The sequence below is a fragment of the Coptis chinensis genome, chromosome 6 (assembly GCF_015680905.1).
Source record: "Coptis chinensis isolate HL-2020 chromosome 6, ASM1568090v1, whole genome shotgun sequence".
Lineage (NCBI taxonomy): Eukaryota > Viridiplantae > Streptophyta > Magnoliopsida > Ranunculales > Ranunculaceae > Coptis > Coptis chinensis.
Genome location: NC_141461.1, coordinates 3,103,712 through 3,162,562, shown reverse-complemented (window position 1 = coordinate 3,162,562; position 58,851 = coordinate 3,103,712). Strand labels below are relative to the sequence as shown.

General features: G+C 34.1%; 4 protein-coding genes across 6 annotated transcripts; 2 read left to right on the top strand and 2 right to left on the bottom strand.

Annotated features, from left to right (window-relative positions):
- The first annotated feature begins 17,471 nt into the window (after positions 1–17,471).
- LOC147490765 (uncharacterized) lies at positions 17,472–22,976 on the top strand. Of its 3 annotated transcripts, none has more exons than XM_086565389.1 (7): positions 17,472–18,003; positions 18,096–18,222; positions 19,198–19,359; positions 20,280–20,329; positions 20,994–21,147; positions 22,403–22,469; positions 22,558–22,976. In XM_086565389.1, exons 1-7 carry the CDS (start codon positions 17,776–17,778, stop codon positions 22,610–22,612), a joined length of 843 nt encoding a protein of 280 aa, XP_086421515.1. In that variant the 5' UTR covers positions 17,472–17,775; the 3' UTR covers positions 22,613–22,976. The 3 variants fall into 3 exon arrangements, with proteins under 3 accessions (XP_086421515.1, XP_086421517.1, XP_086421516.1); XM_086565390.1 differs by having other exon boundaries at positions 17,695–18,003; positions 20,283–20,329; XM_086565391.1 differs by lacking the exons at positions 22,403–22,469; positions 22,558–22,976 and adding an exon at positions 21,735–21,872 and having other exon boundaries at positions 17,694–18,003.
- A 233-nt stretch (positions 22,977–23,209) lies between these two features.
- On the bottom strand, positions 23,210–25,522 carry LOC147490764 (uncharacterized). Its single transcript, XM_086565388.1, has 2 exons — positions 24,470–25,522; positions 23,210–23,745 (listed from the first exon to the last, which is right to left on the bottom strand). Exons 1-2 carry the CDS (start codon positions 25,255–25,257, stop codon positions 23,658–23,660), a joined length of 876 nt encoding a protein of 291 aa, XP_086421514.1. The 5' UTR covers positions 25,258–25,522; the 3' UTR covers positions 23,210–23,657.
- Positions 25,523–30,690: 5,168 nt separating this feature from the next.
- On the bottom strand, positions 30,691–35,693 carry LOC147490763 (protein kinase STUNTED-like). The gene is made up of 9 exons (XM_086566334.1): positions 34,023–35,693; positions 33,667–33,913; positions 32,831–33,559; positions 32,399–32,647; positions 32,149–32,312; positions 31,818–31,897; positions 31,579–31,726; positions 31,332–31,481; positions 30,691–31,242 (listed from the first exon to the last, which is right to left on the bottom strand). Exons 1-9 carry the CDS (start codon positions 34,350–34,352, stop codon positions 30,997–30,999), a joined length of 2,343 nt encoding a protein of 780 aa, XP_086422460.1. The 5' UTR covers positions 34,353–35,693; the 3' UTR covers positions 30,691–30,996.
- Positions 35,694–42,882: 7,189 nt separating this feature from the next.
- On the top strand, positions 42,883–45,889 carry EMB1379 (embryo defective 1379). The gene is made up of 6 exons (XM_086568542.1): positions 42,883–43,178; positions 43,248–43,444; positions 44,033–44,113; positions 44,356–44,589; positions 45,304–45,381; positions 45,462–45,889. Exons 1-6 carry the CDS (start codon positions 43,064–43,066, stop codon positions 45,714–45,716), a joined length of 960 nt encoding a protein of 319 aa, XP_086424668.1. The 5' UTR covers positions 42,883–43,063; the 3' UTR covers positions 45,717–45,889.
- The last annotated feature ends 12,962 nt before the right edge of the window (positions 45,890–58,851 follow it).

Below are 58,851 nucleotides of genomic sequence, written 5' to 3'. Positions count from 1 at the left end.
CATATATTGTACTTACTTTTGCAAGTATTGCAAGAAGCACTTAAAGCAGTGATTAATCTCGTTTGTCCCCCACCTTCACTATTTGTTCGTGCTCAAATTGAATAGCATGATGCAATTTGAGAATCAAACGTTTGTGCAATGGCCAATAGGAAGAGCAAACGTGATTGTAAGGTATCCATTCAGGGACAGAACCAGAATTCTAAGCCAGGGTGCGAGATTATATGCACACCCCACCCCACCCAAAAAAATAACCATATTCAATTTTTTATTATTTTTTTTTTGTCAAAAGGTCTAAACAATAAAAATCAACAAAATTATTCGTTTATTTCAATTCACAAAACTATAATGCGTTGACTACTAAAAATTTAATATGGACTGATGAAGTTAACTACTTAAGCACTTAAACTATTAATTGATACTATTATGTCTAAGCACTTACGCTATTCACAAAATGTATATATAACATTTCAACAAATTGTTATTCACAAAATCTAGTCCACAAGTCTACAATAATTCAACAAATTGTTAACTTCCTATAAGTCTATATAACATTATATAGACTTATAATGTTATAGTTATTGTTATAGTTATATATAACATTATATATAATGTATAATATTATATAGACTTATTAAATATTAACATTGAAAATAAAAAATTATCTTGTTTTTTTTTTTTTTTTAAGTGAAAATTTTATTGATAATGATAATGAGTTTTAAATATAATTAGGACAAATGTGCAACAAGCTGGGCCGCAAGTCTTTTTGAATTTGTGTTTTTTGTTTTGTGTGTGTGTGTGTGTTTTTTTTTTTTGGGTTGATGTCTGACCATTTGTTTAAGAATTGATAGTGAAATAACATTATATATAATGTATAATGTTATATAGACTTATAAAAGATTAACATTGAAAAATTAGCATTAAAAATGAAAAATTACATTTTTTTTTTACGTGGAAATTTTATTGATATTGATAATGATAACGAGTTTTACAAATAATTATGACAAACGTGCAACAAAAAGTCAAGGCATAAATCCTTTATGCATTTGTGTATGTGTGTGTGTTTTTTTTTTTGTTTTTATTTATTTATTTATTATGATTTTTTTTTTGTTGAGGTCTGACTGTTTGTTTAAGAATTGAGAGTGAAAGAAAGGAAGGAGAGTATACGAGTATGTTGTGGGTGATTAGAATTATACAAACTGACTAGTTGGGATTTGGGCCTTTGGCTATTTGTTTTAGTCTCATCAACCCATCAAACATTCAAAGATACATTTGTCTCTCTTTAATGGTTTTGAACTCAAAATAAATGATAAATGATAATTTTGTAAGGGCAAAAAGTGAAGTAAAAAAAAATTGGTTTATTAGAAAAAAATTTATTAGTTTTTTTTTCATACTATTTTTTTTGTTGATAATATTCTTACTATAGTTGTGAAAATTTTGGGGAGTGTGGTAGTGGAAGTTTGCTAAAAAAATTGAGGGTGCGAGTCATTATAGTTTGAAGATTTTTCTAAGCAATTAGTTATGTGGTAATACGTGGAGCTTTTCTAATCTCAAGAGGTGCGACTGCCCCCACACGTACCCCACTATATCCATCTATGTCTCACTCCATTTGAAATGAGTTCGGTGAGCAGAATGGTGAATCTGGTGAGGTGGGACTGGGTAGTTCAGTACTATCTACTACTCAATCTATGAACATGTTTGAGTTATATTTAGGTCCTGGATCACAAAATTCAACCATTGCTGCTAGTTTGGAACAAGGTTATCATATGGCAAGAGAAGCAGTTCGAGCAAACAATGGTATAGTGACAATCCTGCAACTCCTTACATCTACAATTGATAAGCGCCATCCCAACCATGATAACCTCCGAGTTCTTGCATGTTGGGTCCTAACTGGCTTAGCTAGAGACAGTATAATCTCGGACATATTTGGAAAGCTTAAGGTAAACTACTCTCATATGTTTAGTTGATCAATAGCAGGTTACTAGCCTCCGATATATAGTAAATTAGTAATAGAGTTTTGAGGATTGAATTTGGAAAGGGCATTAAATAAAAAGGATTTGTTTGTTTCAATGAAAATCCTGTTAACCTGAAATAATTTGCTTAACAAGTTCTAGAGAACATATTATTGCCAATTCTACGAGAAGACTTTGGCATTAACCACGCAGCTACACCACAACAATATCAACTCGTTGAACTCGCATAAGAGTTAACCGTGGTAAGTATTTAACTGCACATACAGTTAAGGGTGGTAATGTGTTGACGTTTTGCCGTTAAACCAGAAAATTCAAACCTAGGTTAAATACGCCAAACCCAAATCCAACTCGCCAATTTAATGGGCGTGGACATAAGGGTCTTTATGACATAATCAAATTTGATTCATTTTCAATTAGCCTTGCTCTAGCCTCTTTGGGGGTTATTACTTCTTTGGTAGCTCAAGACATGTACTCTTTAATTACCTGCTTATGCATTCACACTAAATCCTGAACCCACCCTAAACCCTAACCCACAACGAAATACGAGATGCTCACATAAATCTATTTGTTTTTTTGTTTTTTCTCTTTAGGTCTTCCTTTTCTTTGTTCATCTCCCACCATTTTGCGGCATACTAATTAAGTCCATACATAATATATATGAGGATAGAAATCAGTATACGATGGTTTATACAAGTTGAATTAAGTACTAATATTTTGTATATGTGATCTACTAACTGTAGAAACCATTTTCACGGAAATTCAGCTTATTTAAAACCTAACATAGTTAAAATTGTTGTACTTGAGTTTTTTTTAACACACTAAATTTTGAGTTTGCAATTTTCTTTTGGCAATGTTAATTATTATCAATTTTAACTTATTGGACATATTTATATCTGCATTTTAAAAAGTGAGGTTGTTATTTAAAGTCTAGTAAACTTATTGGACGATATTTAAAGTGTCAATTTACTTGTTGTGTTCAAAGTTGATTTGTAACATATCTGTTCAAGTACGTGGTGGTCTGGGTGGATAACAACCAATAGCCATTAGAGAGAGTACAATCCCTTACATGTTGGGCTGGGCAGATAAGCTTGTGCGCATGTCTGTGTCTGGTAACACAGCGCATGCATTGATGTGTATATAGATTTCTAACAAATACGAACTTTAATGGTCACATTTTCTCTCTTTTTCATTTCTCTCTAGCACTGCTCCTTTAGACTTGAGCAACGTCCGAAATCGAAGTTTGAGCGATATAGAAAGAGAAGCTGTAGCCGATTCCACCAATATTACTTCTGATCCCAGGTATTTATCATTAGCATTGTCTCAATGTAAACTTAATTAGTGATTTTTTTCTTACTCATAGTTTGCTTTTGTTAGGCTATTGTATAGGTTGAGGAAGTTCACTTGCTTGGAGCGTTGGACCCCCTACACTTACAGCCTTGGCCTTCTGGACGTAGTCCGGGATTCATGTCACATAGATGACTTTTGCAGATGACTTTTCTGTTGTTTATGAATATATACAGGGTCTTCAATCGCATTAGTCAACTAAAGAAATGAAGTGATGGAAGGAAATCGTTGGAATTGGGTAGAGTTTCCTTCCCCGATGTCTTTTCTGTCAATTAATTTCGACATTTTTAAAAGATTTTTGGCAGAGAATAACTTTGTGTTAGCTAGTAGAGTAGTAGGTTACTTCAAAATTCAAATGTCCCTACTCCATAGAGCTGCCTCATATCCTTCCTTGGTGAATGCATCTAATGACAAGTTCTAAAATATCCACAGATAGCGGAATAATGGGCTTCTAATATTGAAAATGTCTCACACATCAACAAACGATTTTTCCAGTAACCCTTGGTGGCACAATATAAAGAAAAGTAAAACCAAAATACCAAACCATATTAAAACCAGAGCTATGAAATAATTTGTTTACGAAAAATAATAAAACAAAATGATGGGATGGATTTGAAGCATTTGAAGTTTTGAACCAATATTTGGCAAAGCTAATGCAGAGTGGGCAAGCAACAAATCTTCTTTATCAGCCCCTTTTTTTCCCATTTCTGTTTCATGTTCATGCTTTGGATATTTATTTATTCACTTCCCCCTCCCATAGTCCCACCTAAATAGTTTCCTCGTAACTCATTCCTATGAACCTTAGGTCCTACGATGCCCATGGCCGAACTGTAGAAGTGTAGGGGACATCCCACTAGACACGTGGTGTGCACAAGGTCCACATACATGATATAATGACTCTTTTAGCATATATGGATAATCGTCACACTCGAAGCCGACTCCGGGCACTCACCATACTCAAAAACTCGTATACATATCACCACCAGTGACTCGTCATTTGGCTCCACCTCGTGACATTATCACCTGCTACTGTTATCATTACTACTATTATCTTTAAGCCTCCTTCCCGCCATAATACATGAACCATTACAGTCATTCACAATCATTACAGAGTACTCACCATCATTACACCCTATACCAGCTCAAACAAGCCTGAACACCTATGGCTACTACCCACGTGTCTTTTGTGGAAGCATGTCATTCATCTTGACCGCACATTTGTACTCATTAATACACGTGTCGCTTTCGATGTACTTACAATATTAAATTCCATGTTAGTGGTGATGCTAGGAGAATTGTAACATTGATATATTAAGAGAAAACAAGAAGAAGAACAATATAATGGATTGAGAGATTGGAGATTGAGAGAGAGAGTTGATTAGGGTTAGAGTGATTGTATTAAGATTTTCTACTAAGAGTTACATATTTATACTAACCTACCTTAGGTGTGAAGCAACCCAAAACATGATAATAGAAACTACTAGATATAGATGTCCACACTTATAGAAACGTGGGACTTTATATATATGACATATTCTAATATTGACATATTCTAATACTCCCCCTCAAGCTGTAACGCCGCAAACTTTGCAAATTACAGCTTGAATGACAAAAAGAAAATATAAGAATACAACTCCCTCTTTCGCATAGAACTGTCTTTAGTTGAAGAACTCAAACAATTGTTGAGACGAGACGTTCTGGAAAGTGAAATTGTCGGTGTAGACAATGTCCTAACCTAAAAAGTGAATTTGTACCACAGGCACAAATTGGAAACAGAACACCTGTGTGATGACTGCAACCTGAGGGATGAATCTGAATAGTGCAGTGATGATGTGACTGCAATCCCAGAGATCGATGAAAACTGAATAGGGCAATGATGATGTGACTGCAACCTGAAGATTAATATTAAGTACCTGGCACCACTACAGCATAAAAGGAATTAAAACCTGAAAAGCTAAACCATCAACGACAACAACATATGAGAAGCTCCTGAAATCCGGTGAAACACCATAGAACTCAGAACCATGACATGAAAGAGAGTCAAACCCTTATAAAGGAAAGAACTTATCAACCAACCAATAATAAGGAATTCTACCAAATCATATTAGTTTAGACGAGAAAAAACTGCTGCGAATAGTACCAGTGAACAGTGCGATGAATAGAGGAAAATAGAAAGAATAATTCCTCGCGAGATAGAGGACGTGTGCCCCTATAATACTTCAAACAAACAACTTGAAACATATAACAAATACTTTGAATTGAAGAAAATGCAAACTTAGGTTACTGGAGGTAAGGGCGCGGGCGCGCCTATGGAGAATAATGACATCAACTACGAGATATAGAGATGAGGACGTGCGCCTAGCAGAAAGCTTAGACTGAATGCGTGCGCGCCATCCACTAGAAATGAATTTTGAATACTGAAAAGGGTGCGCGCGCCTGTACGAAGACAATCTTGAGCGCGTGCGCGCCTTGATCAATACGGAGATAGAGAGATTACCTGGCTTTCGAACCATAGATAATAATGAAATAGAGATTGTGGAACCTTGAACATGACAATGAACAGTACATTGAACAATAAAGATGAACGATCTGCGAATGAGCCGCGATGAAAACGATCGGTGGATAGTGTTAGTGAACAGTAAATCCATCCAGAGAAAGATTGAAACTTGAATCGAGATAGAAGAACTTCTTCTTGTGAGAAAGATTGAAACTTTAATTGAATACTAAAATTGAAAAAAATTGATTTTGATTTTAATTGATGGTGAGGTATTCCTCTCATAATATACCACTAAACTTTGATTTGAACCTGACACTCTGATACCATGTTAAATTTCGTGTTAGTGGTGATGTTAGGAGAGTTGTAACATTGATATATTGAGAGAAACCAATAAGAAGAACAATGGATTGAGAGATTGGAGATTGAGAGAGAGAGTTGATTAGGGTTAGAGTGATTGTATTAAGGTTCTCTACCCAGAGTTACATATTTATAGTATCCTACATTGGGTGTAAAGCAATCCAAAACATGATAATATAAACTACTAGATATGGATGTCCACACTTATAGAAACGTGGGACTTTACATATATGACATATTCTAATACTGGCATATTCTAATATCCAATGCCTATAAAAACCACCCCTAAGAACTACGTGTGGCTTGATTCCAGTATGATTATTGATCCTAACCTGCGTCATCCACTCAGACTTCACTACCACTTCCAATACACAGACTGGATACGTAGGCATCTTCATCCTCATGAAGAGCAGCCATTAATAACAACCAAAACTATCCCTTTTCCTCACCCTAACTTGAGAGTTAAGTCTTAACTTGGTGTAATGTCCTAATAATCCTTTAGGATAAATTTAGACATTTACATGAAGTATGGAAATCTCAATTGTTTAGTAATTAAAGTGACGTATATAACTATATAAGAAGCGAGGCTATAGAAATTGTTAGATAAATTTAAGAGGATCAGTTTCATTGAAAATGAGAAATCACATTTAACAAATTCACAAAAACAATGAAAATGAAAAGTTAGAAAACTTATCAATTGTAGATTGAGTCACGTGTTTGACACACTCTCTTTAAAGTGAATTTCGCCCCTGCTACGGTACCATAGATTTGTCAGACGTCCGCCTTCCAGGATAAAACAATCTCACATGTCAAAGGGGTACTCCAAGTTGACATATCTCGGCGAACTCTCCATTATTGTGCTCTCACACACTTTGGAAAACTTATAGAAATCTAATGAACTTGACACGAGAAATATGACATTGTGTGTGATGAATGCTCTCTAATTCTCTTACCCTTAAGTGTAAAAATGCAAGTGTATATAATTATATATATAGAAGAATAATGTCTCTTCAAAGAGTCACCATACCTTTTCAAAGGTGTCTCTCTATGAAAAGGCATCACACATTTTCAAAGAAAACTCTTCCAAAAGGTACAACCCAAAAGACACATATTTTGAGTCTGACCACCAAAAGACACGTGAGAGCCAAAGGGTTGGAATCAAGTGAGTTTTCATTCACATAATGAATCTACTCGAAATTCCAACATAAACTTGAAAGCAGAGTTGTACCTTTCTTTTTATGAAACTAATGGATATCGCTCCATCCACAAAGATGAAGACAATGTGTAAGATATAACACGAAATGAAACGTACTAGATGGATGTGAGGGGGTAATATTCACATCCAATGAATATCGCACACGTGTCCAATATATACAAAACTACCAAACAACCTCATATCCTCGTCCTCAGAGTTTGCTTCATAGTAACTCGACTCAGGCAAGAAACCTATTCAACTCGCGTCCACAACGACGTCACCACCAACCGATCTCACGTACTTGTCCTGCGAGCTCACTTCTAAGTGGCTCAAGTCGAGCAAATGATCTCGCCTAGAAGTGGCCTCCATAGCGCTCAATCTTCTCGTCCACAACGGCTCGTAACGTATATCTTTACTACAGCCATTAAGACCGAGTCTCTAGGCACGCTTAACAATAAATATCCTTAACTCGCCATCAAAGCTTGCAAGTGACTTGAAGACCTAGATCTAACCTGACACAGGAAAGCAAGAGGCGTGGGCATCTTGCTTATATAAAGAGAATAAGGAACTACGTCAGACCTGATTCAAGTCTCCCCCATTGAAGTTGATACATAGGCAATCCCTCAAACACATTTCTCTCTAAAAATTGGCTACATCAGTAAGGTTAAAATGAAACCTAACCTTTACAATGGAGAAAAACTTTTAATTTGTCTAGTACTAGTATTGTAATGTTCAATTTGGGTCTTGCTCATTTGGTATTGGGATAAATGAGATAATGCGATATTTCTCCTAAACTGAAATACGGAACGATATAAAACCAGAGGCTTTGAATTTTTTTTTGTTTTTGCAAAATAAAAGATGGCAAATGGATTTGAAGCATTTGAACCAATATTTGGCAAAGCAAATGCAGAGTGGGCAAGCAGCAACAATTCTTCTTCATCATCATCATCATTATCCTCAACCTCTTTTCTTCCATTTCTGTTTCATGTTCATGCTTTGGTGGAACAAGGCAATGATACATGTAGATGAAGCAGTCATTTAGGACTAATAAGGCAACTTTGGAAGTAAAGGAGGTGTTGAATGGATGTTGGTAAGATTTAGTTCGTGGGAACCTAATGCAATCATTTTCTCATTGGAGTGGTTTGAACACAGAGTTAGATGGAATGATTGATTTACTTTATTAGACTTCCCTTCCATACGTGGAGTGTCCATATCATCACACAATTTGAGAGTTGTCAAGGTGTGGAACAAGAAATTGAGTCAAGAGAGTTTTTTTTTTTTCTTTTTCGTTTCTTTTGATCGATAAAAGTCAATAAATTTGATTCATTGATATCTCAAGAATTCCAGTAAGTTACAACAAGAGTGAGTCTTGTAGCAAGATGCACTAGTATGTCTCCACGACCACATCTTATTTGATATTTTGTTTCCTTGTTCTTTTAGCAGTGAATCTTCTTCACGACTCCATAAAACGTCTTCTTCTTTCAAAGTACTGTTATAATATATTGTTCTTGATTGTCTAGAAGATTCTTAGATTTTTATTTATGTGCAATTTTAAGAGTTGGAATTTGCTTATAGGGTTATTTTTTTAAATCATTACCTTGAAGTTGTGAAAAATAAAAGGGAGAGGCGCGCACAAATGAAAATTTACAGTTCAGAGCTAGCCTTCTTTGTCTTTTAAATTCCTCCTGTCTTGAGAAAGCTAGTCGAGGGGTGTGCAAACCGCTTATCATCACTCAAGAGGTTATGGGTTCGGTTATTTCTCAACCACAATGTCACCAAATAATCAGTTTTGTGAGATTAACCTATTGGCCTCCACTATCCAACTTTATACGAATTAGTGTACATATCACTATGATGGAAAATTGTCAAGTATGTTATCTCTTTGATTCAAGTTATTTACTGTACTTTTTACTATTTGCAGACATTTTGATTACTAGTTCTTTTGTTTAGGTATGTGGGCCCTATAGGGATGGTTTGCCTGAAATTTATTTCCATGGTCTACGTATTATTACGCTCTTTCCGTGCCGTCGTCAATCAATAGTGTTAATGCCACATTGAGCGACTCTTGTGTCGGGATGGCTGTAATATTAAGTGAAGGAACTGAATATGAACAATCAACTCCTTAGGTACAAGCATTTTGTCAGCGTTTTCAAAAGTAGATATTGTAAATAAGTTATTGGATATCTTCTTGACATATGCACTCTGCTTTAACATATTTGTACTTACTTTTGCAGGTATTGCAAGAAGCACTTAGAGCAGTGGTTAATCTCGTTTGTCCCCCACCTTCACTATTTGTTCATTCTCAAATTGAATAGCATGATGCAATTCGAGAATCAAACGTTTGTGCAATGGCCAATAGGACGAGAAACGTGATTGTAGGGTATCCATTCAGGGACGGAACCAGGATTCTAAGCTAGGGTGCGAGATTATATGCACACCCCACCCAAAAAAATAACCATATTCAATTTTTTATTATTATTTTTTCTGTCAAAAGGTCTAAACAATAAAAATCAACAAAATTATTCGTTTATTTCAATTCACAAAACTATAATGCGTTGATTACTAAAAATTTAATATGGACTGATGAAGTTAACTACTTAAGCACTTAAGTTATTAATTGATACTATTATGTCTAAGCACTTAAGCTATTCACAAAATGTATATATAACATTTCAACAAATTGTTATTCACAAAATCTAGTCCACAAGTCTACAACAATTCAACAAATTGTTAACTTTCTATAAGTCTATATAACATTGTATAGACTTATAATGTTATATAGTTATTGTTATAGTTATATATAACATTATATATAATGTATAATATTATATAGACTTATAAAAGATTGGCATTGAAAATAAAAAATTATCTTGTTTTGTTTTGTTTTTTTTAAGTAGAAATTTTATTGATAATGATAAAGAGTTTTAAATATAATTAGGACAAATGTGCAACAAGCTGCGCCGCAAGTCCTTTTTGAATTTGTGTTTTTTGTTTTGTGTGTGTGTGTATGTGTGTGTTTTTTTTGGGTTGATGTATGACCATTTGTTTAAGAATTGAGAGTGAAATAACATTATATATAATGTATAATGTTATATAGACTTGTAAAATATTAACATTGAAAACATTAATATTAAAAATGATTTTTTTTTACGTGGAAATTTTATTGATATTGATAATGATAATGAGTTTTACAAATAATTAGGACAAACGTGCAACAAGATGCGGCGCAAATCCTTTATGCATTTGTGTGTGTGTGTGTGTGTGTGTGTGTGTGTTTTTTTTTTTTTTTTATTTATTTATTTATTATTTTTTTTTTGTTGAGGTCTGACCGTTTGTTTAATAATTGAGAGTGAAAGAAATGAAGGAGAGTATGCGAGTATGTTATGGGTGATTAGAATTATACAAACTGACTAGTTGGGATTTGGGCCTTTGGCTATTTGTTTTAGTCTCATCAACCCATCAAACATTCAAAGACACATTTGTCTCTCTTTAATGGTTTTGAACTCAAAATAAATGATAAATGATAATTTTGTAAGGGCAAAAAGTGAAGTAAAAGAAAAAAATTGGTTTATTATAAAAAAATTTACTAGTTTTTTTTTCATACTATTTTTTTTGTTGATAATATTCTTACTATAATTGTAAAAAATTTAGAGAGTGTGGTAGTGGAAGTCTGTTAAAAAAATTGGGGGTGCGAGTCCTTATAGTTTGAAGATTTTTCTAAACAATTAGTTATGTGGTAGTACATGGAGCTTTTCTAATCTCAGGAGGTGCGACCGCCCCCACACGCACCCCCTTATATCCATCTATATCTCGCTCCATTTGAAATGAGTTCGGTGAGCATAATGGTGAATCTGGTGAGGTAGGACCGGGTAGTTCAGTACTATCTACTACTCAATTTGTGAACATGTCTGAGTTATATTTAGGTCATGGATCACAAAATGCAACCATTGCTACTAGTTTGGAACAAGGTTATCATATGGCAAGAGAAGCAGTTCGAGCAAACAATGGTATAGTGACAATCCTGCAACTCCTTACATCTACAATTGATAAGCGCCATCCCAACCATGATAACCTCCGAGTTCTTGCATGTTGGGTCCTAACCTAACTTAGCTAGAGACAAGATAATCTCGGACATATTTGGAAAGCATAAGGTAAACTACTCTCATATGTTTAGCTGATCAATAGCAGGTTACTAGCCTCTGATATATAGTAAATTAGTAATAGAGTTTTGAGGATTGAATTTGGAAAGGGCATTAAATAAAAAGGATTTGTTTGTTTCAATGAAAATCCTGTTAACCTGAAATAATTTGCTTAACAAGTTCCAGAGAACATATTATTGCCAATTCTACGAGAAGACTTTGGCATTAACCACGCAGCTACACCGCAGCAATATCAACTCGTTGAACTCGCATAAGAGTTAACCGCGGTAAGTATTTAAGTGCACATACAGTTAAGGGTGGTAATGTGTTGACGTTTTGCCGTTAAATCAGAAAATTCAAACCTAGGTTAAATACGCCAAACCCAAATCCAACTCGCCAATTTAATGGGCGTGGACATAAGGGTCTTTATGACATAATCAAATTTGATTCATTTTCAATTAGGCCTTGCTCTAGCCTCTTTGGGGGTTATTACTTCTTTGGTAGCTCAAGACATGTACTCTTTACCTGCTTATGCATTCACACTAAATCCTGAACCCTAAACCCTAACCTACAACGAAATACGAAATGCTCACATAAATCAATTTGTTTCTTTGTTTTTTCTCTTTAGGTCTTCCTTTTCTTTGTTTATCTCCCACCATTTTGCGGCATACTAATTAAGTCCATACATAATACATATGAGGATAGAAGTCAGTATACGATGGTTTATACAAGTTGAATTAAGTACTAATATTTTGTATGTGTGATCTACTAACTGTAGAAACCATTTTCACGGAAATTCAGCTTATTTAAAACCTAACATAGTTAAAATTGTTGTACTTGAGTTTTTTTTAACGCACTAAATTTTGAGTTTGCAATTTTCTTTTGGCAATGTTAATTATTATCAATTTTAACTTATTGGACATATTTATATCTGCATTTTAAAAAGTGAGGTTGTTATTTAAAGTCTAGTAAACTTATTGGACGATATTTAAAGTGCCAATTTACTTGTTGTGTTCAAAGTTGATTTGTAACATATCTGTTCAAGTACGTGGTGGTCTGGGTGGATAACAACCAATAGCCATTAGAGAGAGTACAATCCCTTACATGTTGGGCTGGGCAGATAAGCTTGTGCGCATGTCTGTGTCGGGTAACGCAGCGCATGCATTGATGTGTATATAGATTTCTAACAAATACGAACTTTAATGGTCACATTTTCTCTCTTTTTCATTTCTCTCTAGCACTGCTCCTTTAGACTTGAGCAACGTCCGAAATCGAAGTTTGAGCGATATAGAAAGAGAAGCTGTAGCCGATTCCACCAATATTACTTCTGATCCCAGGTATTTATCATTAGCATTGTCTCAATGTGTGATTTTTTTCTTACTCATAGTTTGCTTTTGTTAGGCTATTGTATAGGTTGAGGAAGTTCACTTGCTTGGAGCGTTGGACCCCCTACACTTACAGCCTTGGCCTTCTGGACGTAGTCCGGGATTCATGTCACATAGATGACTTTTGGAGATGACTTTTCTGTTGTTTATGAATATATACAGGGTCTTCAATCGCATTAGTCAACTAAAGAAATGAAGTGATGGAAGGAAATCGTTGGAATTGGGTAGAGTTTCCTTCCCCGATGTCTTTTCTGTCAATTAATTTCGACATTTTTAAAAGATTTTTGGCAGAGAATAACTTTGTGTTAGCTAGTAGAGTAGTAGGTTACTTCAAAATTCAAATGTCCCTACTCCATAGAGCTGCCTCATATCCTTCCTTGGTGAATGCATCTAATGACAAGTTCTAAAATATCCACAGATAGCTGTATAATGGGCTTCTAATATTGAAAATGTCTCACACATCAACAAACGATATTTCCAGTAACCCTTGGTGGCACAATATAAAGAAAAGTAAAACCAAAATACCAAACCATATTAAAACCAGAGCTATGAAATAATTTGTTTATGAAAAATAATAAAACAAATTGATGGGATGGATTTGAAGCATTTGAAGTTTTGAACCAATATTTGGCAAAGCTAATGCAGAGTGGCCAAGCAACAAATCTCCTTTATCAGCCCCTTTTTTTCCCATTTCTGTTTCATGTTCATGCTTTGGATATTTATTTATTCACTTCCCCCTCCCATAGTCCCACCTAAATAGTTTCCTCGTAACTCATTCCTATGAACCTTATGTCCTACGATGCCCATGGCCGAACTGTAGAAGTGTAGGGGACATCCCACTTGACACGTGGTGTGCACAAGGTCCACATACATGATACAATGACTCTTTTAGCATATATGGATACTCGTCACACTCGAAGCCGATTCCGGGAACTCACCATACTCAAAAACTCGTATACATATCACCACCAGCGACTCGTCACTTGGCTCCACCTCGTGACATTATCACCTGCTACTATTATCTTTAAGCCTCCTTCCCGCCGTAATACATGAACCATTACAGTCATTCACAATCATTACAGAGTACTCACCATCATTACACCTTATACCAGCTCAAACAAGCCTGAACACCTATGGCTACTACCCACGTGTTTTTTGTGGAAGCATGTCATTTATCTCGACCACACATTTATACTCATCAATACACGTGTCGCATTCGATGTACACTTCCAATATTAAATTCCATGTTAGTGGTGATGCTAGGAGAGTTGTAACATTGATATATTAAGAGAAAACAATATAATGGATTGAGAGATTGGAGATTGAGAGAGAGAGAGTTGATTAGGGTTAGAGTGATTGTATTAAGGTTTTCTACTAAGAGTTACATATTAATACTAACCTACCTTAGGTGTGAAGCAACCCAAAACATGATAATAGAAACTACTAGATATAGATGTCCACACTTATAGAAACGTGGGATTTTATATATATGACATATTCTAATACTCCCCTTCAAGCTGTAACGCCGCAAACTTGCAAATTACAGCTTGAATGACAAAAAGAAAATATAAGAATACAACTCCCTCTTTCGCATAGAATTACCTTTAGTTGAAGAACTCAAACAACTGTTGAGACGAGACGTTCTGGAAAGTGAAATTGTCGGTGTAGACAATGGCTTAACCTGAAAACTGAATTTGTACCACAGGCACAAACCGAAACAACAACACACGGTGATGATCGCAACTGAGGGATGAATCAATAGTGCGCGATGATGTGGATCGCAACCGAGAGATCGATGAAAACTGAATAGGGCAATGATGATGTGACTGCAACTTGAAAGATTAATATTAAGTACCTGGCACCACTACAACATAAAAGGAATTAAAACCTAAAAAGCTAAACCATCAACGACAGCAACATATGAGAAGCTCCTGAAATTCGGTGAAACACCATAGAACTCAGAACCATGACATGAAAGAGAGTCAACCCCTTATAAAGGAAATAACTTATCAACCAACCAATAATAAGGAATTCTACCAAATCATATTAGTTTAGACGAGAAAAAACTGCTGCGAATAGTACCAGTGAACAGTGCGATGAATAGAGGAAAATAGAAAGAATAATTCCTCGCGAGATAGAGGACGTGTGCCCCTATAATACTTCAAACAAACAACTTGAAACATATAACAAATATTTTGAATTGAAGAAAACGCAAACTTAGGTTACTGGAGGTAAGGGTGCGGGCGCGGGCGCGCCTATGGAGAATAATGACATCAACTGCGAGATATAGAGAATTAGAGATGAGAATGTGCACGCCTAGCAGAAAGCTTAGACTAAACGCGTGCACGCCATCCACTAGAAACGAATTTTGAATACTGAAAAGGGTGCGCGCGCCTGTAGGAAGACAATCTTGAGCGCGTGCGCGCCTTGATCAATACGGAGATAGAGAGATTACCTGGCTTTTGAACCATGGATAATAATGAGACAGAGATTGCAGAATCTTGAACATGACAATGAACAGTACATTGAACAATAGCGATGAACAGTACCGTGAACAGGAACGATGAACAGTGCCGGTGAATAGTGTTGGTGAACAGTAAATCCATCCAGAGAAAGATTGAAACTTGAATCAAGATAGAAGAACTTCTTCTTGTGAGAAAGATTGAAACTTTAATTGAATACTGAAAATTGAAAAAAATTGATTTTGATTTTAATTGATAGTGAGGTATTCCTCTCATAATATACCACTAAACTTTGATTTGAACCTGACGCTCTGATACCATGTTAAATTTTGTGTTAGTGGTGATGCTAGGAGAGTTGTAACATTGATATATTAAGATAAACCAATAAGAAGAACAATGGATTGAGAGATTGGAGATTAAGAGAGAGAGTTGATTAGGGTTAGAGTGATTGTATTAAGGTTCTCTACCCAAAGTTACATATTTATACTAACTTACATTGGGTGTGAAGCAATCCAAAACATGATAATATAAACTACTAGATATGGATGTCCACACTTATAGAAACGTGGGACTTTACATATATGACATATTCTAATATCCAATGCCTATAAAAACCACCCCTAAGAACTACGTGTGGCTTGATTCTAGTATGATTATTGATCCTAACCTGCGTCATCCACTCAGACTTCACTACCACTTCCAATACACAGACTGGATACGTAGGCATCTTCATCCTCATGAAGAGCAGCCATTAATAACAACCAAAACTATCCCTTTTCCTCACCCTAACTTGAGAGTTAAGTCTTAACTTGGTGTAATGTCCAAATAATCCTTTAGGATAAATTTAGACATTTACATGAAGTATGGAAATCTCACTTGTTTAGTAATTAAAGTGACGTATATAACTATATAAGAAGTGAGGATATATAAATTGTTAGATAAATTTAAGAGGATCAATTTCATTGAAAATGAGAAATCACATTTAATAAATTCACAAAAACAATGAAAATGAAAAGTTAGAAAACTTATCAATTGTAGATTGAGTCACATGTTTGACACGCTCTCTTTAAAGTGAATTTAAGCCCACCCCGCTACGGTACCACCACACCATTAAGATTCAGTCCGCCTTCCAGGATAAAACAATCTCACATGTCAAAGGGGTACTCCAAGTTGACATATCTCGGCGAACTCTCCATTATTGTGCTCTCACACACTTTGGAAAACTTATAGAAATCTAATGAACTTGACACGAGAAATATGACATTGTGTGTGATGAATGCTCTCTAATTCTCTTACCCTTAAGTGTAAAAGTGCAAGTGTGTATATATAGAAGAATAGTGTCTCTTCAAAGAGTCACCACACCTTTTCAAAGGTGTCTCTCTATGAAAAGGCATCACACATTTTCAAAGAAAACTCTTCCAAAAGGTACAACCCAAAAGACAAGACACATATTTTGAGTCTGACCACCAAAAGACACGTGAGAGCCAAAGGGTTGGAATCAAGTGAGTTTTCATTCACATAATGAATCTACTTGAAATTCCAACATAAACTTGAAAGCAGAGTTGTACCTTTCTTTTTATGAAACTAATGGATATCGCTCCATCCACAAAGATGAAGACAATGTGTAAGATATAGCACGAAATGAAACGTATACTAGATGGATGTGAGGGGGTAATATTCACATCCAATGAATATCGCACACGTGTCCAACATATATAAAACTACCAAACAACCTCATATCCTCGTCCTCAAAGTTTGCTTCATAGTAACTCGACTCAGGCAAGAAACCTATTCAACTCGCGTCCACAACGACGTCACCACCAACCGATCTCACGTACTTGTCATGCGAGCTCGCTTCTAAGTGACTCAAGTCGAGCAAACGATCTCGCCCAGAAGTGGCCTCCATAGCACTCAATCTTCTTGTCCACAACGGCTCGTAACGTATGTCTTTACTACAGCCATTAAGACCGAGACTCCAGGCACGCTTAACAATAAATGTCCTTAACTCGATCGCCATCAAGGCTTGCAAGTAACCTGAAGACCTGGATCTAACCTGACACAGGAAATCAAGAGGCACGGGCATCTTGCTTATATAAAGAGAATAAGAAACTACGTCAGACTTGATTCAAGTCTTTCCCATTGAACTTGATACATATGCAGTTCATCCATCCAAACCCGGTCAATTCAATCCCTCAAACACATTTCTCTCCAAAAATTGGCTACATCAGTAAGGTTAAAACGAAACCTAACCTTTACAATGGAGAAAAACTTTTAATTTGTCTAGTACTAGTATTGTAATGTTCAATTTGGGTCTTGCTCATTTGGTATTGGGATAAATGAGATAATGCGATATTTCTCCTAAACTGAAATACGGAACGATATAAAAGCAGAGGCTTTGAATTTTTTTTGTTTTTGCAAAATAAAAGATGGCAAATGGATTTGAAGCATTTGAACCAATATTTGGCAAAGCAAATGCAGAGTGGGCAAGCAGCAACAATTCTTCTTCATCATCATCATCATTATCCTCAACCTCTTTTCTTCCATTTCTGTTTCATGTTCATGCTTTGGATATTTATTCACTCAGAATCCACGTCACTGATTACCATTCTTATACTTTTGAGTCCATTCTTTCCATTCAACAGTTTGAAGACATGGTAATGACTAAAGACTCTATCTTTTTGTTTTTTTTTTCCTTGTATTTGTTGTTATGTATGTAAGTTTCTGTTGTTTGTTAATATGTAAACAGAGGGATGATATTGGAGTCGGTGGTTCGTGGTCTGAGTTTGTTGACTATGTTATAGAATCTTTGAAAACTGATAATGTAAAGCTTGTTGTGGGGAGTGCAAAATCCAAGAATTCGGATGCTGATCATGGTAAGTGGCATTCGTCTTTCATTTGAATATGTTGTAGTCGGCATAGAAAGGAGGAATATTGCTATGTGGAAACGTTGTGATATGTTTGAAAGGATATAATATAATGCAAGATAGATGCCTTGGCATTAAATGTATGAACAATTACTAGGCATACTGTAGGGACTGTAAAAGACACGACGCTGACCTTTTCTATACTTTTTCGGTTGTTCCATAGTCGATGAAGCTCAAAGCCTTACTTCTAGAAATTCCGAGTTTAAAAGCTATCAGTAAGAGGACAAGTAAGGGATTTTTCAGTTTCACTCGCTGAAGATAGAAATGAAATTTATTGGTCCAAAGTTGTGGAAACAATTTGTGTTAAATCAACACTGTAGGGATATTGATTCTAAGTTTTAGGTTTCTTGATACAAGTTTAGTTTAACAATTTTTTCCATAAAAAAGAAAGAAAAAGAAACACGGCCAGTTGTTTCATAGTAACAAGTAAACTCTCCATGAAGTGCATGGAGCGCAAGTGCGTTGGCAGTTGCTAAGACTACAAAGAATCCCTGGAAATGCATTCTGCTGTCCAGTTTCTCTTCCTGATCACAAAATTCATGAAGGAAGCTTCACTGGGGGTAGTCCTAATTATTTTGATGTAAATCGTCACAATATGACTGTTCCTATTTTTACTTTATAGTGGTCTCTGCATATATGAGCTGCTGACACCGGAACAAGAGTCTGTCTATTTGTTTCACGGAGGTTCATTAGCAAGTCCCCACAGCTTTATCAATGATAATGCCAGTGTGTGTACTCACAATTCATTAAGCAAACTGTTTGCGTCTTTTACTATTTTCAAAGGCTTGTGGAACATTGGTGTGATAAAACCTCATAGGTTTTTTTAGATGATAAAGCCTTGTGCCCTATAAACTATGTCATTCTTTTGGAATTTTTTAAATGGAAAGTGTTTAATCCTTGAGGTTTCTGGGCTTTGTACTCCAGGTGCAAAATTAGGAAAGTTGATAGCTCACAAATCCAAGGGGATGCCTCGCATCTCTATATCTCTCGACAGACTCATGGAGTCATCCGCTAGTGATGCCATGGCGAATTTATCTCTGCAGTTGTTTAAAGCATTTAAAAGCAAGCATACTTTACCTGTCAAAGGTTTGTGAACTGTTACTTTTTTTTTAATGGAGATTCCCTCTTGATTTACTGCTGCTCTTTTTTGATCCATCATATACTTGATAGTTTCTCGTCACACAAAATTTCCCAGTTAATGTTCATTATCATTATTGGTATAAATTTTGTTGATACTCTTCAGTCTTCAGTCAACATTGTTGTTGACTCTATAATTCGTGATGCTAAACTAATCAGCTCTATTTGACGAAGTGAACCTTTTGTGATATAGTTCTAATAAGATGCCAACTAAGGCTCGTCCACTATCCTTCGATCTTATGTGGTGTAAGTCCCAAATTCGTTAGGAACTTATGAAAAGTGGCGTACCAATGTATACTGGTAAAACTCCTATATCCCATACAAAAACAAAACTACGAACGAGTGTCCTTTTTCCTAGATCTTCTACTAGAGGAAGACCAACCCTTTGGTTGCAATGAGTCTCTCCTCTCCTATTAATCATAAGAGATGAAAACCAATATTTGGTATCTAATTAAGAGCTGCGCACCAATGGTCAGTCTCTTCCTCCTAATAAGGTTATCGATGGGTTCGTGAATATATTGTTCAGTCTCTTTGTGCCGTATCAATGTACCAGGTAGCATGAATCGATGCATATCACTATATGGAAGTAATATTTAAAGGTTATGGGGGCTAGCTTGGAAATGTAATTCCACTAAACCTGAATGATTGTGGAATGGAAGCTTTGGTCAAATTTTCTATTAAGGTATCTTAAAGTCTAGCCTGGCTAAGGAACAGAAGCGTTTGGACCAGGTCTACACCCTTAAAAATCCATCTCTAATGTGTTGAATTCTTCATTTCATTCTGGTTTGTGTTGCACTTTGTAGCATAATCATAGTTATTGTTTTTTTTTTTTTTTTGTTTACTTATACCTTTTTTACTTTGGGTGCCAGAAGAACAAGAAAAGTGTCAGCAATTGACGAACAAGTCATCCATCGAACAGGTAAAATATTGAAATTCTTTAGAGAATAGTTGAAACTGAACTTCAGCAAGTTATTCTCTGAATTATTGTCAGTTTGCACTTTTTTCCTTTTGAAATTAATGGGAACATTGGTTGCTATTTTATATGCTAACTGGGTTTTCCAAGATGTATCTGTTCTCATTCTCAAACTCATAGAACAAATGCCGCAAAATAATGCAGTAGTTTGTGATATATGCCGTTGTTTCAGGGCTCACAGTTAAATATCATAGGTCCATCATGTTGAAAATTTCATCGGCATTTCACTGAAAGTTTAATCTGTCGACTGAGCGGCTACCAATTTTATATGCCAGTATTTCAGTGGTCAAAATTTGACAATATCGACTGTTGTACCAATGCTGTGCCGACGGTCTAAAACGGATCCATTTATAGTACGAAAGCAAATCATGTCATCATGTATAAAAACTAATACACTGTTACGAATATTGGCCATATAATTGTTCGATGTTTTGTTACTTATAACTTGGTCTAATAGAAGAAGAAAAGAAATGTCATGGATTCGTCGTGATTCAGACTACACTGCTTCAACAAATTTTCTTAGAATTGCATGTTGCTGTGGAGGTGCATATCTTGCATAAAAGTTTTAGCTTTGATTCTAACTCAGCTTCTTTGTTTGCTCACCAAACAGGCAAGACACGAACACATTCAAAACCAACATGATCCAGTTCTATTTTCGAGGAAACAGAAGCTGCAAAAGCTTAGTACATCTGATAATATATCCCCTGTCACTGCTTCAAGTAATTTGGATCTCATTTCAGTTTCCGACAAACACAAGTCTCCAAGTAAGTTCCTCTTTTGCTTTGTGTGTCACATTTAATTTTCAAATATTTGACTATGTCATTCCCATATCAGCATTTAATTTTTTGGACTTCACTCCTTTCAATATTTTTGTTCTCATGTATGTAAGTCGTTAAACGGTCTAGACTGATTCACTCTATATTAGGTATACGGATGGCACTAAGCCACATACTAGAGAATTTTGATGGTACACTATATACTAATGTAACAAGGAAACTTCTTATTAAAAAGAAATGCACTACAGTGGCATTGTACTGCAGTAAGTGTTAGATGTATGAACACAGATGAGTTCTCCCCCCCCCTTTACTTTCTTTATTTGCAATAAGATACCGATTTATCGTAAAACAAAACAGACTGAATGAGTTTTTCTAATTTGAAAATTCAAGCCTTCTCAAATTATTAGTCAGATTTCTTTTATCCAAATTTGATTGACAGCAGTATGTTGTTACTTTTCAGCTGACAATAAATATATGCTTATCCGATTGCGGATGCTTAGAATCCATAGAGATCCCATCTTGAATACCACATTCAAACCAGATATTTCCTTTGATCAAATGGTTTTCTGTTATAGGTTCGCTGGCAACAGCAGACAAAGCAAAGAGGTTTCTTCTACCTCTCCATTTGGTTGGAACTGAACCGAGCTCTTTTTAAACAGTAGATGTTTTCTCCTCAGATAACAGATAACAGATAGAAATAAGCTTGAGTGTTGGTAGGTAGAAAGAATGGGAGGAATTAAGTCGTGTGCAGTCTCCTCAGCTATTTAGCTGATATTGGACAATGTGATACACTGAAGTAAATATGTGGTACTTATATATAAGCTAAAGCGATGCACATTATTGTGCTGATAATTTTTTTGTTACACTCTTGTCAACTTATTGTTCTGCCACGTAGGTACATACTTGGACCATATAAAATATCATTCCCTGCCCATTAGGTATATACTCTTATACTGTGGATTCCTTTACACATTCTTTCAAGTGAGGACTTCACAAGTTACATAGAAAAGACTTAATAGAGTATTCTTTTCACTTGTGATTTTTGCCTTTTTGGTATCTTCATTTAATATAAGTATTTAGATCACTTTTTGTGTTTACTGGGTTGTGTTCTCACTTCCACTCCTCTACTTGCTTCATGCTATTGTTGGAGAGTTATTTATATTCTCTCTATCTTCGTTCTTTCTTGGATATCATTGAGACATTGACAACTAAAGTTTTGTATGCTTTTCTTACCCTATATTAGAAAAACGACCCACCCAGGATTCCCACTCAACAAAAGTTGGTCACCGGGCTGCCCCAGCATATCGCAGGTAATATAGAATCTTTGTACTGTGAACAACTTTAAGGTTCAAATCACTCCATAATTCAGTTCTTATAGTTTGTCATCTTATCGAGCAGGGCGAAAGTTAGAGGAGCTGTCCTGGGGGATACTGAAGACGGAGACGATATCTGAAGGTAGCTCTTAGATTTGGCTTCACCAATGCATGCCATAGAAAAGTTTGTGGCCTCCTTGGGAATGGAGAATATAGTTATGAACAGTCAAACAAATCAAATGGATGAGAAAGAGAGGCCTGGATTAACGATACTATACCTGCATAGAATGGCAAACCCGCAGCAATCAAGTTTTCACACGGAGTTTCCTGATGCAGTTGCCATTACGTGTCCTTATGATGCTTGTAGATGTATGTATATTCTTTGTTCTTTCAGTTTCATTTTGTTTTTACTGATCGAAACACAATACTTGCACCTTGTCAATTTGTTGTAATGTTTCAAAACACATTCAATAAATGCCAATTCAAGAAAGTATCTGTTTAGCATGATTCTGTTTCATGTGCATTTTCTTATTCAAAGGGAAATTTTCTGGCATTATGTTCAAAGGATTCTCTCCACGTTTCTGTCCTGTTCAATGTTAGGATAGTGAAACTCAATGTTCAACACCTATTTTGCGTGTGGGTTTCTACCATTCTCTTATCACGTGGATCAAAATTATTCATAATGCACAACTACTCTTACACCATAGTCCCAGCTATCAAAAATGTTATAGACGCAGTTTCAAAACCTTGGCATGGCTTGCTTTAAACAGAAATGTAACAAAGAACAAAAATGTGAAGGTGAAAAGCCTAAACGATATACATAGACCAGATACATTGACATAGATCTAGGAAGTTTTGGGAAGTGCTCTTAGTTGTTGTCAATCTTCTTCATTGGTCACTCTTTTTTTGTTGCCAGCCATATAGTAACATGTCTGTTGGTATTCATGCTGCAAAGAGTATAGGATCTTCTCATGGATGCACTAGCACTTGTGTGCAGGTAATACTCACTACACACTGTGCTTAGGTTAATAACCCCCATAACAGCACTGAACTCACTGGATTGCTATAACCAGACTATGAAAATAACAACTATATGTTTTGCTGCTAACTTTTCTTGCAGTAGTCTGTCCTACTTTACTTCCTCTGAATATATACAAGACTTGCTTTCTTGTGAAGGTTCAAAAATCAAAACTGACTGCTTTTCTGCTCCTTGCTTTTGATTTTCTTGTTGTTCAGGAAGGACAAACAACCAGGTAAGAAAGCATTCATACTTCTGCAAGACAAGTAGAAGATATATTCAGTATCATCGTAAAACACATTTCATCACTTCATGTTTTGCATTGTCTACAAACTGTCTGATATGTACCATTCAGGTTGTGTACCTTTCTAAAACTATCTAAAGTTCATTCAGGTTATTGATTACAGCTCAATATATGGATTCCCTATGACAGTTTTAGACAGTTATCCAAGTTATTCTGGTTTTTCATGGCCAGGGTTGTTGATTCCCTAACTCTAAAGGCATTAAGCTTCAGCCTAGATCATGCATTGAACTATATCAGCCAGAGACTCTACACCTGTCCTTTTTGGATTTGGACTTAAGTTGTTAATACTTTTTTTCCGTTAACTTAGTTGTTTCTATTTGCAGACTAATCAAACATGCAAAGCAAATATGTGCTTGTATATTGCAGGACAGATGATGTTTTTCAGGTATGCGTGTCGCTTAAAATGGATTATTATTAAAATAAAGAACACGAATTTTATTTTATTTTTGAGATAATCTCACTAATGGAAAGGGTCAACAGGTTCTCCCTAATTAGTGTCTGTGATCTGTTCGTATTTTCCAACAGAAAATAGACAGAGCAAATCAGAAGATCGAGAAACGAATAATACATAGCACTTCTAATGCTAAACTAAAAAATGATTTTACCTAGAGTTGGATAAGTTATTGACTGAATCCCTGATCTAGTTCATAATTTTTCCAAGGAAGTACATATTACCTGCGTCTACTGCTATTGCTGCTGCCACCGCTTCCACCGCTACTGCTTGATCCATTGTTATCAGTCTCTCCTACACCTGAGAGCCTCTTTTTCCACCAATCTTTGTCAACCTTTTCTCCCTCTATCGGTCTTGGTGATACTTTTGCACAAGTACCAGTTATCAAGCTCTTCTTCTTCTTCCGCCCCAAAAAAATTGGGATGAACATCTTCAGAAGAAATGGTCCATTGTCCATGCTTCCACTTCTCAATATTGCCTTGCCAGTTTTCTTCTTTTTTTTCCCCCCAGCTTTGTTAGTATTAAAATTTTTACCTAGTTCTGTATCTTCTACCACAGTTGTGTGTCCAACTCCTTGAATCCTTGAGTGCTCCACGAGATCTTTCAAAGAAAGTTCATAGGTTGTTTCTGGCATGTTCTTAACCATCTGCATCAACTCCTCCTTGCCTCTAGCGATAGCTTGTGAACGGGACGTAGGAGATAGTAACCGGTAATGGTGGTGATTATAGGTGTGAGATTGTAATGGAGTAGTTTCTGTTGGTGGACTTTTTGGTGGACTAGTTTTCCACAAAGGTGGTGAAATAACACCTGACTCATCGCTTTGAGCACTAAATTCAATTCCCTCACCACCACCACTACGATCACCATACATACCATTATACTTTCTACCTGTTTGTCTAAACTGTGTACCAAAGTTTATCATTTTAGAACCATCAAAGTTACTATACAACTTACCGACATGATCTGATGTATCGACATGGTTCATGGTTAGTTCTTGTGGGAGATGAAGCATGGTTTTGGAAAAGATGAATGAAAGGAAAGAAAAAGATGGATATTATCTTCACCGGCAAAGTCGTTGTCATGTACCAGTAGAAAGCTTATGTGGGCTTCATGGTTGCATTAAAGTCAAGAGTTTCTAGATGGCGTATATAGTTTGTTTTTTAAAAACACTACGTTTTTAACAAATGAGCGATTTGAATTATTGTCATCCTTGGAAGTTTGTCCTCCTCGGATTTATTAGTCTCTAACTCCGCATAAGCAATTACGCATGCACATATATGATGGTGCCTTCATAATATCAATTTTATTTTCAAAAAGAAGAGGAGAGAGGAGGTAACTTAAGCCTCTTTATTTTCTTCAGAAGAATATAATATCATAACACAATCTATAGGATGGAGAGATGATGTGTAATGTGAAGTGATTATGTCATTCCAAAGCATACAGATCTCTACACAATCATGTGATTTTGACTTAATTGTGAGAAGGCTGTGAGCTTGTGATATATATCATATAATACGGAGACAATATTAGTAGTTTAGGAAAGAGCATGCACCATCTTCAGCACACAACTTGTAATTGACTTATTACAACTTTGAGATTTAATTATGTTTTTCGATCAAGATTTCAATACCTCTAACTTTTGTGCCGTGTGAATCACAATTTCTTTAAACAGTAGGACATGGATTTAGTATGTGAAGTCATTGATATGTGCAATCCAAACATTATAAAATTTATCGGAGAATCTGCACTTACGAATGAAAATGGCGCGTTGAACGGGTTTGCATTACTTGACTGACGGGTAGTCATGCATCTTTCTGTGATAAATTTTTTATTATTTAGAGCATTTTCAATGCAATCATTTTTTTTTCACTTCTAAGTAGGACTATTTTTTTTTTTTGGTGAAAAACAAGAAAATGTTGTCCAATACAGAGGTGATTTTAAATTTCGGATTCCGTCTAAATGTAAAAATCGAAAAAACGCGCCGGACGGAATAAAACATTTCGTTTGAAGTTAAAAAAAATCGAAAAAACACATAGGACAAAATAAAAGACGGAATATTTAATTCCGTCTGAAAAAATTTAAAAAAAAAAAAAAACACACAAAACAGAATAAAACATTCCTTCAAAAGCTCACAACTCAGTAGCAATTGCTAATTTCGTTTTCACTTAATCAAAAGTCACCGCCATTGTCACTCTTACATTGGGCAAGAATTTTTTGCTCCGAAACAGTGAAAATTCTTGATTTTTTTGTTTCTCACTTGCATTGGAAATGCTATTAGAAATTTCTTTACATGATTTCATTATACAGATCTTCAGACAATCAAATGGTACAAACATACAAGCTCGTATCCTCAGCACAAGACAGATTGCGATATCATTTTCTTTTCTTTTGGGTGGTCCAATACTCCAACTTGAGAAGTCAATTGCCTTAAGTCACAATCCATATAAGTGGACCAAAAGATTCATGTGGCATTAGCTAATGGAATGAGGACCAAAAGATTTCTGGTTGTACTAAGTACTAACACCATTCGATTACCAATAAAATTCTGTGGTTTCTCATCCTGACATGTAGACCGGATCTACTGTACATTTCAAAAACTAGTGATCCAGATTGAAGTATGAGTAAATGGTATTCTAGTCAGTTCAAAACGTCGAATGATCAATCGTTAGCGTTTAGCTGAGTCTTCAAGCAAACGTATCCAAGGGTTCTCTTTTCCAGCATATTATGACAAATTTCATTATGGAGGATATCATCCCAAGTAGGTAAGGATAACAGTAGCACTCCATCATTTAACCTTCCAGATGGTCGTTATGTTGGCCCATCATATTCCATCAATCTGCCAACCCACTTGATTGTTTTTTAATCTTTTGTTCCTAGTGACATATATATATTTTGGGTTCGAGATCTCTACAACCGTGTTATCTCAATGTTGATTCGAAATCGAGATGTGTGTGTGTTTCGATACCTGTGTGTGCGCTCCGAGATGTGTGTGTGTGCGTCGAGATACGAGACGTGTGTGTGTTGGGTACAGAGATCAATCTCTGTACCCGGTTATAGAGGAACCGGACTCATATATTTTTTCGTTAGAGAATATTCTAGTTTTGTTTTTATTTTAGATTATCGAAAAAAAAAAGTTTTATTTTTATTTATTTATTTATTTAATTTTACTCGTTAGTTACTTAACTCCACGAAAAATGACAATTCAATGCTTATTTGAATATTGCAACGGTCCACACTTAAATACTTAATAGCAGAATTTTTTTCAACAAGGGTAATTTGTGAAGTGTCACTGTATTATTTGTGTATCATGATATCATCTTCACTATTGATTTATTAAATATCAACTGTATTGTTTTCTAATGTGTCACTTTTCACGTGCAGGAACAATTTTTAACTGTCAACAAAGAATTAATTGTGTCATACGTATAAAAAAAACAATACCAACAACCATGAAAACAAATCTGAAACAAACCAAGCCTAAGTGCCTAACAACTTGCCTTTTAACTGTGCAGTCGGTAGGCTTTGGAGCCATAACTGCCGTACCAGAGCACTGATGATACCTTGCTTGCAAGCTCTTCAGTAACTGATAGGATCAGTGAAGTCCAAGTAACCTGTGAAGCCAAACTTTAGATCAAAACAACTGGACTGCAGATTGTACAATGTTGGGTCCTAATCGAAACTAATTGGAGTTGCCTATTGGATTTGGGTTTCTGATTCGTTTTGGAAATTAATTGGAGTTGCCTATTGGACTTGGGTTTTTAATTTTTTTTAGGAAACCAAATTGTAACTTATGAGTCATATGTTAGTATAACACAGAAGTGAGAGAAAACCAATTTTGAGAGCAATCAAAATCGAGATAAAATCTTTGTAAAGAGAAAAATTTGTAAAGAGAGATAAGTGATGTAGTAAGATAGAGAGACTTGAGAGGAATAATTGTAATCTTTCTTTTCATACTTATAAAAAAATTAGTTTTTGTAGAAGTAGACATCATTGACCGAACCACAATACATCTTTGTATTGTGGTATGTTTTACTTGTTTTATATTTCTATTGTTTGTTTGTGATAGTTATATTTATAGTTTATAATTGTGGTTGTTGGTTGTAATAAAAGATTGGATTTTTTATTAGAGTAGTAGATTGTCTTAGTGGAATCGATTGGTATTGTTTTCACCAACAGACAAATTAAGAATTGTAGACCGTTCATTTTCAGGGTGGTATATCATTTTGTAAGTCAACAAGTCTCTTAATCAGGTCTGAATTATCCGCAATTATTTTGCTAATTGCATTTTATCACCAAACATTACAAGTTTACAACATCAGGTTAGTAAAAACTTTCGTTACTCAATTCATTTACTAGAAGGGTAGGCCGTCATAAAAATAAGTCCAAAATAGCTGGACGATTTCAATGCAGAAAGTCAGGGAAATGTTTGGCCACGTTGATCTATCCTGATTCCTGGCCGACAACGGAGGATTGTTAATCAGTTAATGCAAAACAAAGAGAACACCATAGGTGGAGTAATGGGTACTTATGGCCATGGCCATGGCCATAGCAGGGATAGTTGATGCTGACTCTTCTAGTACTATATCATGATTTATGAAGATGATTGGCAATTTGCCATTATATATTAGTTATCATCAATCAATGGAACCTCCATCTAAACCGTAGCACAAAATTTGGCTAGTACATGTATGATTTTGTCCACCATCAGTGCTAATAGGAGTAATAGGATATACATTAATAGTCTAGTATGCGGCATTATATTTGATTTTCTGATCAACCTTGCAGTGGAGGCTGGGTCTCCACAGGGGACAAACTCAACATGTTCATCCAAGGAGACAGTAAAAGACTAACCCAAGACCTCCTAATGGAATAGTACGCATAATGCGCTGACCAGCCAGGCTACACGATCTGGCGTGGATATTTGTTATTGCTTAGTTGTACATCATCGTTTTGATAATAGTACAAAATTTGGTTTAGTTTCTTTGGATTGCCATGTTTAGTTTCCGAGTAGTCGTCAACACAACCGTGAAAATTTTGCTGAAAAAATCACTCGGATGTGGGCTATTCCCTTGTGCCATACGTGTTACAACTTACAAGGCCTATGTTCGAAAGGCCCACAAAAAAGAAGAAGATTAGATAACCTTGGATAATGGATACTTGGATAGATACACGTTGGATTGCTTGTGTCTCAAAAGTCAAATCTCAGCAAACTCTGAAGTCTTGATAGTTTTGGACTCTTTGTTTACAAGTTTTTTGTGGGCCTTTCGAACACTGGCCTTGTAAGTTGTAACACGTACAGATAAAGGTCATAAAGCCATCTCATAGGTCTACAATGACCTGTTTCAGGACCTTGTAGGCCATCTCATAGGTCTGTATCCAAGAACTGGTTTACAAAGTCACTTCGGCCTTGTAACTTGTAAGTACAATGAAGTCAATGAGTGTACAAATATTGAATGAAAGTGGTTTCATGCCCACTTGCAAAATCCGGACATCGGCCAGTAAAGAAATCAAAGCCTGACTAGTTTTATGTTGGTGCACGGTACTTTGGTAGCCCCCTTGGCCCTTGGTGACTCGGTTCCTCGGTGATGCCTGTCTTCCTATTATTTTTATTTTTTTTACCGCAACGTCTCTATTTTTTATTTTGTCGCACTATTCTTTTCTTTTAGAACGATAACGTTTTGAAAATCCATGCAAGTTAATTCTAGTTAGTTGAGATGAGATCATTCTAGTTATTTGTAAAGCATATAAAGCAAGGCCCAAAATACTGATATATATTGGATATATCTATTTTTTTGTGACCAATTCAAACTATCTAAAATATCATAAATATCAATAAAAAAATATCGTAAAATATTAGAAATATTGGATATTTATATTAAAAAATAGTCAAAAAGTTAAATGATATATATCGTAAATATCACATATATCGCTTATATCGACAATATAAATATTTATATCGGAAATTTCAATAGATATCGGAGAAAAAAAATTCAATATTCGGTGGATATATATCAGATATATCGATATCGGTGTACTAAAAATATATATATGTCGGTGATATTTTAGGCCTTATATTATAAAGTATCGGCGATATATATCATGCCCTACTCTATGCCTTAAAACGATTCTCCAAATGGTCTAGTACTCTAGTCCACGTTAGATTATCGTAGAAGCCCACTATTGAGTTATATTTAGAGTACAGTGTATTGCATTTTATTCTCTTCCGCTGAAGAGGTTATGGCAAAACAAGTAGATGATATGCGTGAAAGACCACCTTACAATTGAGTTAAAAGTTATTCGTCTAATTGATTCGTTAGAAAAACACCACCCTTATGAAGACCAACGGGTTTATATTAGTTATGGAATGTGATGGAATTTCTATCGTAATAACCAATTCAGAATAACCTTGTATATGAAACCAGTAAAAACAAGTGATAGGCAGTGCTACTATAAAACTTGTCAATGAAAATTTTATTCGTTTATAACATTAAAATTATACACCCATCAGTACTCAAGCTTTTCAATCATCAAAACCCAAGCAGAACGACTAAAGTCGCTACTACATCATAAGCACAAACAAATGAGAAATTTGATTGAGGCAAGGAGGAGGGAACAACTTTTGTAAACCACCTCTCATCCAAGACCAACTTGTAACTTTTTAATATGGCCATTTTGAAAATGATAAAGAACAACCAAAAAGGAAAAAGTTATACTAACAATATGCACACAGAATCACTTTACAGAGAAGAGTCTATTGGTCAAAGCTCGATGAGCGGCTACACCTCCCCTGCAAGTAACTCTCTATTGACAGACCCTGCTCTATGCTGCTGATTGAGAGTGAATCATCCTCTACATCAAGCAAAGCGAGGTTAATGTGTGACTGGATGTTGGTTGGTGGTAATGATTCTTCGTCTAACACGTCAAAATCCTCTGAAGCAAGTACCTGTTGCCTAGCCCACTTGGTTACCTCAATATCGCCTAGAAGGAGTTTCAAGACCTGTTGTAGTTGAGACAGTTGTTGTAAGTACTATAACAATAAACAAAAGGATGTAGAAGTGACTGGAAGACGAATATCAGGTCACTTACGAGACTCATATGAGGTCGAGCTCGGGGTGCACGTCTGATGCAGAGACAAGCAGCTAAAGCCATCCTCTCCATTTGTTCAGAGTCATAACTATCTCCCAGAATTGGATCCAACAATTGTACAATCTTCCCACCATTTAGAATTGGTTTTGCCTAGAAATATATCCATTCATGCATTCTTACTTGTAACTCAAGATGTAAATTCATGTAGAGTAATGGTACATCAGAAGTATTAAGTGGGAGGACTTACCCACATCACAAGGCTCTCTTGGCCTTTTGGGCACTCATTACTAATTGGCTTTCTTCCTGATAAAATTTCAAGTAGTACGACACCATAGGCATAGACATCAATCTTCTCATTTACTTTTCCATACATGAAGTACTCCGGAGCCAAATATCTGCACCGGAAAATTTCATACTAGGTTAGACATATACATAGTATTTATATATTTGCTCACTGAAAATAGACTAGTTACAGAAAGTACAAACCCGAAAGTTCCGGCAACATCAGTGCATGTTAAATGGGATGATGAGGTGGAAGCCCACTTTGCAAGTCCAAAATCAGAAAGCTGTATGTACAAACAAGACTTATATCAGCATTAACAGATTTGCCATCATCGTTTTCTTACAGTATTTTTCATAAAACTAAACAATTGAGAGCGGGAGCGAACTCTTGGTTGGTGTCTGTCCGTTACACCTCCCCACACACACACACACAGGGCTTGAGCGACTCAAAGTGACGTGTAATCACTAATATATCGTACAGAAATACTTGAGACAACCATTCAAAATAGTATACAAAGATTAAATGAAGTAGCACCTGAGGCTCAAAATCATCTGAGAGAAGAATATTTGATGATTTCACATCCCTGTGAATCACAGGTTGGGCACTTTCACTGTGTAGATAATGCAATGCCTCAGCGACACCCAAAGCAACCTTATTTCTCTCTCCCCAACCAAATGAAAGCTTGTTACTTTTGTTACCTGTTTTAAATGGAATATTGGAAGTTGAGCTCAACAAGAACAAGAAATTAATGAAATCTATACAATTTAAACTGGTAACCAATTACCATGTAGGTTCTCGTCGAGACTTCCCCTGGATAAAAAATCATAAACCAAGAGAAGATTAGTGTCCTCAAAGCAAAAGCCAAAGAGGGAAATGATGTTTTTGTGGTGCAAGGTAGTGATGATCTCAATTTCTAGAACGAACTCCTTTACTGCTTCTTCAGATGGATTTAAGATTTTCACAGCTAATTCCTTGCCATCTGCAAGACACCCCCTATAAACTTGACTACTGCCTCCCTTTCCAATCAATTTCTCTGAAATTACCAAAGAAGTGTATTTAAAAGGAGATCTAAATTTCTAGAAGCCAAGCTCCAACCAGTTGAAAAACAAAAGGTGTACAAGTTTTTAAAATTAAGTCTCAAACAAGAAAAAAAAATGCCAAACATTTAATGCAACACACTAGTGCAACAAAAATAACTGGCCGGAAGAAAACTAACCAGGTATGAACTTAGAGGTTGCGGATACAAGTTCTTGGTATTGAAACAATCGGCAGGTGGACGAGTACTTCTCGTGGAGGCCCTCCAATTCTTTTGGAAGGCTCTTAGATGGCTCGTTGAAGGAGGACCAAGGAAACCTAACATCAACCCCTACTGGAACAATTGCGCCACTATCTCCATCGAGATATGGTAATCTATATTGGGCTTCCTGATTAGTAAATACATTCTGTTTACGATCAGGACTGAAAGGCGCCAGAGAAGAATGCCGGTTCGGAAGCTGCATTGCCCATTGAACTACTGAGATCTTTCTCAGTGAATTGCTTTGATATGTTTTCCGATTAGGTAATGCAGCCTGGCGAAGTAATGGCCAACCAGGTTTCAACTCAATTAATTCTGAAGCGAATAAGGAAACTGAACTCAAACCTGTCTCCTCAGTCTGTACTGGTACTAGAGCTAGAGTATTATCTACACTTGCATCATCAGAAGACTCTTCTTCCGATTGGGCATATTGGGCATCCACTGAAACAGAGTTTTTCGCGCAAACCGAACAATTTTGCTCGAGTCCTTTCTCAGTATGCTCATTTTCTGATTTCAGTAGCTCTTCACCAAAAGTTTTGTGACTCTTTTTGTTCACATCCAGCATTTCAGCCGCACTCAATACTTTAGAATTTCTACTCAATGTCCGATGAAACGCCAACAGCAGACTTGTAGGCTTTCCATCATCCATTCCTGCCACCCAAGGAGAAAAATACCAAATTGAAAATTCTGAGATAACCCTGTACAAAGTTACAAACTGATCCTAAAAATGTTAAGAGAAATATTAAAATTAGACATACCATTTTTAGCCAGTGTGGTTCTTTCACTTTGAAACACAACTTTGCCATTATTAACAGCAATAACAGAACACTCTCTTGGAAGCTTCTTTGCCAAGTACTTAGCTACTGAAGTCGATGAGGGTCTTATTGAATGCCGATTTTTACTAGGAGCCCCGACAATGATCTTATTAGCCAAATAAGATTTCACCTCGTGTACCAAAACTTTCCGAATACACGCCCCTCGGCAAATTTTAAGCTTTAGATCAACCTACAAACAATTCAATAAACAACTTCATATCTATTCAGTTAAAAGAACAAGAAAACACCAAAACAGAGTAACAAACACTACAACCTCATTGGAAATGAAGAACACGTACCTGCTTTAAGTGACAAAAACCTTCATAAACAGACAGAACAGAATCAAAAGCTTTAACTAAAGCTAATAATGGAGATTCCCCTTCTTGGTCTAGAATCTTTGTATTATTTAGAACATGCAAAGCAATTACAGAGTCCCCAGGTTGAGCTACTTTAACTAGTGCCCATGTAAGTAACTCTTTGCTTTCTTGATCCAATTTCATTCCTACTACAATAGTTTTACTCTTGTCAGAATCTTCTTCTTCTTCTTCTTCTTCTTGTTTTTTCATGATTATGTTCTTCATTTTCATTTTTTCAGTTCTTGTCGCCTGGTTGATATGACTTCTGAGCATGTGTTGGTTTAGTAATGTTGTATAGTGTTGGTTGTTTGATAATTAAAAGGCTATTTCAATATAGATCCTTACATTTTTGACTTAATTGTTTTAGTACACTAACAACTTAACAAGCATGTGTGATAAGGTATTAAGGTCAGACTCAATGCTGACTAGTGGATACTGATTCATTTCATGTGAGAGGTGTTAAAACATTTTGCCTACCATGGGATTAACTAAGCAACTTTCAGTATTTTGATATATGAAGTATGGCAATCTTGTCATTAGAGGAATAGCAAAACTATTTCATGAGAGAAACAACGGATGCATTAAATATGATAACAGTCACAGTGCCTAAGTTAATGAAATTTCTATGTTATTAAATTTTATTGTTTTAAAGTCAGAGCTTAGGGTTCATTTTATTTGTATAACAATATTGTTATGGGATCACCAACAGAGATAACCAAAGTCCTTACGACATTTTAAATATACTTTTGTTTTGACCCGCAACATTTGAAAAATAATTTTACTTTTCAATGATTAGGGCCTAAAAACAAAACCCAATAATAATTTGGTCCCAACTCCATCAGAAATTTTAATTTTGAATTTAAGAAAAATCGGACTGACCCATCATCCAGAACTATCCCTCAGATTTCCATGGCTTTGTACAACAGTGGTAGCAAGGGCCTTTTGATTGCTAAAAATTGTTTCAACGATTTTTTCCCGATTTAGTTCCCATTAAAAGATTTTAATGAGTTACCAAATTAATCTGTTGTAAACAAAAAATAGGGAGCCAAATTCTATAAGTATTCCAAACTTTTGCAACAAGTGTAGAATATCAATCGTATCCACCATAAAATCAGTGGAGTGAAAATAGAAAAAAAGATAATTAATTTATATTTTTTCTTTAAATTTGAAATTAAAATTCAAGGTGGACTTCAGGCAATGTTTTAGGAAAATTGGGCTCTCAGCCCAATTACTTTGTTTTGTTTTTTTTCGTGCAATTTGTAAAATGACATCTTAGCTTCTTTCTTTTTTTTCGATAATTAAATGACATCTTAGCTAATAGCATATTATGAGGGGAAAAAAAGAAAAACTCTAATAATAACCACCACCACCACCTCATTTACTCACAATGGACTTAATTACATACAAGAATTTGAAATTAATGAAATCATAAGGTAGAATTATGAAAGTTTCAAAAAATGACAGTTTCTAGTATTTTATAGTAAGCTAATAACCAAAAAATTTGCCTAACACAACCTAATCAAGGGAGTAAAAAATGCCAACAAATAACGAAGGACGTTATTATAACTAGACACAAAATATAGGGGTCTATGCGAAAATAAAACGTTAACTAAAATTAGCTTAGAGATGGAATTGCTTAACTGCCGTCGCTTAATAGCTCGCTTTCAGTTGCTTTTGTTAGTTAAACTATGTGGCTGCACACCAAAAGAGATAAAGAAAGCAAGTCTGCAGGAAGGTGGGATTCTGATGTGATGGATTGCGCGACACTGTATTAAAATACTACATGTTGTATTTTAGTATTGATTATCAACTTTATCAAGTACTCGAGTACATAAATGTATTTCAACGACTCGGATTACGAGATGCTGCTTTAGTAGACAATGATAGGGACTTCAGAGACTAGAGTCAACAAGATTTTCCTGCGTATTAAAAGGGAGGTGTTATTAACTGTTGTGTTCTTGTGTATGGTGTGATTGCTGTCGGATCAAGTGACCTCTAATTCAATATATTTTCAACCGACAGCCCATTTTCCAATCCGTGAAAACAGTTAAAACCGCCAAAACTATTTTGTAACAAGGCGCCTACCTGCTCCTCGATCTAATCCTATCACTCCAATAGTCTAGTAGTCTATAACTTGTGATTTGCCATAAGACAACTTCAAAATGCAAGCACGCACCAATTTAGTGATGGTTATGTAAAATCTTTTAATTGATCACTCAACAAAGATGCCTAACATAAACATATAGTTTTCTCAGATATATACTATAGTTTATGGCGCCATTGAACATGGCCTTGATAATGCATGTGTTATAAAGCCATGTACAAAACGAACATCTTGATGTTTGATGTGTACACCCACCAATATATCACATAGAAACATAGATACACCCATCTGGCGTTAATGAAGATAATAGTCAATTCACATGTTCTACGTACATTAGTCGGTGATAGTTACAGAACATGGACCCCGAAGTCACATACTCACATACCTTCCCAACTTTTGCTATAATTTGCGACTTAAATGCAAGCTTGTGAAATACTGAAATCTGACCACCCAATTTGTTGACACATGTGTACTATTGGACACTCCCACTGGCCACAGCGTCACCTCTAAATCTAGGATATATTAATGAACCTCTAAAACAAATGTCACTCTGACCCACACCGGTTATGTAGAAGGACCTGAAGGGAATCTGAAGGCGAGTGTACTATTTTGAGCAGACCCAACTGTTTTGGCCTTGTCCATAAAAACTTATTTTCGCTCGTTGGTCCACATATTATAAATTCATAACAACACCTTTGACACTTGTCTAAAAACTCACCTGGCTCAAAAGCCAATCACATAATTACATAATAAATAAATTCCAACAAATATTTGGTATTTGCAACCTCTCTTAGGGCATCTCCAATGAGCGGTGTAAACCGTATAGAGTGGAAATTTTACACCTCAAATATCAAAAAACTCTCTCCAATGGGGGTGCTAAACCGTAGGTAATAGTGTATTAGCTAATAGAGAGGGGGAATTTGGCCTTGTCCATAAAAACTTATTTTCGCTCGTTGGCCCACATATTATAAATTCATAACAACACCTTTGACACTTGTCTAAAAACTCACCTGGCTCAAAAGCCAATCACATAATTACATAATAAATAAATTCCAACAAATATTTGGTATTTGCAACCTCTCTTAGGGCATCTCCAATGAGCGGTGTAAACCGTATAGAGTGGAAATTTTACACCTCAAATATCAAAAAACTCTCTCCAATGGGGGTGCTAAACCGTAGGTAATAGTGTATTAGCTAATAGAGAGGGTGGGGAATTCCCCCTCTCGCTATTAGTTAATAGAAAGCCCGGACGTCACTTAAAATAACGTATGTTTAACTTAAAAACTCGGACGTCACTTCAACACACGTTTGAAACTTTATTTTTTTTTAACTTCGGACGCCACTCCAGCCGACGTCCCAGTTTAAATTAAAGAGGGACGTCACTTGGAGTGACGTCCGAGTTTAAAATCTATTTTTTTTACACTCTTCCATTGGAGAGTATAGAGTGTCGATATTTATGAGTTATACAATACTATACAATTAGAGGTGTAAAATCCTAATGGCACCTACGTGGAGCCTAGGTGGAGGTGTAATTTTACACCCCCCATTGGAGATGCCCTTATAAAGCTGGAGGGGTATACAATCAATTCTACCTACATTAATATCCGTTATTTCAAGATGCTCCTATTGAACCACATCAGCAATAATTTTAAAAAAGTCTCTATTTAAAAAACAATTAATCGTTTGACTACCAAGATAACCTTGGTTTTGGTCTTTTTTGAAATTATAAAAAAAAAACTTTTTGGTCTTTTTCCACTGTTTGCGTGAGTATTATATAACAAAAAAAAAAGGAAAAAAAAAGAAAAAAAGAAAAAACCCTTCCTCAAACACTCAAAACCCTACCCCAAAACTCTATCTTGGGATAAGAGGACCAAAATTACAATACATGCCTCAAATACCCTCTCTTTCTCTTATCCCAAATCAACTGATAGACCACTATCCTCAAATCTCCCTCCATCACCTTCTTCTTATTCACGTCTCCAAGTTTTAATGTTAATCTTTACAACCTAACATCACTCACCAGTCACTACCACATGGCATTTTTCTAGTTTAGAAAATACTAGATTTTGGACCCGGGCATACGCTCGGGATCTATTAAATATTTTGTGTGCTGAAAAGACTTTACAAAATGTCTCACACAAATTTTCGAATTAGAATATATTTTTATTGAAAATAAATAGAAATACGTTAATGACCAGCGATTATGGTGCATAAGTACTTGGAAACTAAGGAATCAAATTGAGATAGCCTCTTCACTTTGTGGTTTAGGATATTAATCCGTAATTTTCAAATATAATTATCTTAAACTCTATCTAGCTTGTATAATAATTTTCTTAGATTTATGGTGATTTAGCGGCACATTTTCAAATAAGAATATATTTTTATTGAAAATAAACCGAAATACGTTAGTGAGCAACGATTATAGTGCATAAGTACTTGGAAACTAAGGGATCAAATTGAGATAGCCTCTTCACATTGTAGTTTAGAATATTAATCCGTAATTTTTAAATAAAATTATTTTAAACTCGATCTAGCTTGTATAATAGTTTTATTAGATTTATGGTGATTTAGCGGTAAATCATCACCGTTAAAACTACGTAATGTGTACAAATCACTAAAACAGATTGATTGTTTCCATATCCTCAAAGAATACACTACTCCCACTTGAAAAGATTTTTCACATGAACGTGTCCTACGAACGGGTGTCATTATATTAAATTATTCTAAAAAATATTAGCAACTATGCATAGCTATGAGATATGAAAATTATACTAATTACTCATTTAAATTTCTTGACCACTCTCTATAAAAAGGAAGCACCAAGTTTTGATAAAACTTATCGACTTCTTTTTATTGTTAGGTTTAATAATAGAAGTTTGATTGAAGCTTTGTGAGAATGTCCAATATGACGAAGATAATATTGAAGCTACTTGAATAGCAAGACATTCCCAATTACAATAAAATAATTATAATAAACACTATTTAAAATGCAAAACTATATTTGTTGAACCATTTATTCTCCCTACATATAATACAAATATGTTTTAGGATTATTAGTTCAATGCATTTGCATCAAATTTTTTATTTTTCATTAATTATTCTTTGAGGTTAGTTTAATGTAGTACATTGCATCCAGTTTCCAATTTCTCATTAATTATTCTTTGAGGTTAGTTCAATGCAATTACATCAAGTTTCCAATTTCCCGTTAATTATTATTTGAGGTTAGTTTAGTGCAATTGCATCTACTTATTTATGATTTCCCGTTAGTTATCCATTAAGGTTAATTCAATACAGTTGCATCAAGTTTTCGATGTTTCGTTAATTAGTCATTGAGATTAGTTCATTGCATTTGCATTCAGGTTCCAATCTCCCGTTAATTACTCTTTGAGGTTAGTTCAATACATCTGCATCCAGTTTTTGATTTCCCATTAATTGCTTTTCTAGGTTAGTTCGATAGTTTATAATTTGTTTGCATACATGTAAGAGTCTGTTTTTATAAACTCACTTTCGTTTTGGGTTCCTAATTACTCGTAATTGCTAATGTGAGAAGGCTAAAAAAGTGGACATTTATGCTTTGAGGTCAGTGCGATGCAGTTACATCCGACTTTCGATTTCTAGTTAACTATTTTTTTAGATTATTTCAATGCATTTGCATCTAATTTCTGATTTCCCGTTAGTTAATTTCTTATTTTAGTTTAATACAGTTGCATCCAGTTTTTGGTTTTCCGTTAATTATTTTTTGAGGTTAGTTCAATGCAGTTGCGTCCAATTTTCGATTTTATGTTAATTGTTCTTTGAGGTTAGTTCAATGCATTTGTATCAAGTTTTTTTGATTTATCGTTAATTACTTTTTGAAGTTAGTTCAATCTGATTACATCAAATTTATAATTTACCGTTAATTATTCATTTAGGTTAGTTCAAAGTCTTTCATCCATTTTTCAATGTTTCATTAATTAGTCTTTGAGATTAGTTTATTGCATTTAGATCTAGTTTCCGATTTCCTGTTAATAACTCTTTAAGGTTAGTCCAATACATCTGCATCTAGTTTCTAATTATTTGAGGTTAGTTCGATATAATTATATTCGGTTTCTGATTTCCCGCTAACTATTCTTTAAAGTTATTTCAATGCATTTGCATTTAGTTTCCGATTTCCCACCAATTATTCTATGAGGTTAGTTCAATGCAGTTGCATTCTGTTTTTGATTTTATGTTAATTATTTTTTGAATTAAGTTCAATGCATTTGCATCCAATTTTCAGTTTCCCATTAATTATTATTTGAGGTTTTTTTTATGTATTTGCATACCGTTTCCGATTTTCCGTTAAATATTTTTCAAAGATTTGCATCCAATTTATAATTTCCCGTTAGTTATTCTTTGTTATTAGTTTAATGCAATTTGCATAAAGTTTCCGATTTCCCATTAATTACTCATTAAGCTCAGTTATGTATTTGAATCCAGTTTTCGATTTTCTTATAATTATCCAATGTGGTGTGTAATACAAACTTCTACTGACCCATCTGTAGTGTCCTTTCAAACATGACATAAAAAATAAATTATGCTTAATTTACTATGTGGGATCATCGAAGATTATCCAGTTCCCGATTTCCCGTTAATTATTCTTTAAATTATGCATGACTCATTATGTGAAATCTTCAAAGATTATCTACGAACGGGTGCTGTTATATTAATTATTCTGAAAAATATTTGCAAATATATAAAACTATTATATATTGATATTATATTGATCACTCAACCAAATTTTTTATAACGTGAAAATCTCACTCTCCATTAAAAAAAACATAACTTGCCTTTGATAAAACCCTTCAACTTCATTTTGTTGTTTAATAATAGAAGTTTGATTGAAGTTTTATGAGATTGCCTAATAAGAAAAAGTTAATATATATTGAAGCTACTCGAATAGCAAGGAGTTCTCAATCATACGGAAAGACATAATATAAACATCATTTTAAATGCAAAACTATACTTATCGAGATATTCCCATAACATATAACCCAACTATATTTTGAGGTTAGTTCAATGCATTTGCATACAGTTTCCGATTTTCCATTATTTATATTTTGAGGTTAGTTCAATGCATTTGCATACAGTTTCTTATTTTCTATTATTTATATTTTGAGGTTAGTTCAATGCAGTTGCATCCAATTTTATATTCCCGTTATTTATTTTTTGAGATCAGTTCAATACAATTGAATCCAGTTTCTGATTTCTCGTTAATTATTCTTTTCGGTTAGTTCAATATATTTGCTTCCAATTTCCTATTAATTGTTCTTTGAGGTTAGTTCAATGCATTTGCATCCAATTTCTGATTTTTCGTTAATTATTATGTGAGATTAGTTTAATGTATTTGCATCCAGTTTCCAATTTTTCGTTTATTATTTGATAAAGTTGCATTTGCATATAGTTTCTGATTTCCTGTTAATTATTGTTTGAGGTTAATTCAATGAATTTGCAACCAGTTTCCGATTTCCCGTTAATTATTTCTTGAGGTTTTGCATCTAGTGTATTTTTTGAGATTAGTTTAATGCAATTGCATCCGGTTTTCGATTTCTCGTTAATTATTTTTTAAGATTAGTTCCACGCATTTGCATTATGTTTCCAATTTATAATTAATTTTTCTTTGAGGTTAGTTTAATGCAGTTGCATCTAGTTTCCGATTTCTCGTTAATTTAATCTTTGAGGGGTTAGCTCAATGCATTTGTATCCAGTTTTCGATTTTCCGACAATTATTTTTTGATGTTAGTTTGATGTATTTGCATCCAAGTTTTGATTTTTCATTAATTATTATTTGAGGTTAGTTTAATGCAATTGTATCCATATTTAGATTTTCTATTAATTACTTTTTAAGATTTGTTTAATGATTGCATTTACATCCAGTTTCCGATTTTTCGTTAAATATTATTTGAGGTTAGTTCGATACATTTGCATCCAGTTTTCGGTTCCCCATTAATTGTTTTTTGACGTTAGTTTTATTCAGTATTATACATATTTTAAAATATTTGTCATTATTGTTTTGTCGTTATTATTATTATTATTTTCATTTTCTATTATATATTTTGTGATGTTATTTTTTGTATAATTGTTTTTAACTATGTTTTGATGCTGTGTTAAGGATATATTTGAAATAAGTCAGTGCTTTATCATAGACACTAAAATTGTATGATTTGTAATAGAGAATTAGTTTTTACAAATCACCTATTTTTTAGCAATTTTTTTTTTATTTGATCAAATATATAAGAATTGGAACACTAAAAGTGTTTGATTCGTAATAGGAAATTATTTTCTACAAATCATTTTTTTTTTAGCATTTTTTTTATTTGATCAAATATATAAAAATTTGAAATACACTCAAACTCTCCAAATATAAGAATTAGAAATACACTCAAACTCTCAAAAGAGGTTCCATGTACGTGGAATTATAGGCTATTAGAAAATACTATCTTTCATATTGCCATATATGATAGAGAAAAGGCTAACTCTCATATTAGAGTGCCACATAGGAGAGAGAAAATCCTCTTTTAAAGGTCTCTGCTTTAGTATATAGATAGTAGATGTCTTGGGACTGTTGGACAACAACACACAATTGGATACTTGGATATTGGATATTGGATCCCCAGTTCATTCAGATCCAGCCCATTAAGTTCTCCCAGGTTAAAAACATTGGTTTTCACTTTGCTCCTCTCTATTAAAACTTTTCACGAAAATTTCAATCTCTCCCGCCCCAAAACTCTCACTGCCGTGTTTCCCTCGCTTTATTTCCCGCTAAAACAACTTCTAATTCCCGCTCTCATATTTTTTCTCTTAAATAAAATAGGCCCCCTCTTTCCAAAATTAAAATTCTAGGGTTTCAAAACCAAAAAAAATGCCGGACTTAAACTCGAAACATCACACATTAATCCAAGCTTTGTTATCAAAAGGCCCACTCACTCAACAAGACTTCCACACCATCTTTTCCGGTGTCACAGGCAGAAACCCAGGTCTCCTATTTTATTTTATTTCAACACAATTTTATTTATTTAGTTTATAACTTTATATAATTGTTGCAGGTAGTAATCAGCAGTTATTTAATGACTGTCTACTTAAGATAAATAAGGAGTTGGCTTATGTTCAATTTGAGTTGCGCGCTTTTCGGAATCAATATGATGAGAAAGTATATTATGGTGTTGTTAATAATGTAGCTGATGAACAATCTAAGCTTGGTACTCAATATTCTGTCCCTCAAATTGCCTTCTACAAGGGTGTTGTAAGTACTTAACTCTTTTCTATAATTAACTATGTCGCTTAATTGCAGGTGCCGACTAGCAAAGTTGGTAAAACCTTTGGGTGATGATACTAGAGGTCTAGGGCTCGAACCCCGCCAGCATCAAAGAGTTACTGATCTCATTTAAAATAGGCTTGCCAACCAAAAAAAAAAAAAAAACTATGTCGCTTAATTTGTGATAAAAAGTGGTCATAGTATCATATACTAGTTACATACTTACATTGATATCCGTTAAATCCATATTGGTGAAGTTGTAATTCTTTTAAGCATTAGGTTATTTGGATGGTCTGTTATTGTCATTACTTGTGTTAAGAGTTATTTTCTATAATGAGGTATTCCTTGAGGGCAGCCAAAGTGATAGTACTAGAAGTAGACCCTTTAGTGTATATGAAGGTACTAAATTATGAATATCCAATTTAACTTGTACGCTGAAAAAAGTAATTTTATAGTTTCATTTTAACATTTTAGCTGGCATACTAAATTGAGCTAATATGAGTTTGTACACTATAAGGATGATTATATATCTTAATTAATTAATTAATTTATATTTTTATCTATCTTTTTTCGCAGATAGAGGCAATTATACAGGATGAAACAGCTCAGGGAAGCATATCCAGTATTGATGCGCTAAATATTCGTCTTGAAAATCAGGTTTGAGCAGTATGCTTTGTTGTGATAGCTTATTGATGTTGTTTTTACTATATCATGGATAAGTCCTCATGTAATCAAATTGAGTTTTACTCACAAGGATCAGTTTAGATAACATGGAGTCCTCTTGATATGTTTGTGTGTTAGAGTAATGTGTTTCATTCCTCTATGCATTTCCATGTTACATTGTTATAGCTTTAGTACGTTTCATCTTTACATTTCTCTTCCTCTGCTTTCTGGTTCAGATTGGATCAAGTTCACAGTCCGAGGGTGGTGTATCTGCTATCCCTCCTGCATTCAGGAATTTCAGTATCAGTCAAAAGGAGAAGACACTGAACGAACTTATGCGGGACCGTTGGCTTTGTAAGACACCAGATGGAAATATTGGTCTTGGTGTCAGATCTTTCCTTGATCTCCGAAGTTGGTTCCGCAATAATGAGGTTCCTCCATGTCATGTTTGCAATGAAGCTGGTGTGAAGGTATTCTTTTTATCTACTAAGACTTTCTAGGTGATCTCTGCTATGCACGCTCAAGTCGATATTCTGATAAGTCATCAATAACTTTTTTTTCCTCAATAGAGAAGAATTAGTGGCTTTTTTCTGCATAAGTTAGCATGCCCCTTACATTTGGAAGAATGATTAGTTGACGAAATGTACATGCCTTGTATGACAAAGGTGTGATATGAATCTGCACACATTTTATGTCTTTTGTGAATGTCTAGATCTTGCTGGGATATCCAGAATAATTTGTTTTATCAATTTGTAAGTACCTTAATCACTAAATCACAAATTCAGGACATGTTACAGCTACCAACACTTAAGCTTGATGAAGTGTCCCATGTTTAGGTTGCGATATGAACATTTTTTTTTAATGTTAATCCTGTTATATCCTCATAAACAATCACAGGAGGAATTATCATTGTATATGTTGCGATGGACCCAACTTTTTGTAATGAAATATGATCTTCCCTCAAATACAATTACCAGTGGAGTCACCATTGTTTGGTTGAGCTAAGTAGTAAAGGAAAATCATTATGGTTCCTGTGCATCCTCTAGTTGTGTGAGGATAGGTTCTTTTATAGACATTCATGTTTCATTTGTAGAATTGTAGTTACTAAGCCTGTATTATTGGTTTAGTGAATTCCTCTCTGCTGCTAGTATTTCATTTCCTCCTCTCATTTCATATGACAACAGGCTGAATTATGTCGGAACGAGAACTGCACTGTCCGAATTCACAACTTCTGTTTAAAGAAGAAGTTTTCTCAAAAAAGGGTAAATCTCTTATTACTTACTTTTGTAATAGACTATGGGCATCGTAAACTCCATAAACTGTATTAAACATTCGGTTGCAGGTTGATAAAGTTTGCCCAGGTTGTGGTACCGAATGGCTTTTAGCAGTAGCCAAAAGTGAATTGCTCGAGGAAGATGAAGGTGTAGAGTCCAAAGAACCCATTCAAAGTCAAGCACCTTCTTGGGGATCTGCCAAGAGGAAGAGGCTCAGAAGTTGCAAAAGTGAGATAAATACTATTCCTGCTGGTCCTTCTCAAGCCTCTCAACGTGTTCCTGATCCAAGAAGATCAACTCGAAGGTCTTCTCGCCTAAGGTAAGTATAACTATATACTCCCTTTGTGGGAGTAGTCGTAGGACTTGGCTCTTCATTGCTTGTTTTACTTCATCCAAGTGCCATGGAACATAATGCTATATGGTGGCATTGCAATGTATATGGTTATGTCCGATTTTGTAAACATGAAGAAATATTAGGAAGTTAGCTCTTTAAGCATGGTGAACACTACCTCTGACTAAAATACTTTGTCTTGTCATGTACCTTCCATCAATGCATGTGCCAAGAACATAAACATTGAAGATACATCAAATTTGTCACTACATATGCATCTGAAAGTTGGGTCAATGCTGAGACGAGTCAGATGATTATCATACACAGAAGAAAACGGTAGACTTTTTTTAGACATACCCAACGGTTCAGGAAGGCGTTGGTGTGTATCTACCCACAATGAGGTCTCGAGTCTTATGAAGTGGGGAATTTCCGGGATCTGTTCCCGATCGCACTGGACTTGTTCCTGACGGGTCTAGGTGGGGCCTCAAGGCCCAGGACTGGTTCCAACCACCCATCGGCGGCGGCTGATTACCAAAAAAGAAGAAAAAGGCAGACATCACTTCAGTTAAATTATTAACTCTATTTAGCCAGCCCAGGGTCATATAGTGCAATTACATAATTAACCAAAAAGTAGTACAGTTTCTATGGAGAATCAGGGTGCATTAACAACACCTCGTACGGCTTTGGAAATAATCTGCTTTAACACATCCCCTCGCTTTGGGGGAATTCTCTTTAAAGGAGCCCATTTATTAGGTGGAGCATTAGATGCATCTTGCCTCTCGGGTTTATCCTTCCCCCTTTCGTTCAGTTGGTTGCTTACGTTGATACTCATTCTCTTAGCTGTCTCTGTTGCTAATGTTTAGTTTTCTTGTTTAACTTCCCAATGTGCATCATGATATATATATATATAAGAGCAGAGAAAATCGTAGAGACATTGGAGCTTTGTATCTATGAGTGATGGATAATGATTCCAATCTGATTAATATGAATTTGATACCAGCATTAAAAAGCGAAACTGTCAGTTGTGAGTCTATCTTACTGGTGTGAAACTGAGAAAATTGAGGCTTTGGTCAAGTTGACTTCAAAGTTTGGGCGGTTCCTGATCTGGTCCGAAAACTGAAAACAGTGCCAAATCTAAAAAAGTGCATTTATTTTGTTTTTGGGAGCGCAAATGGCTATGAAATGTGATAATGGTCGGAAAAAGCACTCTGACTTTGACTGCGTTGAACTTTGAAGGTATATACCATATACGGTATTTGCAGTTAAAAAAATTTCTGTTAATCTTATTCTCCAGCAGATTCCTTGCATTCAAAGATTTACTCCAAACAATTCCTGATAAAAAAGATTACACACTATCTGGGAATTTTAGAATGCTTTTCTATAATGACTAGGTAGTATATGTTTTCATGGCTCCAATCTGTTTGATTTTATGCTCTTCTTTGTATGACCTTCTCTGGCTCTCTGCTACTCTTGGATAATCATTTATTCAGTGTCTTTCTGGACCTTCTACTGCTCCTCCATGGATGATGGATGAAAGACAGGATTGGGCTGGACTTCAAATTGCAGCCCAATTGCTTAAGAGTAGTTGAAAGCCCACACAGAAAGGGTTAACCAGAGGAGTAATTAATGACACATGGATGATATGCTAAATATTTCCACACTCCAAACACACTCAGATTCACGCCCAACCCATGTTCTGCTCGTTCCTTCTGTTGGCAAACACGCACTTTGGTCAAATGATGAATTTTTAACGAAATCCGAAATTTCAAGAGAATGGAAGTTATTTGAAATTTTGAATAGCACAAGATCTCACTGACAATTGACATATTAGCTGATTTGTCGAGATTGATATCACATGTTTTTGCCTCACCGTGTCTAAATTTGAACTAACTAGGGTGTACACGGGTCGGTTTGGGTTGGGTTTGGTACCAAACCGATACACTTGTACCAACAGATCCGAATTGATTCGAAATTGTCGGTTCGGTTGTATCGGTTTTCCAAATATACTGGAGTGAAGAAGATGCTCTACTTTCAATTTAAAAAAAAACAAGAAAAACTAAATTAAAGAATTATAGAATTTTTATTTGGAGAAAAGCAATAGATCTATATCCATACAAATTCTCATTAAATCCTTCATCAACTTAATTATAAAAAAATTTGATAGAGTGAGAGAGATAGGAAGGAGAGCCAGGAGTGAGAGAAGTGGAGAACGGCTAGAAATTTTTGGGGAGAGAGACTAAGATGAAAACCGTTGGATCTTCACATATCAAGGGCTATAAATTAAAGAAATATTTAAAACCTAATTAAGATGGGTTGGGTCAGTTTTTACAGGTTTGAAGTTTTAATAACCAAGATCCGAACAGAAGGGGGGCGATTTTCAGACTTTTTAAACCGAACCGAACTGTAAATACAATAAAAACCGATAAAATCGCGTCGGTTTTGGTCTGGTTTAGTCACTTCTGTCGGGTTGATCGACTTTGTGCACACCACTAGAACTAACGGTAAATTTAGTGATCAAGTTGTCGACTTTTTTCGATTTGGTGATTGATTTTTTTTTTTTTTCATTTAATTTGATATCTACTTTTAATTTTGTTTAATTTGATGATTTTGTTAATTTTAGTTTAATATCTATCAAAGTTTTTCTTACGTGGCATTTATATTTATCTATTTAGTATCATACTAGATTTTGGACCCGGCATACGCCCGGGATCTATTAAAAATTTTGTGTGCTGAAAAGGTTTTTACAAAATGTTTTACACAAATTTTCGAATCAGAATATATTTTTATTGAAAAGAAACCGAAAGAAGTTAATGAAGCGGCGATTATGGTGCATAAATAAATACTTAAACTAAGGGATCAAATTGAGATAAATTCTTCGGTTTGTGGTTTATGATATTAATCAATAATTTTAAAATATAATTATCTTAAACTTGATCTAAATTGTATAATAGTTTTCTTAGATTTATGATGATTTAATCAGAATTTTCAAATCAAAATATATTTTTATTGAAAATAAACCAAATACATTAATGAAAGAAACGATAATGGTGCATAAGTACTTGGAAACTAAGGGATTAAATTAAGATAGCCACTTCACTTTGTAGTTTAGGATATTAATTAAGTAATTTTCAAATAGAATTATCTTAAACTCGATCTAAAACTTCAGATAATAGTTTTATTATATTTATGGTGATTTAGCGGCAAATTTTTGAATCACAATATATTTTTATTAAAAATAAACCGAAATATGTTAATGAGCAGTGATTATGGTGCATAAGTATTTGGAAACTAAGGGATCAAATTGAGATAACATCTTCACTTTGTAGTTTAGGATATTAATTTGTAATTTTTAAATGGAATTATCTTAAACTCGATCTAGCTTGTATAATAGTTTTATTAGATTTATGGTGATTTAGCAGTAAATCATCCCGCTTAGCTTACGTATTAATGTGTACAAATCACTAAAATAGATTGATTGTTTCCATATCCTCAAAGAATACACTACTCCCACTTGAAAATATTTGTCACATGAACGTATCATACGAACGGGTGCCGTTATATTCAATTATTCTAAAAAATATTAGCAACTATGCATAGCTATGAGATATGAAAATTATATTAATTACTCATTTAAATTTCTTGCACCACTATGCATAGCTCTATAAAAAGTAAGTATCAAACCTTGATAAAACTCATCGACTTCTTTTTATTGTTAGGTTTAACAATAGAAGTTTGATTGAAGTTTTGTGAGAATGCCTAATGTGGCGAAGATAATATTGAAGCTACTTGAATAGCAAGACATTCCTAATCACAATAAAAGAATTATGATAAACACTACTTCAAATGTAAAACTATATTTGTCGAGATATTTATTCCTCCTACATATAATATAAATATGTTTTAGGGTTATTAGTTCAATGCATTTGCATCAAGTTTCTGATTTTCCATTAATTATTCTTTGAGGTTAGTTTAATGTAGTACGTTGCATCTAGTTTCCAAATTCTCATTAATTATTCTTTGAGATTAGTTCAATGCAGTTGCATCAAGTTTCCGATTTCCCGTTAATTATTATTTGAGGTTAGTTCAGTGCAATTGCATCCACTTTATTTATGATTTTCCGTTAGTTATTCATTAAGGTTAATTCAGTACAGTTGTATCCAGTTTTCGATGTTTCGTTAATTAGTATTTGAGATTAGTTCATTGCATTTGCATCCAGGTTCCAATCTCCCATTAATTACTCTTTGAGGTTAGTTCAATCTGCATCCAGTTTCTGATTTCCCGTTAATTATTTTTCTAGGTTAGTTCGGTAGTTTACAATTTATATACAGTTTACATACATGTAAGACTCTATTTTTATAAACTCACTTTCGTTTTGGGTTCCTAATTACTCATGTGAGAAGGCTAAAAAAGCAGACATTTATGCTTTGAGGTAAGCACGATGCAGTTACATCTGACTCCTGATATCCAGTTAACTATTTTTTAGGCTATTTCTATGCATTTGTATCCAATTTCTGATTTTCTATTAATTAATCTCTGATTTTAGTTTAATGCAGTTGCATCCAGTTTTTAGTTTTTCATTAATTATTCTTTGAGGTTAGTTCAATGCAGTTGCATCCAATTTTCGATTTTATGTTAATTGTTCTTTGAGGTTAGTTCAATGCATTTGCATCAAGTTTCCGATTTCCCGTTAATTATTTTTTAAGGTTAGTTCAATGTAGTTACATCAAATTTATAATTTCCCATTAATTATTCATTTAGATTAGTTCAGTGTAGTTTCATCCATTTTTCAATGTTTCATTAATTAGTCTTTGAGATTAGTTCATTGCATTTGGATTCAGTTTTCGATTTCCCATTAATAACTCTTTAAGGTTAGATCAATGCACCTGCATTTAGTTTCTAATTATTTATGCTTTGAGGTTAGTTCGATGCAATTATATATGGTTTCTGATTTTCCGTTGATTATTATTTGAGATTATTTCAATGTATTTGCATTTAGTTTCCGATTTCCCACCAATTATTCTATGAGGTTAGTTCAATGCAGTTGCATTCGGTTTTTGATTTTCTGTTAATTATTTTTTGAGTTTAATTCAATGCATTTGAATTGCATCCAAAATCCCTGTTTCCCATTAATTATTATATGAGGTTTGTTTGATGTATTTGCATACCGTTTCCGATTTCCCGTTAATTATTTTTCAGGGATTTGCATCCAATTTCTAATTTTCCATTAGATATTATCGGCCTTGATTTAATGCAATTGTACCCAGTTTCCGATTTCTAGTTAATTACTTTTTGAGTTTAGTTTATTGCATTTGCATAAAGTTTCTGATTTCCCGTTAATCACTTTTTGAGCTCTATTATGTATTTGAATCCAGTTTCTGATTTCATTTTAATTATTCAATGTGGTGTGTAATACCAACTTCTACTGATTCATCTGTAGTGTCTTTGCAAACATGACATAAAAAAGTAAATTATGCTTGATTTACTATGTGGGATCATCGAAGATTATCTAGTTCCCGATTTCCCATTAATTATTATTTAAATTATGCATGACTCACTATGTGAAATATTCAAAGATTATCTATGAACGGGTGTTCTCACTATGTGGAATATTCAAAGATTATCTATGAATGGGTGTTGTTATATTAATTATTCTGAAAAATATTTGCAAATATGCATAACTATTATATATTAATATTATATTAATCACTCAATCAAATTTTTTTATAACATGAAAACCTCACTCTCCATTAAAAAAAAATAACTCACATTTGATAAAACCCTTTAACTTCATTTTGTTGTTTAATAATAGAAGTTTGATTGAAGTTTTGTGAGATTGCCTAATAAGGTGAAGTTCATATATATTGAAGCTACTTGAATAACAAGGAGTTTCCAATCATACGGAAAGAGATAAGATAAACACAATTTTAAATGCAAAACTATACTTATCGAGATATTACCACAATATAACCCAACTATGTTTTGAGGTTAGTTCAATGCATTTGCATATAGTTTCTGATTTTTTGTTATTTATATTTTGAGGTTAATTCAATGCAGTTGCATCCAATTTTCAATTCCCGTTATTTATTTTTTGAGATCAGTTCAATGTAGTTGCATCCAGTTTCTGATTTCTTGTTAATTATTCTTTTCGATTAGTTCAATACATTTGCATCCAATTTCCAATTTCCTGTTAATTGTTCTTTGAGGTCAGTTCAATGCATTTGCATCCAATTTCTGATTTCCCATTAATTATTTCGTGAGATTAGTTTAATGCATTTTCATCCAGTTTCTGATTTCTCGCTTATTATTTGATAAAATTGCATTTGCATCTAGTTTCCGATTTCCCGTTAATTATTGTTTGAGGTTAGTTCAATGAATTTGCATCCAGTTTTCGATTTCCCGTTAATTATTTCTTGAGGTTAGTTCAATGCATTTGCATCCAGTTTATTTTTTTGAGATTAGTTCAGTGCAGTTGCATCCGATTTTCGATTTCCCGTTAATTAATTTTTAAGATTAGTTCCACGTATTTGCATCATGTTTCTAATTTATAATTAATTTTTCTTCGAGGTTAGTTCAATGCATTTGCATCTAGTTTCCGATTTCCTGTTAATTTAATCTTTGAGGGTTAGCTCAATACATTTGCATCCAGTTTCCGATTTTCCGACAATTTTTTTTTATGTTAGTTTGATGTATTTGTATCAAAGTTTTGATTTTCCGTTAATTATTCTTTGAGGTTAGTTTAATGCAGTTGTATCCATATTCCAATTTTCTATATATTACTTTTTAAGATTAGTTTAATACTTGCATTTGCATCCAGTTTCCGATTTTCTGTTAAATATTATTTGAGGTTATAGTTTAATGCATTTGCATCTAGTTTTCGGTTCCCCATTAATTATTTTTTTACGTTAGTTTCATTCAGTATTATATATATATTTTTAAATATTTGTCATTATTGCTTTGCCGTTATTTTTTTTTTTAATTTTCTATTATATATTTTGTGATGTTATTTTTTGTATAATTGTTTTTAAGTATGTTTTGAGGCCGTGTTAAGTATATATTCGAAATAAGTCGGTGCTTTATTAAAATTGTATGATTTGTAATAGGGAATTAATTTCTACAAATCACATATTTTTAGCAATTTTTTTTATATGATCAAATATATAAGAATTGGAATACTAAAAATGTTTGATAACCTTTTATAAATCACCTATTTTTTAGCAATTTTGTTTATCTTATCAAATATATAAGAAGTGAAAATACACTCCAACTCTCTAAATATAAGAATTAGAAATACACTAAAACTCTCCAAAGAGGTTCTATGTATGCTATTAGAAAAAATTATCTTTCATATTAGAGTTTCACATAAGAGAGAAAAAAAAATTAACTCTCATATTAAAGTGTCACATAGGAGAGAGAAAATCCTTTATTAGAGGTCTCTGCTTTAGTATATAGATAGTAGATGTTCTAAATCCACATAAGACGAAAGAAGGTTTAACTGTGTTAAAAACGTACCCAAGTCAAAATTTAGGACTTGCCCAATTACTGACAGATCTAAAAGTGAGTTTTTATTGTCAAGAACTCATTGTTTTCCTCAAAATATTCACGATCCATTGTTTTGAACGAGTATGCGAACCGTGTTACGCATTGTTTTTTCAAATCTTTAAACCTGTCTCTTTGATAGTATGATTTTTTGAATTCTAGTTATAATTTAAAAAATAATATAAAAACATTAAGAGAGGTTGAATATAATTTTAGTGACGTGAAATTGTGAATGAAATTTTCTAAATTATTTTAAATAATATGAAACTAATTCTAATTTCAATAAAGTAAGAGAGTTTTTGATAAATTGTTTAAAAATGAGGGAGCTGATTAGAATAATTAAAGGAGGTGGTTCTAAAATCATAAAATAGAGAGATTGCAAATATACAGTTCGGTTGAGAAGTTTTCCAACTAAAGCCGGCTATCATATAGTGCAGAGCAGCTATCATATAGTGTAGAGATAACCAGGGCAATTAAAGTACGTACCTACACTCATTAGTTTATTTTGAAATCCAGATCCGTTTATAAAGATTACCTTTGCACATATTCAACAAAACAGCTATTAAAACGATTAAACTTCAATAAATGTGTGTTTTATAAATATATATATATTGAAGTGTTTTATCCTCAATAATTCCTTTCTAGCTTCTAGGATTCAAAACTTCGAATGTTTAAGAATGAAGATGAAGATAATAAGGATATCTTCTATTTAGTGTTAATTTTAATCCTAATTGGCTTTACACGTCATTATTTCAAATTGGAAGAAATAAAATATCATTGCCATTTAAGAAAACATTTGACGTTTGTTAAATTGAAATTGACAGAATCACCGAATTGAAAATTTGAAAGTAGAGATCAAATTATATGAAAAAAGAAGTTCAATCACCAAATCGAAAAAATAGAAGAATTGGATCACTAAGTTGATAGTTAGTTCTCTATAAGTTTCAATATCTTAGGCAGTGGCACATTGTTGATGATTGATGATGGAAATGCTTTGAACATCTTTAATCGCCCAGCAACCTATATAATAAGCAAAACTTGGTCATTATTTTGCTCATTAGTTGAAATGGTGCAAAGAGCAACTTCAACCGTGAAGCAGACGATCAGCAATCATAGATATTAACATGTACAGAAAATAAAAAAGAAATGAGAAATTCATATTAACTCCAAAATTGGATTAAAATCAGAACAATGAAGTAGAACATATCAAGCCCAATATTACACAAGAAATGAAATAGGTCTAAATGAAATACTATAGTTTCTACCAAAGCAAGTTATCCAAAATATTTAATATATACAAACGCATGATTAGAAGGAAACGAGTTTAGGCAGCAGAAGTGGTCACAATCCTGATGAACTCGTTAAAAATAATCTTCTTCACTCTTCCTCTCTTGGGTGGTAACATGATCAAGTTATTCCCAATCTTCTGATCCCTTTTTTGTGCTTCTATGACCCCAACATGGACCTGCATGATCTTGGTGATGTTCATCACGGTGTCTTCAATTTCTTGGCCCATTCCTTTCCCTGCCTTCTCCATTTTTTTTCTCTCTGTCTCTGCAGCCTCTATTTTAAGAAAGAGTTCTTAATTGCAAGTCTAATTAGAGTTTGGCACTTAACTACTTATATAGACTCTAGACTTCTGGAGCCTGGAGGTAGTGAAGGCTTTGTTTGTTGGATTTCTAGATGGTTAACTGAACTTAACCTTGACCTGGTTAGTGATATGGACTTGGTATTAATCATGTACACCATGTAGTTCAACTGGAAATTGCTTTCAAGTGATATTGATAATTAATGTAACAAGATAGGGTCAACTAGAAGCAGGGGCGGATCCAAAATTGCCACTTAAAGGGGCTGTTACAACTAACATACACCACAAATATCTAAGATTGCCACTCAAGAAGCGCTGCTACAACTAACATACAGTCATACACTACAAATATTTTTTTGGGAGAATTATATACACTATTATAACTAGTATTTTTTTTTTCTGACGGAAAAGTTAGGTGTGCTGCAGCACACCCCCGCCCCCTTTAGATCCGCCCATGCCTAGAAGAGATCTTTACATTTTGTTTTTTGGTTCTTTAGATAATAGCTGCGAGTATCCGAAGTTTAAATTTGCATGATTGTATGGATCCTGAAAATACAATGTATGTAGTCCTATATACTTAATTACTTCACTTTCTATATCAAATTGCATAAACAAAAAGGTAAATTTTTAATTCGGCCATAATAATGTCAAATTTTTTCCAATTCAACTACAAATATCAATACAACACATTTTATCAACAATTGACAACTTTTTATACTGAGTTGCTGACAATGGCGAGATTGGAAACAAAATGACATTATCATAGGCGATTGAGGAATTTACCCTACAAAGTATAGAGATTGGTTTAATCGACTGTTACTAGATATTAATACCAATTTTCAAAACAATAGATATGTAAAAGTATAAAACTATCCTACTAATACTAAGGATGAGAAATTGACTTTCTAGCACTAAAGCAGAATAGGAGATTTGTAGCAAAATAGCTCCTAGGACTGTGGGATTATGATTTTAGCTAGATTTGACATTTATCTGTTTTTTTTTTTTAATTTATTGGCAGGCGGGGTTGTTGACGAGGAGCTGGATTTGACGTAATTCCTGACAATATTGATTTTATGGGGTTTTTAATTTCCTTAACCTTGAAGGTAAGAATTTTGGAGGGCACTCTAATAAGGGTGTAAACTTTACACTTTCAATGACAAAAAAAATCTTTCCAATAAAGAGTGTAGGGTAGGTCAAAGGCTATTAGTGGCTAAAACACTCTGCGACACTCAAAACTACAACGACACTCAAAGCTACGTCAAATAAAAAATAAAATCGAATGAAACTTAAACTAACTTTTGACCGATCTTTGTAAAAGCAAGGCCCAAAATATCACCAATATATCCGATATATCACCGATATATCTCGGTAAATTGGTACACCGATATCGATATTTTCGACATATATCTACCGAATATTGAACTCCTTTTTTTCCGATATATATCAGAATTTCCGATATGAAACTTTATATCGCCGATATAATCTATATTTCCGATATAATCGATATATATCGGTTGGCTTTTTGATTATTTTTTAATATAAATCCTATATTTCCAATATATTTCTGATATGTTTTCGATATTTTCGATATTATATTTCTGATATTTTCGATATTTTAAATAGTTTGGACTGTTCACCCAAAAAATAGATATATCCGATATATATCGGTTTTTGGGTACACCGATATATGAACCGATATCGAAATTTTGGGCCTTGTGTAAAAGTACACCCCCATTGGAAACGCCTTACTAATTTAATATATCTCTATATCCCTTAGACTGATAAATCTGTTGGGAGGTAGTATACCATATTGACTGTGACATGCACTCCCTCACATTTCAAACTCTCAAAGCTCATATAAAACTATTAAAATGTGCAACAATCCAATTAAATTGGATTAAAAGTATATCATTTCAGAATTCTCAGACAATATAATTGTCTTTTTAATAATAATTAAATTGGGGCTAATACAGAACACCACATTTTTATTAGTAATTTTTTTCATGATGCTATAGCTTGACATTATTGGCGCTTATTGGTTTGCATGGATCAGTATCAACTATCTTTATTTTTCGCTAAAAAAAAAAAAAAAATAAAAGATAGTTGATACTGACAAGTGGCCCAAATTGGCAAACCATACAACTATTATCATTTGGTTTTTGTTTTGACTCCTATATAATTAATTTTTAAAAAATCAGGGACTTCTGTCAGTTGACTCAGTTCTGTGTTCTGTTTGCTTCTTGCTGCCGAAATTGAAACTCAATTGATGAGAGGAATGGCCCCACAGACCATAGTGAAGTTTCAGTTCTAATACTACTACATTTCATAAATTCTATAGAAACTCAATTTGGAATTAGTACTTCCGGAGTTCCGGTGAGATTAGATTAGGATTGAAAAAACGACTAAAAAGGGTATCAAACTTTACACGACGTTATGACAATATGGGGACCAAACTTTTTTTCTTGACAGTTTGGGGACCAAACTGTTTGATTTTTGCAGTGTAGGAACTTCCGTCAAATTTCTCTAGCATCGTTTATATTTTGTATTAATTTTCATTTTATAAATTAATACAAATGAAAATTAATTTGTAATGTTGAAAAAAATTAATATAAATTAATTTGTAATGTTAAAAAAAATTAATATAAATTTTCTAATTTGCAATGTTGAAAAAAAAAAATACAAATTAGAAACGGTGTTAGAGAAATTTAACAGAAATTCCTACATTGCAAAAATCAAACAGTTTGAAAAAAAGTTTGGTCCCCATATTGTTTGCAGAAAATTGGGTATAGGCACACAGACGCAAATTTCTTAAGTTTAGACGAAATAACAATTTTTTTTTTGGTTTTTCCTCTATAAAAACTGAAATTTGACATCTGTCTCAAATTTCAGACTGACTTTTACAATTTTGACATCTTTTATTGGTCCCAACTAAAAAAGCCAACTACCAATAAAAAAAAAGCTACGAACTAAATCAGTTACCAAAAGAGTAGTGAGTTAATCAAAATAACTAAAATTCATCTGAAATCTACAAAATTCCAATTAAAAGTGAGATGAATTTCTGGAGAGACTAAGACAATGTGGAAAACAACAACTTCAAAAACGGAAAAATGTATGTTGATTACAACTAATTTCAATACAGCTTTAACAATTTAAAATGCATTTCTGATAATTTTGAATACCATGTTTAAGTTTTGTTTGATGTAATTCAAATTGTGAAATTGTGAAAGGACAAATGATTTTTTTTTTTATAAGACAATTGTATTATTTGATTGCAGTGCATTACATCTTGGAGCAATACACACGCACCCTTGCCTTATGAGTGGCCTCGATTTACACACGCACACACCTACAGCCTGCGCATATTAGATTTTCGTATTATTTATTTGTGGCAGAAATTGACAATTACAAATGAAAGGGTAAAAAGGATAAATAAGAAGTTTTAAAAACAGTTAATACACCCAAAAAATGACGTGTTGTTAAAATTATGATAGAATAAAAAAATAATATTGGTCTTTCTTTATACAAAAAACACATTAAAAAAATTGTCTAGAGCACAATTTCTAGATTGTCGAAAGATATAAAATTTGATATATTTTTTAGTCGTTTTTCGATTAGGATTCAACTCATTCAAGTTCTTAACTTCTGACATGACAGTGATGACACCCTGGCGAACCATTTACGAGGTTGAAAGTTTTAAGTATGCAGCCGTCAACCATGTGATAAATAAGGATTCTAGGATTCACTCAAATTGGACTTTTACACAGAATGTAGCCATCAATGACCGCATTGTTTGTTTGTCCCTCAATAATGTGCCACAGATTAAGACATTTTTGTTCTGTATGCGGCTCAAAACTTTTTTTTTGGGATAAAGATGCAGCTAAAAAACTCAAAAGTGCTTCAGGCATTATTTAGCTCAATCCCTCAAAGTCTCAAACCACATTTGTGCATACAAAATCTGAATATGCATGTGCTGAACTGCGGTGATCACATAGTTCGTGATTCC

Coding starts and splice junctions, on each gene's coding strand:
- LOC147490765 (XM_086565389.1), top strand. CDS start 17,776: ATGGCAAATGGATTTGAAGCATTTGAACCAATATTTGGCAAAGCAAAT. Junction 20,330..20,993: donor ACAAGTCATCCATCGAACAG/GTAAAATATTGA, acceptor CTCACCAAACAG/GCAAGACACGAACACATTCA. Junction 21,148..22,402: donor CGACAAACACAAGTCTCCAA/GTAAGTTCCTCT, acceptor ACCCTATATTAG/AAAAACGACCCACCCAGGAT.
- LOC147490764 (XM_086565388.1), bottom strand. CDS start 25,257: ATGCTTCATCTCCCACAAGAACTAACCATGAACCATGTCGATACATCA. Junction 23,746..24,469: donor AGCAATAGCAGTAGACGCAG/GTAATATGTACT, acceptor CTTGTCTTGCAG/AAGTATGAATGCTTTCTTAC.
- LOC147490763 (XM_086566334.1), bottom strand. CDS start 34,352: ATGCTCAGAAGTCATATCAACCAGGCGACAAGAACTGAAAAAATGAAA. Junction 33,560..33,666: donor AACCACACTGGCTAAAAATG/GTATGTCTAATT, acceptor CTTGGGTGGCAG/GAATGGATGATGGAAAGCCT. Junction 31,243..31,331: donor CTCGACCTCATATGAGTCTC/GTAAGTGACCTG, acceptor CAACTACAACAG/GTCTTGAAACTCCTTCTAGG.
- EMB1379 (XM_086568542.1), top strand. CDS start 43,064: ATGCCGGACTTAAACTCGAAACATCACACATTAATCCAAGCTTTGTTA. Junction 44,114..44,355: donor ATATTCGTCTTGAAAATCAG/GTTTGAGCAGTA, acceptor TTTCTGGTTCAG/ATTGGATCAAGTTCACAGTC. Junction 44,590..45,303: donor GCAATGAAGCTGGTGTGAAG/GTATTCTTTTTA, acceptor ATATGACAACAG/GCTGAATTATGTCGGAACGA.